Consider the following 72,089-nt stretch of genomic DNA (forward strand, 5'->3'; position numbering starts at 1 on the left):
GGGTCCCCGGACCCCACTTTGGGTACCACTACTGTACATAGAAACCTTGTCCAAAGCCGTTACCTTTCAGGAAATAGAAGAAACAATAACCTGTGTTCTTATTGACCACCTTAAAACAATTAAGAAACCGCGAGAATATAATCTTCAAGCTCACAATGTGTCACATTGCAAACAATGTGTTGTGAGCTTGTATAGATTAAAATAAGGTGTCAATATATTTAAAAAATAAATACATTTAAAATGAAGGACCTACTGTATATGGTTTCTGCCTGACAGCAATATGTTAGATTAGACATTATACATGCACTGTCTTTCCCTTTTTTATTATCTGTATCACTGAAAATCAACTTCATTGATATGAGAATAATTATCATGACTCAGCAGTTTGAAAAAAGAGAACGTGATGCAACCATTTCATAATATAACACCTCGTTTTGTACTGTTTGTTTGTACAATTTACAACGTAAGCATTTAGCAGACGCTCTCAATCCAGAGTGATTTACAGTAAGCAAGAAGAACACATGGTATAGGCCTACTGCTTTGTAACAAATTAATGTAACTTTCAAACATTGGATTTATCTTACAGTTTAAAATGTATGGTATTTGTTAGAATTTAAAGAACTGAGTTTCAGAATTTAGTTTTCATTCTGTTCATTTATTCATGGGCAGAAGTGCTACGTTTACACATACGTTTACACCTACAATCAAATCGGGCACCTGCTGGCCTAGCGGTCCAGGCGCATACGACCACATATAGGCCTGAGCCTACAGTATATGCCTGACAGCGTGTCAAATGTTCAGGTTCATTTATTTGTTTGTCCCCGAAGGGCGATTTGGTGTACAGCAAAGCATAACGGGCAGACACATGAATCACATAAAACACAGTAAAAAAAAAACGAACATGGAAAATAAAAACAGGATGGCAGTTCAAGGTATCAGTGTAGCAATAGAAATTCACAACAGCGACAAAGTTACCTCCAACTCCTCCTATCGTCATTTAAGGCCTGGATAGACACAGGCACGAAGGAGAATTTATACCTGTTACTTTTGGCCCCTGGAACCTTTAGGCGAAGCCTGGAAGGAAGCAGCCTGTACTCAGAGCTGAGGGGATGGGAGTTGTCCGTACAAATGGACTTGGCATTCTTAAGCACCTGGTTTTTAAAGACATGATCCAGGCTACTATCCGGCAATATCCTTGAGGCCGTTCTCACAATGTCTGAGTCCCGTTCATGACGACACGACACCCCCCCCCCCCCCCCCATCTCTCCCTCTTTCCTGTCAATCTTCACCTATCTATCAATAAAGGCAAAACAAATCTTTAAAAACAAGAAATGATATTTGTCAGGTGAAAGAAGCGCTGTCTCCGTTGTGTTCTCCCCTCATATTAGTATGATTATCGCGTGATTAGCACATGTTTGTGCTTGGTGCCCTGACGCATGTCCAGGAGGTCCGCAGAAAACGTATTGATAATATTATCAGTTCGGTTTAACCACTTAAACCCTATAAGACCTACCACCAGACCTCTCAAAAAAAAAAGCCAATCTACAAACTCACAACCCATCACTCTGTGTGTGTGAGTCGTGGCGTGTTGAGAGCTTGTAGATCTGCTATTTCTGGTGAATGTTTTGTTTCCCCGGCCTAAGGGGTAGGGAATAGGCCATGCTGGTGTTCAAGGGTGAAGTTCAATCTGTCATAATGGAAAATATAGGCCTACTACTCTCAAGTTTTCCTCGTGACACATTCAGGGGGAAAGATTTACATATTTACGTACTGGAATACAGTATATGTCATGAATGTAATTTAAGGTTCTAACTTAATCTATTGTATTGTAACAATCTAGCGGCATATGGTTAATTCAGGGATACCTTGAAACGGTACAGTGGTAACACAGACATGTGGGAAGGTAATAAAAGTGGCATCATGACAACTAAACTGTGGAGGAAAGATGATGTAAAAAATATGACTGTAGGCTTACTAATTAGTACTCTACACAGTGGTGGATTACCGTGGATATCTTCATTGGGATCTCTTTCAGAGCGAAGAGAGAATTATAGAAGCTAGATTTTCAAGATTTGGGTCACAAGGTGGCGGTAATGCACCAAAAACCTGGTTGCCATGGTTGCCATCTGCCGTAAAACAAAAAGAAGAAGCTGCTATTGCGCATGCGTTGGTTAAACCACGTTAACTGCGTGTTGTTTTTCATGGCGGCGAGGAACAAATCAGCGTGGTGAAAAATGTCTTACAAACGAGGTAAAATGCGTCAAACGGAGTCTCTAAGACTAAAGCTGTCGATAAATGAACACCTGACGTCGGTGGGAGAGGAGATATTGGGTGTTTTGGAAAAACAGCAGAGTGATGTTGGTCAGCAGAAGCTTGTCAGAGTGTTTGTGTTGGAGCGCCTCAGCACTGCTGCAGGATTCATGTTTAGCCTCTTCCAGAGAGAGATGGAGACACTAGAAACTCTGCTGGGGAGACAAGACAAACTTCTGGACATCCTTTTACAGCCACAAGTCATATTATACAGACCAGGTTTGTTAAAGCGCAAATAATATGCATTTTATAACTGCTTTTAATATCGTATTGTCTATGTCCCTCAAAGTTATTTCTAATTTGAGCTTCGATCACCACTCTGGTGTATTAAACCAGTCCTTGTCATTTCTTTCTGGGCTTTGAAAGCAGTTTTAGCTGCAGTACCACAATGTCCTGAGGTGGTGGCTGGTGGGGGTGCTCACATGCAGATTATTTAATATTTTAGTCATTATTATACTGATGCTAGATAAAATCAGGCTTGTTTCCATTCCATGCCAGCTTGGAAAATCAACAATGGTGAAGATTGTAAACAAAGTGGAAATGCAAATTTGGAACTGAAGACTGAAGAAGAGGAGCAATTATACAAAGTAGTGACATTGATGACATCACAATGAGGACAAAATCAGTTGAGCTGTTCCTAAGAGCAATTTCCATTAAAACACCTATATGATATGAAAGCCTGATTGTTCAAAATTGGGTTATTTGTGGGGATAGAAAACACATTATAGGAGCCCCAAAAACACAAAAGGAAAAAGTAGAATTTTATGTTATAGGTGCTTTAAGCTGACAGATCAACATATAGGAGAATAAATGTCATACCTTTACAAAAGCACTTTGAGTTGTTGTGCTGATGCCAACTAGCTCTTCTCTCTGTGTTATTTGTAAAGAGGGTTCCCCTGAACATGAGGAGAGGAGCTCCAGTCTCGTCCAGGAGGAACCACAACCTCCACACATTAAAGAGGAGAACATGGAAGAGGAGGCTGAAGTGTCAACATTGACATTACTACATGGGAAGACAAGGTGCCATTCTCTCCAAGGTAAAAACAAGATCGAGTCTAAAAGTCATACTATAACAGCCCATACATGCTTCTAGGTGACATGGGGGTGGGTTCAGACTTCAGAAACAAAAATAAATGTTTTGGAGTGAGTGAGTGGCAAAGTGAGTTTAATGCCGATTAATGCAATCAGACTTTTCTGTTTGTCAGCTTAAGTTCCTTGCCTTATATTACACCCTCATTGACTACGACAGCCTTCAGTACAAGAATGCACACACATAATCTGTATTAAAATAAAGCATGACCACTGAATTATTTGAAAAGAAATACAATATTGTCACCTGGATATTTTTAACATGGAAGAACAGCACAGCAGCCAGCTATCAGCAGGTAACTTCACAGGACGTCATCTAGGAGTGGTAGAACTCGTGACATGCAATCCACACTGCTTTCTTGGCAAACAATTTGCAATAGAGGTGTGTGACATCATCATCATAATAAATAGATGCCTCACTGGCCGTTGCAGTTCATTGGAGTAGGGGTGAGCGATATGGACAAAAGTATTATCACGATATTTTTTTCAAGCCGTATCACGATAAACGATATCACGATATTTTTTCGTGTGTTTTTGAGGGACGCTAGCCCCTCCTATATACGGGTTTAATGTTTGTTTTAATTGTATGTTTGTTTTAAAAATGCCATTGACAATAACAAATATTTAATGTTTGTTTTGACACTGTTTGTTTTACATCACATCATAGCAATCAGAACGCCCCTCACTTCACACAAGTGTGATTTTTTATGGTTATTTTCAAGTTACAACGTAACAAAAAACTAAAAAATACCATTTAGTAGACCCTCCTGAAAAACATGGGCAAAATATTATTATTTAATATTGACTATGCAATGGAATATGCAGTGCTTTAGCAGCAAAATATGATATAATCACTTTAAAAAAAGTTATTAACCTACACCCTATGGTATTTGTTCTCAAAGTGGGGTCCAGGGGGTCCCCAGCTAAATGTATGTATATCATAAATATTTGAAAATAGCCAATCTACAAGCTGCACACACACACACACACACACACAATATTTTTTCAGATAGAAAAATATCTATCGACTTGCCCTGCTTATTTCTCCCATTTCGAACCCATATCACTCTCATCACTCGCAGAGGTAGTTTCACATCTACGACCCACAAACAGCCCTTCTGATTAGGGATGGCCACCGACAACCGTTAGCCGTTAGCCGTTTATTAATTTGTTTACCGACAACACTAACGGCTAATGGTTCACCGATAAAAATAAAATAAAAATATTTTGAAGTGCCGAGAGCGGGCACCGCGGCCAAAACACCAAGCACACGCACACGCACACACACACACACACACACACACACACACACACACACACACACACACACACACACACACACACACACACACAAACACACACACCCCCTCTTTCCACCTTTACTGTCAGTGCAACCACGCATGTGCCGTGACTTACTTCCCCCAAAACAAAAACACCAACGCAACTGCATGAAGTACTAGTGGACTGTGGAAGCAGGAGGGAAAAAGAAAAAAAGACGAAAACACACACAGCATTGCGCGCCCGCAGATCTGCCCTTCATGCAACGAACGTTGGTTCCTTAAACGGCAGATCTGTCGTTTTATGGATCATAGAACGAACGTACCGGTATGCTGTTAGCTTGTTGCTAACGGGACACCCCCCCCCCTCTCTCTCTCTCTCTCTCTCTCTCTGACGTTCTCTCTCTCTCGCTCGCGCGCGTTAGAGGGACTTCTTTCTCTCTCTCTCTCTCTCTCTCTAATCCTTCCTGAACGGTCCGCGATACATATGTGCGGATAGAAGACTGTAGCCTACGCACTAGTGCACTGATTGACAGCAGGCCGCGTGTAAACGGTGTATTTGTCTATTTTTAATGCGCAAAACAGCGCCGTTTTTCCTTAACGGCTAACGGTTAATTAGCCGGCAAGTCCTGGCGGTAACCGGTTAATACAATCTTTCCATTTGGCCATCCCTACTTCTGATAGCATCCCCTCCCAGCTCCTCACTGAGGTTTTTGATGCAGTTGGCCCAACAATTTTAATATTAACACCTGTCTTGCCTCAGGATGTGTTCCCACTGCTTTCAAACACGCCGTTGTAACTCCCCTGCTTAAAAAGAATAATCTTGACCCCTCAATTCTCGCAAATTTCAGGCCCATTTCCCAATTACCGTTTCTATCAAAAGCTCTGTAAAAAATAGTATACAATCAATTACAGTCCTTTCTTACCCTCAATAACATCCACGAGACACGGTCGATCATAGGATCCTCCTGTCAAGGCTTGAGCACCATGTCGGAGTCAGGGGTATCGCACCTGCATGGTTCAAATCGTACCTAGAAAATAGGAGTTTCTCTGTCCAATTAGGCCAATTCTCCTCCCCCCCAGCTCCTCTCAGCTGCGGGGTACCCCAGGGGCCCCCTCCTTTTTCTATTATATATGCTTCCCCAACTCCCTCAATTCTTTTCAACCATTACTCAACTGCATACAGGACATCAAAACCTGGATGAACACTAATTTCCTCAACCTCAACGAAAATAAAACCGAAATAGTAATCTTCGACCCTCATTTGGCCCCTCCCCTCAGTACCCCGGATACCCTTACACCCAATATTCGCTCATCTGCTAAAAACCTTGGCATTATCTTTGACAGCTCCTTTAAATTTCACAAACACATCAGCTCCGTAGTCAAGACCAGCTTTTTCCAACTCCGTCTCCTGGCTAAAGTCAAACCATACCTCCCCCCAAAACAACTAGAAACTGCAATCCATGCTTTTATTTCCTCCAGGTTAGACTTTTGCAACTCACTATATATCGGTATCGAACAGTCTGCAATCAGAAGACTGCAACTGGTCCAGAATGCTGCTGCTCGCCTTTTAACTGGCACAAAAAAGAGAGAACACATAACCCCCGTGCTGGCCTCCCATCACTGGCTCCCGGTTTCTTTTAGAATTGATTTTAAAGTCCTTTTATTTACTTTTAAATGTTTAAATGGGCTGGCCCCCGAATACCTCTCCGGGCTCGTAAAACCATACACCCCGGCTAGAGCTCTGCGCTCTGCGGATCAAGTACTGCTAGAGGGCCGTATAACTAGAAAAAGCACTAGGGGCGCACGCTCTTTCGCGGCTGCAGCTCCCAGGCTCTGGAAGAGCTTGCCCCTTCATATTCGCTCTGCCCCCTCCATTGGTGTTTTTAAGACTCACCTTAAGACTCATCTTTTCTCCCTGGCTTTTAATCCCTCCTGAGTCCATTTCTGCTTTCATGCTTATATTTTTTGTCATTTTTATTATTATGTATTGTGTTTTCTCGTTTATATTCTGTGTTTCCTCCTGCCTGTTCTCTGTTTTTGCCACTGATGTACAGCACTTTGGTCAACCTTGGTTGTTTTAAAATGTGCTCTATAAATAAAGTTTGATTTGATTTGATTTGATTTGATAGAAAACACATTATAGGAGCCCCAAAAACACAAAATAAATGGAAAAAGTAGAATTTTATGTTGTAGGTCCTTTAAGCTGACAGATCAACATATAGGAGAATATATGTCATACATTTACAAAAGCACTTTGAGTTGTGCTGATGCCAACTAGCTCTTCTCTCTGTGTAATTTGTAAAGAGGGTTCCCCTGAACATGAGGAGAGGAGCTCCAGTCTGGTCCAGGAGGAACCACAACCTCCACACATTAAAGAGGAGAACATGGAAGAGGAGGCTGATGTGTCAACATTGACATTACTACATGGGAAGACAAGGTGCCATTCTCTCCCAGGTAAAAAAAATAAGCCTCACTACTTTAATACGAGTCTAAAAGTCATACTATAGCAGCCCATACATGCTTCTAGGTGGTACTATTTTTGTGGTCGGTATCACTACACCGCATAGAGTGCAGCAGCTTCACAGTCAAAGATATTATAAAAAATAGATGCCTCACTGGCCGTTGCAGTTCATTGGAGTAGGAGTGAGCGATATGGACAAAAGTATTATCACGATATTTCTTTCAAGCCGTATCACGATAAACAATATTATTACGATATTTTTTTCAAGCCGTATCACGATAAACGATATCACGATATTCTTTTGTGTGTTTTTGAGGGGCCCTAGCCCCTCCTATATACGGGTTTAATGTTTGTTTTTAATTGTATGTTTGTTTTAAAAATGCCATTGACAATAACAAATATTTAATGTTTGTTTTGACACCGTTTGTTTTACATCATTACATCACATAGCAATCAGAGCGCCCCTCACTTCACACAAGTGTGATTTTTTTATGGTTATTTTCAAGTTACAACGTAACAAAAAACTAAAAATAATACCATTTAGTAGACCCCCCAGAAAAACATGGGCAAAATATTATTTAATATTGATTATGCAATGGAATATGCAGTGCTTTAGCAGCAAAATATGATATAATCCCTTTAAAAAAAGTTATTAACCTACACCCTATGGTATTTGTTCTCAAAGTGGGGTCCAGGGGGTCCCCAGCTAAATATATGTATATCATAAATATCTATTTAACCACTTTAATCATACACATTGGCTATTTGAAAATAGCACAAGCACACACACACACACACACACACACACACACACACACACACACACACACAATATTTTTTCAGATTGGGGTCACAATGCAGATTATTTAATATTTTAGTCATTATTATACTGATGCTAGATAAAACCAGGCTTGTTTCCATTCCATGCCAGCTTGGAAAATCAACAATGGTGAAGATTGTAAACAAAGTGGAACTGCAAATTTGGAACTCAAGACTGAAGAAGAGGAGATATTAAACAAAGTAGTGACATTGATTGATGACATCACAATGAGGACAAAAACAGTTGAGCTGTTCCTAAGAGCCATTTCCATTAAAACACCTATATGATATGAAAGCCTGATTGTTCAAAATTGGGTTATTTGTGGGGATAGAAAACTCAAAACACAAAAGAAATGGGGAAAAGTACAATTTTATGTTATAGGTCCTTTAAGCTGACAGATCAACATATAGGAGAATAAATGTCATACATTTACAAAAGCACTTTGAGTTGTTGTGCTGATGCCAACTAGCTCTTCTCTCTGTGTAATTTGTAAAGAGGGTTCCCCTGAACATGAGGAGAGGAGCTCCAGTCTGGTCCAGGAGGAACCACAACCTCCACACATTAAAGAGGAGAACATGGAAGAGGAGGCTGAAGTGTCAACATTGACATTACTACATGGGAAGACAAGGTGCCATTCTCTCCAAGGTAAAAAAAATAGGCCTCACTCATCTCGCCAATAATGAAAAGGCAGAAAAGTTTGAATGTTGAAGTATGTTTTCATTCCAACAGGGGGGCGGAGAAGAGCAGTTCCGAGATTTGCATGTAGCTTTCGATTGGTCTTTGGAATGTCTTTGTCCTCAGGTTTCACACTCTGAGCACCGCCCATTAGCGTACTTGTGTGTTTGTAGACACAGAATTCTTCAACATGGCTATAGTATGGAGGAACATTTGGGATTTTATAGCCCAATTATTAAAATCACCGGGAAAGGCGTTGAATTAAGTATATAAATTCCGGCCTCCTTTTATTAGCCGGGTTTTTTTTTGTTTTGTTTTTTCCAAGTGCCGTATCTGTTACCTTCGCTGCTCTGGCTGGCTGTGCCTGTCACTTCAGCGTCCAGATGCGGGTGGTCGCGCTGCTCGGCTCTCAACAAAGTTAACATCAAAGTTAACTTCGGGAGAGAACGCCAATAAGCACTGTTCATGGTCACGGACAATAAAACTACCGGTAATGAGAGCAGAAGTCTAACTGCAAGTGAAATCTATCCCACAGCCTACTAGGCTACTACAATGAGTGAGTAATGAGTTTGTGACACGATGTGCTGCACAACGAACGTAAACGACAGATTGCAGAGCGCATGTGGCGTTGTGGATCTGTCGTTAAATGGATCATGGGATGAACGTACTGGTATGCTGTCTCTCTCTCTCTCTCTCTCTCTCTCTCTCTCTCTCTCTCTTGCACGTTAGAGGGAGACCCTCTCTTTAACACGTCTCTCTCTCTCTCTCTCTCCTGTTGAAGCCTTGGATTTTTACAGTCTATGGTTGGATCACTGTAGTGTTGCACTCTGATTTGTTATATGAAATAGCCTATCCTACATTATCTGCATCTGAACTTGTCAGTAGCCTAACTGTAGGCCTTACATATATTTGAATGTCCGTAAGTACAGTGAAGAGAAAAGAGTCAATCACTTTAAAATGGTCATATCTCCTTCAAATATTTTCCAATTTCATTGAATGATACATCATATGAAAGCTTATATTCTGTACTTCAATAATCTGTAAAGAACTGATGTTGTTCGAGATGAGGGCCTATTTGCCAGACCCAGTTCTGAAGCATCTTCCATAAAATCTGTAATAGTCTCGGTCAGATATTTCATACAGTATGAAGGCAAAGGTTTAAAACGTCATTCTGATTTCATGCACCTGGTTGACAGGTGTGTGTGTGTGTGTGTGTGTGTGTGTGTGTGTGCGGAAGCTAGGCTTATTGATACAATCAGTTGACTGACAGCTGATTGTGCTTATTTCACTGTACATTTGCTAGTTTAAAAACATCTGCAGTGAATTGATGTTATATAAATAACTGTAGTCTCACAGAGAAGCTAGGTCAGGTTTTGTATTTTGCATTGATGCATTTGCATTGACTTTCAAAAAATAAATAAAAAGGATATGGCTCTATGATATCACTATACAAAAACATCAACACAATAAAAAACTAAGGTGCTAAAAAGAAAGCATGCTTTTGTAAACAATAAATTCAAATAGGAATAAACATGCACCGGGGGTGAGAACTTTAGAAATCTGAACGTTCATGTACACGTTAGCTTTGTAAATTTAGCAAGGCACTCAAAACATTGGGAAGGTCTGCCATCATGCTCGTTAAGAACGAGCGTCACCATGGCAAACATTTCCCTGCATTTTTAGGATTCGAGGATTTCCTGGTAGACTGATAGAGTGGAAGTTTCTCCATCCAACTGTTGTACCCTGTGGTAGTTGGAAGAAATGTTTGTCTGGAGTGTTTACTTCCTTGTAGTACAACAGAGGAAACACTGCATGGAAAATGTTAAGTTCAACATTTAATGGATTTCTTTCATTTTATCTTTTGCCTAAAGAAGAGCATTCCCCTGAACATCAGCAGAAGAGGTCCAGTCTGGTCCAGGAGGAACCAGAGTCTTTACAGATTAAACAGAAGCTACTTCAAAGACCAGTGGAGGATGATGGGTCAACATTGACATTACTTGCAGTGAAAAGTGATGATGATGATGAAGGCAGACAGACAGAGCCTCTAGCCAGCACTTCAACTCAACACATGAACACACAAGCTGATGTAGAGGACTGTGGAACATCACAGCCAGCTGGTGATAACCAGCTCCTCTCTTTACATGCTTCTGAATCGGACAATAAATGTGACAGTGATGATGAGTGGGAGCCAACTAGTGATAACCAGCTCCTTTCTTTACACTCTTCTCAATCGCACAATGAATCTGACACTGAAGACAGTGCTGAGCAGGAGGAGACCAGGGAGGGTCCATCAGATTTAAACACGCTGATGTCACACAAGACACAAAATGTGAAAGGTCAAGCCTGGTCGTTGAGCAACAAGCTGTCCCAGGACCTGAAAACACCAAAACAAACTGATTCCACAAGGAGTCACACAGGGAAGAAAAGGTTTAGTTGTACAGAGTGTGGCATAATGTGTAATACGAAGTCACATCTTAACCAGCACATGAAGACTCATACAGGGGAAAAGCCCTTTACTTGTAAAGTTTGTAGCAAAGGCTTTAGGCAAAAGGGTAATCTAACTATGCACATGAGGACTCATACAGGGGAAAAGTCCTTTACTTGTAAAGTTTGTAGCAAAGGCTTTATTCAAAAGGGTGGTCTAACTTACCACATGAGGACTCATACAGGGGAAAAGCCCTTTACTTGTAAAGTTTGTAGCAAAGTTTTTTTTCAAAAGGGAACTCTAACTTACCACATGAGGACTCATACAGGGGAAAAGCCCTTTACTTGTAAAGTTTGTAGCAAAGGCTTTAATATAAAGGGTCCTCTAACTTACCACATGAGGACTCATACAGGGGAAAAGCCCTTTACTTGTAATGTTTGTGGCAAAGGCTTTAGGGCTAAATGTAATCTAATAAGGCACATGAGGACTCATACAGGGGAAAATCCCTTTACTTGTAAAGTTTGTAGCAAAGGCTTTAAGCAAGTGGGTGCTCTAACTTACCACATGAGGACTCATACAGGGGAAAAGCCCTTTACTTGTAAAGTTTGTAGCAAAGGGTTTAGGCAAAAGGGTTCTCTAACTTACCACATGAGGACTCATATAGGGGAAAAGCCCTTTACTTGTAAAGTTTGTAGCAAAGGCTTTAAGAGTAAGGGTCATCTAACTTGCCATGTGAGGACGCATACAGGGGAAAAGCCCTTTACTTGTAAAGTTTGTAGCAAAGACTTTAAGAGTAAGGGTGCTCTATCTTACCACATGAGGACTCATACAGGGGAAAAGCCCTTTACTTGTAAAGTTTGTAACAAAGGCTTTGGTTCCAAGACCTATCTAACTTACCACATGAGGACTCATACAGGGGAAAAGCCCTTTACTTGTAAAGTTTGTAGCAAAGGCTTTAGTCGTAAGGGTCCTCTAACTTGTCACATGAGGACGCATACAGGGGAAAAGCCATTTACGTGTAATGTTTGTAACAAAAGCTTTGCTGCGGTATGTACTCTTAGGAAACACATGAAGACGCATACAGGGGAACAACCACTTTAGTTAGAGCTTCTGGCAAATGCATTGGTCAATTTCACCTCTGATACGAGGATTCATACAGGGGAGACGGTAATAATGTTGTGTTCTTTTTTTTTTGGCAACACAACGTTGCCAAAAACTTCAACCATGTTTATTGAAATAAACTGTCATACATTTACACCGATTGCTCCATCATCTCTCTCTTCTGCTGTGTAATGCGTTGGCATGCTTTGAATGAAGAAATAACACTAATTCCATATGTCATAATTGGGGATAGAGCCCGAAAATCGGGCCTATAAAATACAAGCCTATAAAACTAAATACAACAAATATATCTGGGTAATGAAAACCTCAAGGGATGCAACCGTGACGTATATACCGTGCGACCACTTTGACTTGAGATTTACAATGCTAGGACTTTTCACAAACTGATGGAGTATATTATAGTACATTGTAGGATGTATATTGAGATGGCAGGTATGTGACATTGAAAAGGACAAATCAAACTTATGGGACACTTTATTAGAACACAAAATAAATCGCTACCGCCTCTGTAATGAACCAGTGAAATTAGGGTAATTTATGATGCCTCTCATAGGGATTGCATTGGCACCTGCAGTACACAGTTGAAACGGACCAGAAGTGGGAACGCTGTCTCATTTGGGGGCGTGCGATTTGTAGTCCCCGTGTTTCTATAGCCGCAGCAGCTGACGTCATGGGCCGCTCGCTATAAAGGGGACTTGGACACGACGGGTGGTTGCGTGGTTCCGTCATCGTTTGCCGTATGGTGGAACGGGTGAAAAGTTTGGAGGGGAGCTAAATGCAATAATGTAGCCTACCACAGTTGTTGCATGCAAGAAAGGGAGCATTTCGACAATGCATAGACATCTGTCCATAATGCATTTTATTAAACCCAAATGCGATACCTTTGCGTGTCTGCACCGAGTCGAAACAACACTGGAGCCTCAGCTGCTGCAGTGGAACAAACATCCTGCTCTTCCACCTAACGCATGTTGTGCTTACCATGCTTGCTGCCCAAGGCAAGCACGGTAAGACGTTGCCATAAATTATTAATCCAATTCATAATAATACATTTGGGAAACTCAAATCTCCCTGAAATACTGTATCTCCCACAAATCGATTGAATAGTCTCACATATGTGACTTATTCAATTCAAATTCAACTTCTCAGTCTATCGTTGCCGAAAAGGCAGAGCTAAAAGCTCACAACGCGGTGCAACCAAACGCGTTGTGAGCTTGTAGATTGGCTATTTTTGGTACGACACACTGCCATACGATGTATACAATTCACTTTTAAAGTGACGGTACACAATGAACAGTTCCCTCTGTCTGTTAGAAAGTTACTGTATAAGGTGTGTGTGTGTGTGTGTGTGTGTGTGTGTGTGTGTGTGTGTGTGTGTGTGTGTGTGTGTGTGTGTGTGTAAGTGTATAGCCTACACCTTAGAACTGTTTATTGGCATACAAACTCTCACAACTGGCCAATAAAAATAAAGTTCTGTTCTTTCCACAAAATAAAAGCAAATGCTCGATAGTGGGCTCGATAAGGACCCGGCTCAATAAGCCTGCTCGATAAGGTGATCGTTAACAATAAAACCTTAACGAGCTCCATCCCTGGTCATAATAACCATATTAAAACTGTTTTAGAAAATAAATAACTTATCGACGGGAGTCGTGTTAATATTTATATCATTGTCATGTTCACTACAAATAAACAAGTATCATGCACTTATGATGCGGAGAGCCATCTTATAAAAAAATAGTTGGGTTGCAATATTGAGGGGGCAGAAAACAGCCCGGTCACGTGGTTCATGTACAAGTAGGGACAAAGTCTATGTAGAAGAGCCGCGCCATTGACTGACAGACTAACAGACATACTGGCCCCATAACGGAGGTTGCTTAACTCTGATGAAGCTTTAACGTTAATCATAATAATAATATAAGTTTATCAAACAAATCTGAGAAATCCCATCGGCAAATATTCGGTAAAACAGCGACCCCTATTGTTCCAACAAAATAATCAAGGAAGAAGAAACATTTTTTACTTAGGCTTTTTTTAAGGTAGAAATACATAACGTGACTCACGTCGATAAGACCATTTACCTTATATATATATATATATATACACACACGATATACAATAATTACACTAGGGATAATTCATAAAAAAATCAAATCACAGTAAACATTACAATCCACACAGCAAACAACACAACAAACAATTCCTGGTATAAGGGCCGATTCATACTCCTATTTTACCGCTGTTTCGGCGCTGTAGTGCCGAAATGATTTCGGCTTGTCAGAAATTTTCAGTAGCACCGAAGAGCCGACTTTAGGACGGTACCCGCCCCCCCGAACCTCAAATGACGTCAAATTGTAGGCTCTACAGCGCCGAACCGACTTTTATTCGGCTCTAAAATAGGAGTATGAATCGGCCCTAACATCCTATTAGAATTCTACAATCTACAATCTTGCTGGTGTCTTTGACTTTGTTGGGCGTGCCGCGCGATGGTGGGCTGGGTGGTGGCCAGGACATGTTGTGTCTTTGGCATAGTCCTCACAAAACTCTCAGATGTGTTTGTACAAATAGGCCTGCCTCTCTCTGTCCAGTCCTGCTGGTTGTAGAGTGGGAAAGCCATGCTTTGGTGGCAGGTCGTTTCTTGGCAAACACCATGCCAGGCTTGTTGGCATCAAACCTGCAACATGTGATGAAATATAAAGTTATGTAAGTAGTGGTTGTTATAGGGTTGATAAATTCCCACTAGAAAACAAGTTTTTATATAATTAGTGTCAATAAATACATGTTTAAATATAAAATAAACCCATCGGAAATGCTGGTACTGTTTGATGTGCTCCAGTGGGCGGAAGTATGGTTGGAGGAATTTCTGCCAGTCATAGCAGTGCACCATCACACGGCCATCCTCTGTTCCAACCAGCTGTGCGATGTTGGGCTTTGAGCTGTTGTTCACCATTGCAGCGATGTCAGCCAGGTTGTGGGCGTCTGACTTTTGGAAGATCTTCTTGAACTGACCGAAGTAGCAGTCAGGAGCAAATGTTGTGTGACCTACAATCAAAAAGTGGTTGATGATGCAGTTTGTGTATCGTGCGCCAGGCACAATACCACAAGACACGAGATCTGTTTTTATTCTGGCCACAGCAGTTGTCACAGTGAAGATCCACGTTCTCTCTCCCAGCCCATAATCACCCTTTGCCACATGTCATGCCTTCAACGACAAGGTAATTGACCTGTTCTGGTATCCCTTCACAGCATACCAACAATTCCACACTTGCTGTTATTATTTTGTTGTATTTTCAGACAGACAAATCTGTTTTATCTTTTTTCTTTTAATTGAGTTTACCTGTTGAGCAAAGTCAAAAGAATAGTGCATCTTGAAGTCCCTGCTTGCAGGTGGAACAGGGCCGTTCAGCAGATGCAGATCCTGATCTGTGCAAATCTCTTTGCAGTCTCTGCGCATGTCGTTGTATAGATCTCACTCGCCCTTAACCAGGGACAAGTGCTTTAGCTGTACATTCAGCGTGTCACATTTCTCTTCCTCTGCCACACCGTAACTTTGGTAAACCTGTACAAAAGGGAAAATAAAAAACAGCACAAGCTTAGTTACCTACTCTTCTATCTACATCACAATTCCACTAGAGTACTGTAACCACAAGGACCCTAGAATTCATATTTGTGATCTTGAATCATTTTGACCATTCATAATGATTTACATACCTTGTTGTAGTTGTTCTTTTGACACTGCCAACATAAGTCTGACATAGGCTTGGTACACTTTATGTCTGGCAGAAACGTCTTCCAGATGTATCTGAATGAACTAAGAGACAAAACACGGACATCTGGGAAAAAAAGGACAGATTATTACAGATTTCCATCAAAACAGTCATGGTGCGCACACACGCAGAGTGATTTACAGTAAGCAAGAAGAACACATGGTAGGCCTGCCCTACTGCTTTGTAACTTTTAATTAATGTAACTTTCAAAGATACCACGTGTGTCTGTGTGGATTTATCTTACAGTTTAAAATGTATGGTATTTGTTAGAATTTAAAGAACTGAGTTTCAGAATTTAGGACAGGATGGCAGTTCAAGGTATCAGTGTAGCAATAGACATTCACAACAGCGACAAAGTTACCTCCTCCTATCGTCATTTAAGGCCTGGATAGACACAGGCACGAAGGAGAATTCATACCTGTTACCTTTTGGCCCCTGGAACCTTTAGGCGAAGCCTGGAAGGAAGCAGCCTGTACTCAGAGCTGAGGGGATGGGAGTTGTCCGTACAAATGGACTTGGCATTCTTAAGCACCTGGTTTTTAAAGGTATTATGACATTATTTTTAACATAATTTTAACAACATTAAAAGTCTTGGCCATGGTCCTTCAAACGTGTCTAAAAAGTTTGAACTTTTTTTGAACACTCCAGTATTTCTTGCCAGGAGTTTTTGTGTGTATGTAATATGCATCCTGAGAAGGCATAGAAAAATACATTATTTTAGCCTGTAGATGTCGGTAATTCCCCCTTTCCTGTCAATCACTACCCAGCTCCGCCCCCCCCCACCCCTCAAGCCCTCCATACCTCTCCGCCCCCCTCAGAGAAAGGGACTGTTCTTTTTTTTTTCCTTTACAAGTTCACAGCATCTCAGCCATAGCAACGCTGCCAGTGCCAACGCACGCAACTTCTTCTCCTTTTATAACTATTTGTTTATAGTTTATATAAAATGTTATTTATAATAAGACTATCACTGCATGTATGTACTGAGGGGATGGACAACAACATGTATTCTCTGCTGCAAAAGGAGAGGAGACTGGAGCAACACGGACATTTAGAGCCTTTTATTAAGGTGCTGAGTATACAAAACGACTAACGTTTAAGGCTCAAAATGTCCGTGTTGCTCCAGTCTCCTCTCCTTTTGCAACTTTGATGTCCCTGCACCTGTGAAGCACCGGGATCAGCCGTTTTAGGCTTGAGGCGCGTTGGTAGACTCCCTTTGTAACATGTATTCTCTATTCAACGTCATCGTACGAGCAACAGTTGGTAAACAAATAAGGCACGTTCGGAAATACCGCACCGGAGCGCACTCGCCTATTAGTTTGCATTGCACAGTGCCAGTGGGCTTAGTGCGCTATTTCCGAACGCGCCTATGAAACTCCTGCAATATCTCACCCCACGACCACGTCGACATAAACTTGTGTAATGTCATCGTCATCGATATCATACTCAATGACTATAGCCTATCATTATTCGCCATACTTTTAACGTGGATTATATCACACGAGCGTTGGCTGCGCGTTGCTATTCCACTGTATCGCATTACAAGAACAATAATGAGCACATGCAATCTACAACAGCTGGTGCACGCCACGAATCAAAGATTAATAATAGTCAAACACACAGCTAATGCGGGTAGTGGCAGTGATTGACTATAAATTAAAAGTAGGCTACCATGAAGCATTTCGGAGTGCTGCAGGCGATTGCTTTTTTATTGTGAGTCCACTCAAATAGTACTGCACAACAATTTAACACAAATCATTGCAGTATAAATACTTATAGTTGGGATTGGGACACGAATGCTTGGTATTGCTCCTGGGTTCATAAAAAGTTTGGTTGCAAATCCACTCTGAACTTGTCCGAGATTTGAAAAACTTTCTGGGGTGAAATGATGTGCGCACACCAAGAGTCCCTTCTTTGACAACTTGGTTGGAACGTTACCGTCAAAAATAAAATGCATCCACCTAGAGCGTGAATCTTCATCTAGGCCAGTTGGTGGAAAGTGCAAGGACTTGTGTTGATTGACACAGCCGACAACGGAGCAGATTGCTTTTTCTCTAGAAGCGCATTATTATTATTATTATACTGAAACAAAGTCGCGGACAGAATGAGGAAGAAGAGAGGAGAGCAGGTGGAGGAGAGGAGAGGGGCGGGGATGAGGAGGAGGGGGGCGGGTAGTAGAATTGGTAGACAGGGAGCAGAGGAGAGGGGGCGGGGTTTAGCGTTACATTACGTAGGCCTCCGCCGTCCAAGCCACGAGTCATATTTGCATAATTATTCACAAAAGTCCAGACAGCGGAGAATACACTGAATGTTCAAATTTGGGTTTTTTTTGGTGAAATTGATGTCAAGAAAAGCCAAAGAACACAAAATATCTACAAAAATGTGTTTTAAATGTCACAATCCCTTTAAAGACATGATCCAGGCTACTATCCGGCAATATCCTTGAGGCCGTTCTCACAATGTCTGAGTCCCGTTAATGACGACACCCCACCCCCCTCCCCCCATCTCTCCCTCTTTCCTGTCAATCTTCACCTATCTGTCAATAAAGGCAAAACAAATCTTTAAAAACAAGAAATGATCTCACAGTGATATTTGTCAGGTGAAAGAAGCGCTGTCTCCGTTGTGTTCTCCCCTCCATATTAGTATGATTATTGCGTGTATGTTTGTGCTTGGTGCCCTGACGCATGTCCAGGAGGTCCGCAGAAAACGTATTGATAATATTATCAGTTCGGTTTAACCACTTAAACCCTATAAGACCTACCACCAGACCACTCAAAAAAAAGCCAATCTACAAACTCACAACCCATCACTCTGTGTGTGTGAGTCGTGGCGCGTTGAGAGCTTGTGGATCTGCTATTTCTGGTGAATGTTTTGTTTCCCCGGCCTAAGGGGTAGGGAATAGGCCATGCTGGTGTTCAAGGGTGAAGTTCAATCTGTCATAATGGAAAATATAGGCCTACTACTCATAAGTTTTCCTCGTGACACATTCAGGGGGAAAGATTTACATATTTACGTACTGTAATACAGTATGTCATGAATGTAATTAAGGTTCTAACTTCTATTGTATTGTAACAATCTAGCCTACGGTTAATTCAGGGATACCTTGAAACGGTACAGTGGTAACACAGACATGTGGGAAGGTAATATAAGTGGCATCATGACAACTAAACTGTGGAGGAAAGATGATGTAAAAACGTATGACTGTAGGCTTACTAATTAGTACTCTTAAAAAGTTAAAAATAAAAGTCAACACCACAACTAAAAAAACACAGTGGTGGATATCTTCATTGGGATCTCTTTCAGAGCAAAGAGAGAATTATAGAAGCAGCTAGATTTTCAAGATTTGGGTCACAAGGTGGCGGTAATGCACCAAAAACCTGGTTGCCATCGTTGCCATCTGCCGTAAAACAAAAAGAAGCTGCTATTGCGCAGGCGTTGGTTAAACCACGTTAACTTGTTGTGCATGCGTGTTGTTTTTCATGGCGGCGACTGAGGAACAAATCAGCGTGGTGAAAAATGTCTTACAAACGAGGTAAAATGCGTCAAACGGAGTCTCTAAGACTAAAGCTGTCGATAAATGAACACCTGACGTCGGTGGGAGAGGAGATATTGGGTGTTTTGGAAAAACAGCAGAGTGATGTTGGTCAGCAGAAGCTTGTCAGAGTGTTTGTGTTGGAGCGCCTCAGCACTGCTGCAGGATTCATGTTTAGCCTCTTCCAGAGAGAGATGGAGACACTAGAAACTCTGCTGGGGAGACAAGACAAACTTCTGGACGTCCTTTTACAGCCACAAGTCATATTATACAGACCAGGTTTGTTAAAGCGCAAATAATATGCATTTTAAAACAGCTTTTAATATTTAATATTGCATTGTCCTTCAAAGTTATTTCTAATGAGCCTCAATCACCACTCTGATATATTAAACCAGTCCTTGTCATTTCTTTCTGGACTTTGAAAGCAGTAGCTGCAGTACCACAATGTCCTGAGGTGGTGGCTGGTGGGGGTGCTCACATGCAGATTATTTAATATTTTAGTCATTATTATACTGATGCTAGATAAAACCAGGCTTGTTTCCATTCCATGCCAGCTTGGAAAATCAACAATGGTGAAGATTGTAAACAAAGTGGAAATGCAAATTTGGAACTCAAGACTGAAGAAGAGGAGGAATTATACAAAGTAGTGACATTGATGACATCACAATGATGACAAAATCAGTTGAGCTGTTCCTAAGAGCAATTTCCATTAAAGCACCTATATGATATGAAAGCCTGATTGTTCAAAATTGGGTTATTTGTGGGGATAGAAAACACATTATAGGAGCCCCATAAACACAAAATAAATGGAAAAAGTTGAATTTTATATTATAGGTGCTTTAAAGCTGACGGATCAACATATAGGAGAATAAATGTCATACATTTACAAAAGCACTTTTAGTTGTTGTGTTGATGCCAACTAGCTCTTCTCTCTGTGTAATTTGTAAAGAGGGTTCCCCTGAACATGAGGAGAGGAGCTCCAGTCTGGTCAAGGAGGAACCACAACCTCCACACATTAAAGAGGAGAACATGGAAGAGGAGGCTGAAGTGTCAACATTGACATTACTACGTGGGAAGACAAGGTGCCATTCTCTCCTAGGTAAAAAAAATAAGCCTCACTACTTTAATACGAGTCTAAAAGTCATACTATAGCAGCCCATACGTGCTTCTAGGTGACATGGGGGTGGGTTCAGACTTCAGAAACAAAATGTTTTGGTGTGAGTGAGTGGAAAAGTGAGTTTAATGTCGATGAATGCAATTGGACCTTTCTGTTTGTCAGCTTAAGTTCCTTGCCTTATATTACACCCTCATTGACTACGACAGCCTTCAGTACAAGAATGCACACACATAATCTGTATTAAAATAAAGCATGACCACTGAATTATTTTTAAAATAAATACAATATTGTCACCTGGATATTCTTAACATGGAAGAACAGCACAGCAGGTAACTTCACAGGACGTCATCTAGGGCGCCTGTCACACCTATCAGACAAGCGTGTAATCAATGTTTTATGGTTTCATCTGTCTTGTCGTTTGTCGCATCAATTGACCACAATGCTTTGCGGAATCTGGGCGGTGTGTGGGCGGTGCGAGGACATGCGGAAACAGATCCACGTGTTGCCCCTGTTGTTGTCCTTACGCTGTTAGCTGCGGGACACAGTAGCTAGTAGCTTGTTGGTTGTGTCAACGTGTTGCGTCTCCACTTTATCAGTACCACTACCACAGTAGGTGCCAAGTCTGGGGCGCCAGTCACATCTATCAGACAAGCGTCTTATCAATGTTTTATGGTTTCATCTGTCTTGTCGTTTGTCGCATCAATGTACCACAATGCTTTGCGTAATCTGGGCGGTGCGTGGGCGGTGCGAGGACATGCGGAAACAGATCCACGTGTTCGTGTTGCCTGTTGTTGTCCTTACGCTGTTAGCTGCGGGACACAGTAGCTAGTAGCTTGTTGGTTGTGTCAACGTGTTTGTGGTGACAAAATGTTTTTTTGGAGGAGAAAGAGGGCTCTTGTCCTGGCGATGTTGTTGGCGAGGAGAAAGAGGGAAAGGGAGACGCGCCAGAGAGAGCTTAGCAACGACTCCATTATTTTTAATAAAGCGCATCCCACAACACACGACTTGCTGCATTTCAGGCTGTTAGCCATGGGGCGCCTGGGCGCACGGCTCTCTCCTATCTGCAGTCAGACCGTTCAGCGTTACTGAACTTACGTTCGCTTAGCGTTACTCGATGTTAATGTTATAAAAAAAAATGAGAGAAAAAAAAGGGGGGGAATCATAACATTTCATGCCCAAAATGATTGTTTGGGAGCATGCAGTAGCATTTTCAGAAATATAAGTCATGGCTACGACTCTTTCATAATCTCCAGTCCAATGCGCACTGCCCATGCGAACTGAAAACATGTTCATTCATATTAACAGTTTTATTTTATTTTAACAACCAAATCATATGGAATGGTTTGAAGAAACTTCACGGAGTCGACGTGACACCTGAATTATTTGATAGCTTGCATGCAATCTCTTTTGATATGCTACTGTACTGTTTCTGCAGTTTATAAGTAGCTCCGGTCCATTCTGTCAATGCAGGGTGTGCGTGTGCGTGTGTACACGATAAATATCTAGTACATTTGTATATTCACGTACAGTCGTACAAGTAGGCTACACAGCATAGGCACTCAGATCATAACACAGGGCAGAATCATATAAGCATTAGGAGTGAAAATGCATGCACCTTGAATTATAACGTTTGTTTTAATTTTCTGTTCGGCCACGACGGGCAGGGATTATATTTTCCTGTTGAATTGCTTACTGGAACAGACCAAACTACTTTACTTAACAATAAAATCATTTTCGTTAATACGAAAGTGCATAGGCTTTCCTCTTCCGTGTCTGCACTATGCAGAAAAAAAACAACAGACTCAGAGTGTGAAAAGACCGCCCAGTGCAGCGTAACAAACGGACCTTCTCTCCTATTGGTTGGCGGGTAAACCCAACCCTTTTTGTCTTGTCTGAGGTGCCGCCCTGTTCTTCAGCTTGTCGCCTACAAAATGTTTTGTGTCTTGTGTCTTGCCCCCCCCCCCCCCCCCCCATGAAACACGTTTGTCTGATGAGACCACGTGACTCCCATTAGAAATGCATTGGGAGCTGTCTTGTCTGATGCTTTTCATCAGACAACCATAAGACGCTTGTCTGATAGATGTGACTGCGGCCTAGGAGTGGTAGAACTCGTGACGTGCAATCCACACTGCTTTCTTGGCAAACAATTTGCAATAGAGGCGTGTGACATCATCATCATCATACCCGGAACCTATGCGGGAATGCCTAGTGAGTGGCAAAAACTACTTTCTGGACTTGACAGTCCATACATCCAAACAGAAAAGTCCTATCTGCTTGCATTAAATGTCTTCACTCACTTTGCCACTCGATCTGCCTTTCACTTTTTGCACTCTATGGCCTGCTTTCAATGGCCTGCATCTCCAAATGAATGTCGTTTCTGGTGAAAACAAGGTTTTTCAACGGCCGACAGCAGGGGCTGTGATACTTGAGGTCGGATTTTTTCACCACCGACCGAAAGAACAACCGGTGAAGACACCACCGACAGTCATTTTGTCATTGTAACATCCGGTTACGGATATTTGTCACATGGTACTATTTTTGTGGTCGGTATCACTACGCCGCATAGAGTGCAGCAGCTTCACAGTCATAGATATTGTAAAAAATAGATGCCTCACTGGCCGTTGCAGTTCATTGGAGTAGGGGTGAGCCGTTTTCAAGCCGTATCACGATAAACAATATTATTACGATGTTTTTTTCAAGCCGTATCACGATAAACGATATCACGATATTCTTTCCTGTGTTTTTGAGGGGCGCTAGCCCCTCCTATATACGGGTTTAATGTTTGTTTTTAATTGTACGTTTGTTTTAAAAATGCCATTGACGATAACAAATATGTAATGTTTGTTTTGACACCGTTTGTTTTACATCATTACATCACATCATAGCAATCAGAGCGCCCCTCACTTCACACAAGTGTGATTTTTTATGGTTATTTTCAAGTTACAACGTAACAAAAAACTAAAAAAATACCATTTAGATGACCCTCCAGAAAAACATGGGCAAAATATTATTTTTTAATATTGATTATGCGATGAAATATGCAGTGCTTTAGCCGCAAAATATGATATAATCACTTTAAAAAAAGTTATTGACCTACACCCTATGGTATTTGTTCTCAAAGTGGGGTCCAGGGGGTCCCCAGCTAAATGTATGTATATCATAAATATCTATTTAACCACTTTAATCATACACGTTGGCTATTTGAAAATAGCCGATCTACAAGCTGCACACACACACACACACACACACACACACACACACACACACACACACACACACACACAATATTTTTTCAGATAGAAAACACATTATAGGAGCCCCAAAAACACAAAAGAAATGGAAAAAGTAGAATTTTATGTTGTAGGTCCTTTAAGCTGACAGATCAACATATAGGAGAATAAATGTCATACATTTACAAAAGCACTTTGAGTTGTGCTGATGCCAACTAGCTCTTCTCTCTGTGTAGTTTGTAAAGAGGGTTCCCCTGAACATGAGGAGAGGAGCTCCAGTCTGGTCCAGGAGGAACCACAACCTCCACACATTAAAGAGGAGAACATGGAAGAGGAGGCTGATGTGTCAACATTGACATTACTACGTGGGAAGACAAGGTGCCATTCTCTCCCAGGTAAAAAAAATAAGCCTCACTACTTTAATACGAGTCTAAAAGTCATACTATAGCAGCCCATACATGCTTCTAGGTGACATGGGGGTGGGTTCAGACTTCAGAAACAAAACAAAATGTTTTGGAGTGAGTGATTGGCAAAGTGAGTTTAATGTCATTTAATGCAATCAGTTCGTCAGCTTAAGTTCCTTGCCTTATATTACACCCTCATTGACTACGACAGCCTTCAGTACAAGAATGCACACACATAATCTGTATTAAAATAAAGCATGACCACTGAATTATTTAAAAAGAAATACAATATTGTCACCTGGATATTTTTAACATGGAAGAACAGCACAGCAGCCAGCTATCAGCAGGTAACTTCACAGGACGTCATCTAGGAGTGGTAGAACTCGTGACGTGCAATCCACACTGCTTTCTTGGCAAACAATTTGCATTAGAGGCGTGTGACATCATCATCATACCCGGAACCTATGCGGGAATGCCTAGTGAGTGGCAAAAACTACTTTCTGGACTTGACAGTCCATACATCCAAACAGAAAAGTCCTATCTGCTTGCATTAAATGTCTTCACTCACTTTGCCACTCGATCTGCCTTTCACTTTTTTGCACTGGGCTGCTTTCAATGGCCTGCATCTCCAAATGAATGTCGTTTCTGGTGAAAACAAGGTTTTTCAACGGCTGACAGCAGGGGCTGTGATACTTGCGGTCGGATTTTTTCACCACCGACCGAAAGAACAACCGGTGAAGACACCACCGACAGCACTTTGTCATTGTAACATCCGGTTACGGATATTTGTCACATGGTACTATTTTTGTGGTCGGTATCACTACACCGCTTAGAGTGCAGCAGCTTCACAGTCATAGATATTATAAAAAATATATGCCTCACTGGCCGTTGCAGTTCATTGGAGTAGGAGTGAGCGATATGGACAAAAGTATTATCACGATATTTTTTTCAAGCCGTATCACGATAAACGATATCACGATATTTTTTTGTGTGTTTTTGAGGGGCGCTAGCCCCTCCTATATGCGGGTTTAATGTTTTTTTTCAATTGTTTGTTTTAAAAATGCCATTGACAATAACAAATATTTAATGTTTGTTTTGACACCGTTTGTTTTACATCATTACATCACATCATAGCAATCAGAGCGCCCCTCACTTCACACAAGTGTGATTTTTTATGGTTATTTTCAAGTTAAAACGTAACAAAAAAATACCATTTAGTAGACCCTCCAGAAAAACATGGGCAAAATATTATTTAATATTGATTATGCGATGGAATATGCAGTGCTTTAGCAGCAAAATATGATATAAACACTTTAAAAAAAGTTATTAACCTACACCCTATGGTATTTGTTCTCAAAGTGGGGTCCAGGGGGTCCCCAGCTAAATGTATGTATATCATAAATATCTATTAAACCACTTTAATCATACACATCTACAAGCTCTCTCTCACACACACACACACACACACACACACACACACACACACACACAATTTTTCAGATTGGGGTCACATGCAGATTATTTAATATTTTAGTCATTATTATACTGATGCTAGATAAAACCAGGCTTGTTTCCATTCCATGCCAGCTTGGAAAATCAACAATGGTGAAGATTGTAAGTAAAGTGGAAATGCAAATTTGGAACTCAAGACTGAAGAAGAGGAGGAATTATACAAAGTAGTGACATTGATGACATCACAATGAGGACAAAATCAGTTGAGCTGTTCCTAAGAGCAATTTCCATTAAAGCACCTATATGATATGAAAGCCTGATTGTTCAAAATTGGGTTATTTGTGGGGATAGAAAACACATTATAGGAGCCCCAAAAACACAAAAGAAATGGAAAAAGTAGAATTTTATGAATAGGTCCTTTAAGCTGACAGATTAACATATAGGAGAATAAATGTCATACATTTACAAAAGCACTTTGAGTTGTGCTGATGCCAACTAGGTCTTCTCTCTGTGCAGTTTGTAAAGAGGGTTCCCCTGAACATGAGGAGAGGAGCTCCAGTCTGGTCCAGGAGGAACCACAACCTCCACACATTAAAGAGGAGAACATGGAAGAGGAGGCTGAAGTGTCAACATTGACATTACTACGTGGGAAGACAAGGTGCCATTCTCTCCAAGGTAAAAAAATAAGCCGCGATATGGACAAAAGTATTATCACGATATTTTTTTCAAGCCGTATCACGATAAACAATATTATTACGATGTTTTTTTCAAGCCGTATCACGATAAACGATATCACAATATTCTTTCGTGTGTTTTTGAGGGGCGCCAGCCCCTCCTATATACGGGTTTAATGTTTGTTTTTAATTGTATGTTTGTTTTAAAAATGCCATTGACAATAACAAATATTGAATGTTTGTTTTGACACCGTTTGTTTTACATCATTACATCACATCATAGCAATCAGAGCGCCCCTCACTTCACACAAGTGTGATTCTTTATGGTTATTTAGACCCTCCAGACCCTCCAGAAAAAACATGGGCAAAAATATTATTTAATATTGATTATGCGATGGAATATGCAGTGCTTTAGCAGCAAAATATCATATATCGTATTTGTTCTCAAAGTGGGGTCCAGGGGGTCCCCAGCTAAATGAATGTATATCATAAATATCTATTTAACCACTTTAATCATACACATTGGCTATTTGAAAATAGCCGATATACAAGCTCACACACACACACACACACACACACACACACACACACACACACACACACACACAATATTTTTTCTGATTGGGGTCACATGCAGATTATTTAATATTTTATTATACTGATGCTAGATAAAACCAGGGTTGTTTCCATTGACAGATCAACATATAGGAGAATAAATGTCATACATTTACAAAAGCACTTTTAGTTGTTGTGCTGATGCCAACTAGCTCTTCTCTCTGTGTAGTTTATAAAGAGGGTTCCCCTGAACATGAGGAGAGGAGCTCCAGTCTGGTCCAGGAGGAACCACAACCTCCACACATTAAAGAGGAGAACATGGAAGAGGAGGCTGATGTGTCAACATTGACATTACTACATGGGAAGACAAGGTGCCATTCTCTCCCAGGTAAAAAAATGAGCCTCACTCATCTCGCCAATAATGAAAAGGCAGAAAATCTCTAAATAATGATTTTCGGTTTTTTTCATATTAACAGTTTGAACGTTGAATGTTTTCATTCCAACAGATTATTGATTTGGGTAAATTAAATGTATACATTTATAAGTCAAAGTAGGCTTGTTTTTTGGGGGCGGAGAAGAGCAGTTCCGAGATTTTCATGTAGCTTTCGATTGGTCTTTGGATTGTCTTTGTCCTCAGGTTTCACACTCTGAGCACCGCCCATTAGCATACTTGTGTGTTTGTAAACACAGAATTCTTCAACATGGCTATAGTATGGAGGAACATTTGGGATTTTATAGCCCTATTAATCACCGGGAAAGGCGTTGAATTAAGTATATAAATTCTGGCCTCCTTTTATTAGCCGGCTTTTTTTTTGTTTTGTTTTTTCCAAGTGCCGTATCTGTTACCTTCGCTGCTCTGGCTGGCTGTGCCTGTCACGTCAGCGTCCAGATGCGGGTGGTCGCGCTGCTCGGCTCTCAACAAAGTTAACAACAAAGTTAACTTCGGGAGAGAACGCCAATAAGCACTGTTCATGGTCACGGACAATAAAACTACCGGTAATGAGAGCAGCAGTCTAACTGCAAGTGAAATCTATCCCACAGCCTACTAGGCTACTACAATGAGTGCAGTAATGAGTTTGTGACACGATGTGCTGCGCAACGAACGTAAACGACAGATTGCAGAGCGCATGTGGCGTTGTGGATCTGTCGTTTAATGGATCATGGGATGAACGTACTGGTATGCTGTTAGCTTGTTGCTAACGGGACCCCCTTCCTCCCTCTCTCTCCCTCTCCCTCTCTCTCTCTTGCACGTTAGAGAGAGACGCTCTCTTTAACACGTCTATCTCTCTCTCTCTCTCTCCCGTTGAAGCCTTGGATTTTTACAGTCTATAGTTGGATCACTGTAGCTGTGTTGCACTCTGATTTGTTATATAACAATATTATGGTGTTTTAAATATAAGAAAACACCATAGAGCACCGAAGTCCTGACGTAACTCGCTCATCCCGACGATTCCCCTGGTTCGCGGAAGTAATTTCTCTATGGAGAATAACATGGGGTGATCTTAATATCGTCTACTATAAGCGTTGTGGTCCAAAAATAAACAAGCTGTCTCGGCGTTATTGTTAGGGAGGTGTCTCTGTATCGTTTGCAACAGTCAGTCACTCAAATATGATACAGTCTGCTTCTAGCGAAAATATAACTAATTCAGCAGCAGTAACATTAGCGTTTTCTGTCAGTCTGTCAGTTGATTCTTCATATCCATATGAGTGAAGCGGCCGGGGTGACATGTTTATTTTTCAAACACAGTTGTTATATGAAGCAATCTAAAAATCCTCCTATGGCGATTTCAATGCAACTAAACAAATACATGAACCTGGGGACTGACGCCCTCTACTGAAAGTGACGTCAGACTTCGGTGCTCTATTGGAGCAAACCTGTGTAAGATCTCAAATTATTTTTTAAATGTTGTTCCTATCTACTACAGAGGCTGCATTCTTCCCTAGACAGCTACATGTGGGGGTGGTTTGGGTGATTAGGGAGTCATTATGGGTGGAGTTAAATACCTACCATTGGCCTTCTAGCCAGCTCTTAGGTGTTGGAATGTAGTGAACATTCAAAGGGGCTTTTCTCAGCTTTGGGGCAAACGGTACAATCACTTTAAAATGGTCATATCTCCTTCAAATATTTTCCAATTTCATTGAATGATACATCATATGATAGCTTATATTCTGTACTTCAATAATCTGTAAAGAACTGAAAAATGTCTCTGGTCGAGATGAGGGCCTATTTGCCAGACCCGGTTCTGAAGCATCTTCCATAAAAGCTGTAATAGTCTCGGTCAGATATCTCATACAGTATGAAGGCAAAGGTTTAAAACGTCATTCTGATTTCATATATTATCTTTGTAAATTTAGCAAGGCACTCAAAACATTGGGAAGGTCTGCCATCATGCTCGTTAAGAACGAGCGTCACCATGGCAAACATTTCCCTGCATTTTTAGGATTTCCTGGTAGACTGAAGTTTCTCCATCCAACTGTTGTACCTGTGGTAGTTGGAAGAAATGTTTGTCTGAAGTGTTTACTTCCTTGTAGTACAACAGAGGAAACACTGCATGGAAAATATTACGTTCAACATTTAATGGATTTCTTTCATGTTATCTTTTGCCTAAAGAAGAGCTTTCCCCTGAACATCAGGAGAGGAGGTCCAGTCTGGTCCAGGAAGAGCCAGAGTCTTTACAGATTAAACAGGAGCTACTTCAAAGACCAGTGGAGGATGACGGGTCAACATTGACATTACTTGCAGTGAAAAGTGATGATGATGATGAAGGCAGACAGACAGAGCCTCTAGCCAGCACTTCAACTCAACACATGAACACACAAGCTGATGTAGAGGACTGTGGGACATCACAACCAACTAGTGATAACCAGCCCCTCACTTTACACTCTTCCCAATCGCACAATGAATCTGACACTGAAGACAGTGCTGAGCAGGAGGAGACCAGGGAGGGTCCATCAGATTTAAACACGCTGATGTCACACAAGACACAAAATGTGAAAGGTCAAGCCTGGTCGTTGAGCAACAAGCTGTCCCAGGACCTGAAAACACCAAAACAAACTGATTCCACGAGGAGTCACACAGGGAAGAAAAGGTTTAGTTGTACAGAGTGTGGCAAAATGTGTAATACAAAGGCACATCTTAACCAGCACATGAGGACTCATACAGGGGAAAAACCCTTTACGTGTGAAGTTTGTAGCAAAGGCTTTAGATGTAAGGGAACTCTAACTTCCCACATGAGGATTCATACAGGAGAAAAGCCCTTTACTTGTAAAGTTTGTAGCAAAGGCTTTATTCAAAAGGGTGCTCTAACTTACCACATGAGGACTCATACAGGGGAAAAGCCCTTTACTTGTAAAGTTTGTAGCAAAGGCTTTAAGCAAAAGACTTCTCTAACTTACCACATGAATACTCATACAGGGGAAAAGCCCTTTACTTGTAAAGTTTGTAGCAAAGGCTTTAGTCAAAAGGGTAATCTAACTATGCACATGAGGACTCATACAGGGGAAAAGCCCTTTACTTGTAAAGTTTGTAGCAAAGGCTTTATTCATAAGTGTGCTCTAACTTACCACATGAGGACTCATACAGGGGAAAAGCCCTTTACTTGTAAAGTTTGTAACAAAGTTTTTTTTCAAAAGGGAACTCTAACTTCCCACATGAGGACTCATACAGGGGAAAAACCCTTTACGTGTGAAGTTTGTAGCAAAGGCTTTAGATGTAAGGGAACTCTAACTTCCCACATGAGGATTCATACAGGAGAAAAGCCCTTTACTTGTAAAGTTTGTAGCAAAGGCTTTATTCAAAAGGGTGCTCTAACTTACCACATGAGGACTCATACAGGGGAAAAGCCCTTTACTTGTAAAGTTTGTAGCAAAGGCTTTAAGCAAAAGACTTCTCTAACTTACCACATGAATACTCATACAGGGGAAAAGCCCTTTACTTGTAAAGTTTGTAGCAAAGGCTTTAGTCAAAAGGGTAATCTAACTATGCACATGAGGACTCATACAGGGGAAAAGCCCTTTACTTGTAAAGTTTGTAGCAAAGGCTTTATTCATAAGTGTGCTCTAACTTACCACATGAGGACTCATACAGGGGAAAAGCCCTTTACTTGTAAAGTTTGTAACAAAGTTTTTTTTCAAAAGGGAACTCTAACTTCCCACATGAGGACTCATACAGGAGAAAAGCCTGTTACTTGTAAAGTTTGTAGCAAAGGCTTCAGCGAAAAGGGTAATCTAACTATGCACATGAGGACTCATACAGGGGAAAAGCCCTTTACTTGTAAAGTTTGTAGCAAAGGCTTTATTCAAAAGGGTGGTCTAACTTACCACATGAGGACTCATACAGGGGAAAAGCCCTTTACTTGTAATGTTTGTGGCAAAAGCTTTAGTGTGAAATGTAATCTAATGGGGCACATGAGGACTCATACAGGGGAAAAGCCCTTTACTTGTAATGTTTGTGGCAAAGGCTTTAGTTCTAAATCTAATCAAATGGAGCACATGAGTACTCATACAGGGGAAAAGCCCTTTACTTGTAAAGTTTGTAGCAAAGGCTTTAGACTTAAGGGTCCTCTAACTTGCCACATGAGGACGCATACAGGGGAAAAGCCATTTACGTGTAATGTTTGTAACAAAAGCTTTGCTCTAGTATGTACTCTTAGGACACACATGACGACGCATACAGGGGAACAACCACTTTAGTTAGAGCTTCTGGCAAATGCATTGGTCAATTTCACCTCTGATACGAGGATTCATACAGAGGAGACGGTAATAATGTTGTGTTATTTTTTATTTTCTTTTGGCAACACAAAGTTGCCAAAAATTCAACCATGTTTATTGAAATAAACTGTCATACATTTACACCGATTGCTCCATCATCTCTCTTCTGCTGTGTAATGCGTTGGCATGCTTTGAATGAAGAAATAACACTAATTCCATATGTCATAATTGGGGATAGAGCCCGAAAATCGGGCCTATAAAATACAAGCCTATAAAACTAAATACAACAAATATATCTGGGTATTGAAAACCTCAAGGGATGCAACCGTGACGTATATACCGTGCGACCACTTTGACTTGAGATTTACAATGCTAGGACTTTTCACAAACTGATGGAGTATATTATAGTACATTGTAGGATGTATATTGAGATGGCAGGTATGTGACATTGAAAAGGACAAATCAAACTTATGGGACACTTTATTAGAACACAAAATAAATCGCTACCGCCTCTGTAATGAACCAGTGAAATTAGGGTAATTTATGATGCCTCTCATAGGGATTGCATTGGCACCTGCAGTACACAGTTGAAACGGACCAGAAGTGGGAACGCTGTCTCATTTGGGGGCGTGCAATTTGTAGTCCCCGTGTGTCTATAGCCGCAGCAGCTGACGTCATGGGCCGCTCGCTATAAAGGGGGCTTGGACGCGACGGGTGGTTGCGTGGTTCCGTCATCGTTTGCCGTGTGGTGGAACGGGTGAAAGGTTTGGAGGGGAGCTAAATGCAATAATGTAGCCTACCACAGTTGTTGCATGCAAGAAAGGGACCATATGCATTATGGACAGATAGATCTGTCCATAATGCATTTTATTAAACCCAAATGCGATACCTTTGCATGTCTGCACCGAGTTGAAACAACACTGGAGCCTCAGCTGCTGCAGTGGAACAAACATCCTGCTCTTCCACCTAACGCATGTTGTGCTTACCATGCTTGCTGCCCAAGGCAAGCACGGTAAGACGTTGCCATAAATTATTAATCCAATTCATAATAATACATTTGGGAAACTCAAATCTCCCTGAAATACTGTATCTCCCACAAATCGATTGAATAGTCTCACATATGTGACTTTTCAATTCAATTCAACTTCTCAGTCTATCGTTGCCGAAAAGGCAGAGCTAAAAGCTCACAACGCGGTGCAACCAAACGCGTTGTGAGCTTGTAGATTGGCTATTTTTGGTGCGACACACTGCCATACGATGTATACAATTCACTTTTAAAGTGACGGTACACAATGAACAGTTCCCTCTGTCTGTTAGAAAGTTACTGTATAAGGTGTGTGTGTGTGTGTGTGTGTGTGTGTGTGTGTGTGTGTGGCCTACACCTTAGAACTGTTTATTGGCATACAAACTCTCACAACTGGCCAATAAAAATAAAGTTCTGTTCTTTCCACAAAATAAAAGCAAATGCTCGATAGTGGGCTCGATAAGGACCCGGCTCAATAAGCCTGCTCGATAAGGTGATCGTTAACAATAAAACCTTAACGAGCTCCATCCCTGGTCATAATAACCATATTAAAACGTATCGACGGGAGTCGTGTTAATATTTATATCATTGTCATGTTCACTACAAATAAACAAGTATTATGCACTTATGATGCGGATGATTGCGTGGAGTTTTGAAAAATATCTCTCCTGGCTGGTGATGGTGATGTGGAATACAAGATCTGTAAGAAAATAGCAAAAACAAACACATTAACTTTAATTCACTGCCGTATTAACTGTTGTACTTATATTAGATTAGGCTGTTATTATTTTGTTGTATTTTCAGACAGACAAATCTGTTTTATCTTTTTTCTATTAATGGAGTTTACCTGTTGAGCAAAGTCAAAAGAATAGTGCATCTTGAAGTGTCTGTGCAAATCTCTTTGCAGTCTCTGCGCATGTCGTTGTATAGATCTCGCTCGCCCTTAACCAGGGACAAGTGCTTTAGCTGTACATTCAGTGTGTCATGTTTCTCTTCCTCTGCCACACCGTTACTTCGGTAAACCTGTACAAAAGGGAAAATAAAAAACAGCACAAGCTTAGTTACCTACTCTTCTATCTACATCACAATTCCACTAGAGTAATGTAACCACAAGGACCCTAGAATTCATATTTGTGATCTTGAATCATTTTGACCATTCATAATGATTTACATACCTTGTAGTTGTTCTTTTGACACTGCCAACATAAGTCTGACATAGGCTTGGTACACTTTATGTCTGGCAGAAACGTCTTCCAGATGTATCTGAATGAACTAAGAGACAAAACACGGACATCTGGGAAAAAAAGGACAGATTATTACAGATTTCCATCATAACAGTCATGGTGCGCACACACGTAGAGTGATTTACAGTAAGCAAGAAGAACACATGGTAGGCCTACTGCTTTGTAACAAATTCATGTAACTTTCAAAGATACCACGTGTGTCTGTGTGGATTTATCTTACATTTTAAAATGTATGGTATTTGTTAGAATTTAAAGAACTGAGTTTCAGAATTTAGGACAGGATGGCAGTTCAAGGTATCAGTGTATAGCAATAGAAATTCACAACAGCGACAAAGTTACCGCCTCCTATCGTCATTTAAGGCCTGGATAGACACAGGCACGAAGGAGAATTTATACCTGTTACTTTTGGCCCCTGGAACCTTTAGGCGAAGCCTGGAAGGAAGCAGCCTGTACTCAGAGCTGAGGGGATGGGAATTGTCCGTACAAATGGACTTGGCATTCTTAAGCACCTGGTTTTTAAAGACATGATCCAGGCTACTATCCGGCAATATCCTTGAGGCCGTTCTCACAATGTCTGAGTCCCGTTCATGACGACACCCTCCCCCCCCCCCCCCCATCTCTCCCTCTTTCCTGTCAATCTTCACCTATCTATCAATAAAGGCAAAACAAATCTTTAAAAACAAGAAATGATCTCACAGTGATATTTGTCAGGTGAAAGAAGCGCTGTCTCCGTTGTGTTCTCCCCTCCATATTAGTATGATTATTGCGTGTATGTTTGTGCTTGGTGCCCTGACGCATGTCCAGGAGGTCCGCAGAAAACGTATTGATAATATTATCAGTTCGGTTTAACTACTTAAACCCTATAAGACCTACCACCAGACCTCTTAAAAAAAAGCCAATCTACAAACTCACAACCCATCACTCTGTGTGTGAGTCGTGGCGCGTTGACAGCTTGTAGATCTGCTATTTCTGGTGAATGTTTTGTTTCCCCGGCCTAAGGGGTAGGGAATAGGCCATGCTGGTGTTCAAGGGTGAAGTTCAATCTGTCATAATGGAAAATATAGGCTCTCAACCACTTAAACCCTCTCAAGTTTTCCTCGTGACACATTCAGGGGGAAATATTTACATATTTACGTACTGTAATACAATATGTCATGAATGTAATTAAGGTTCTAACTTCTATTGTATTGTAACAATCTAGCCTACAGTTAATTCAGGGATACCTTGAAACGGTACAGTGGTAACACAGACATGTGGGAAGGTAATATAAGTGGCATCATGACAACTAAACTGTGGAGGAAAGACGATGTAAAAACATGACTGTAGGCTTACTAATTAGTACTCTTAAAAAGTTAAAAATAAAAGTCCACACCACAACTAAAAAAACACAGTGGTGGATATCTTCATTGGGATCTCTTTCAGAGCAAAGAGAGAATTATAGAAGCAGCTAGATTTTCAAGATTTGGGTCACAAGGTGGCGGTAATGCACCAAAAACCTGGTTGCCATGGTTGCCATCTGCCGTAAAACAAAAAGAAGCTGCTATTGCGCATGCGTTGGTTAAATCACGTTAACTTGTTGTGCATGCGTGTTGTTTTTCATGGCGGCGACTGAGGAACAAATCATCGTGGTGAAAAATGTCTTACAAACGAGGTAAAATGCGTCAAACGGAGTCTCTAAGACTAAAGCTGTTGATAAATGAACACCTGACGTCGGTGGGAGAGGAGATATTGGGTGTTTTGGAAAAACAGCAGAGTGATGTTGGTCAGCAGAAGCTTGTCGGAGTGTTTGTGTTGGAGCGCCTCAGCACTGCTGCAGGATTCATGTTTAGCCTCTTCCAGAGAGAGATGGAGACACTAGAAACTCTGCTGGGGAGACAAGACAAACTTCTGGACGTCCTTTTACAGCCACAAGTCATGTTATACAGACCAGGTTTGTTAAAGCGCAAATAATGTGCATTTTATAACCGCTTTTAATATCGTATTGTCTATGTCCCTCAAAGTTATTTCTAATTTGAGCTTCGATCACCACTCTGGTGTATTAAACCAGTCCTTGTCATTTCTTTCTGGACTTTGAAAGCAGTTTTAGCTGCAGTACCACTTTGTCCTGAGTTGGTGGCTGGTGGGGGTGCTCACATGTATGCAGATTATTTAATATTTTAGTCATTATTATACTGATGCTAGATAAAATCAGGCTTGTTTCCATTCCATGCCAGCTTGGAAAATCAACAATGGTGAAGATTGTAAACAAAGTGGAAATGCAAATTTGGAACTGAAGACTGAAGAAGAGGAGGAATTATACAAAGTAGTGACATTGATGACATCACAATGAGGACAAAATCAGTTGAGCTGTTCCTAAGAGCAGTTTCCATTAAAACACCTATATGATATGAAAGCCTGATTGTTCAAAATTGGGTTATTTGTGGGGATACACAAAAGGAAAAAGTAGAATTTTATGTTATAGGTGCTTTAAGCTGACAGATCAACATATAGGAGAATAAATGTCATACCTTTACAAAAGCACTTTGAGTTGTTGTGCTGATGCCAACTAGCTCTTCTCTCTGTGTAATTTGTAAAGAGGGTTCCCCTGAACATGAGGAGAGGAGCTCCAGTCTCGTCCAGGAGGAACCACAACCTCCACACATTAAAGAGGAGAACATGGAAGAGGAGGCTGAAGTGTCAACATTGACATTACTACATGGGAAGACAAGGTGCCATTCTCTCCAAGGTAAAAAAAAATCGAGTCTAAAAGTCATACTATAGCAGCCCATACATGCTTCTAGGTGACATGGGGGTGGGTTCAGACTTCAGAAACAAAAATAAATGTTTTGGAGTGAGTGAGTGGCAAAGTGAGTTTAATGCCGATTAATGCAATCAGACTTTTCTGTTTGTCAGCTTAAGTTCCTTGCCTTATATTACACCCTCATTGACTACGACAGCCTTCAGTACAAGAATGCACACACATAATCTGTATTAAAATAAACCCTGACCACTGAATTATTTGAAAAGAAATACAATATTGTCACCTGGATATTTTTAACATGGAAGAACAGCACAGCAGCCAGCTATCAGCAGGTAACTTCACAGGACGTCATCTAGGAGTGGTAGAACTCGTGACATGCAATCCACACTGCTTTCTTGGCAAACAATTTGCAATAGAGGCGTGTGACATCATCATCATACCCGGAACCTATGCGGGAATGCCTAGTGAGTGGCAAAAACTACTTTCTGGACTTGACAGTCCATACATCCAAACAGAAAAGTCCTATCTGCTTGCATTAAATGTCTTCACTCACTTTGCCACTCGATCTGCCTTTCACTTTTTTGCACTGGGTTTTTTCAATGGCCTGCATCTCCAAATGAATGTCGTTTCTGGTGAAAACAAGGTTTTTCAACGGCCAACAGCAGGGGCTGTGATACTTGCGGTCGGATTTTTTCACCACCGACCGAAAGAACAACCGGTGAAGACACCACCGACAGCATTTTGTCATTGTAACATCCGGTTACGGATATTTGTCACATGGTACTTTTTTTGTGGTCGGTATCACTACACCGCATAGAGTGCAGCAGCTTCACAGTCATAGATATTATAAAAAATAGATGCCTCACTGGCCGTTGCAGTTCATTGGAGTAGGGGTGAGCGATATGGACAAAAGTATTATCACAATATTTTTTTCAAGCCGTATCACGATAAACGATATCACGATATTCTTTCGTGTGTTTTTGAGGGGCGCTAGCCCCTCCTATATACGGGTTTAATGTTTGTTTTAATTGTATGTTTGTTTTAAAAATGCCATTGACAATAACAAATATTTAATGTTTGTTTTGACACCGTTTGTTTTACATCACATCATAGCAATCAGAGCGCCCCTCACTTCACACAAGTGTGATTTTTATGGTTATTTTCAAGTTACAACGTAACAAAAAACTAAAAAATACCATTTAGTAGACCCTCCTGAAAAACATGGGCAAAATATTATTATTTAATATTGACTATGCAATGGAATATGCAGTGCTTTAGCAGCAAAATATGATATAATCACTTTAAAAAAAGTTATTAACCTACACCCTATGGTATTTGTTCTCAAAGTGGGGTCCAGGGGGTCCCCAGCTAAATGTATGTATATCATAAATATCTATTTAACCACTTTAATCATACACGTTGGCTATTTGAAAATAGCCGATCTACAAGCTGCACACACACACACACACAATATTTTTTCAGATAGAAAACACATTATAGGAGCCCCAAAAACACAAAAGAAATGGAAAAAGTAGAATTTTATGTTGTAGGTCCTTTAAGGTGACAGATCAACATATAGGAGAATAAATGTCATACATTTACAAAAGCACTTTGAGTTGTGCTGATGCCAACTAGCTCTTCTCTCTGTGTAATTTGTAAAGAGGGTTCCCCTGAACATGAGGAGAGGAGCTCCAGTCTGGTCCAGGAGGAACCACAACCTCCACACATTAAAGAGGAGAACATGGAAGAGGAGGCTGATGTGTCAACATTGACATTACTACATGGGAAGACAAGGTGCCATTATCTCCCAGGTAAAAAAAATAAGCCTCACTACTTTAATACGAGTCTAAAAGTCATACTATAGCAGCCCATACATGCTTCTAGGTGACATGGGGGTGGGTTCAGACTTCAGAAACAAAACTAAATGTTTTGGAGTGAGTGAGTGGCAAAGTGAGTTTAATGTCATTTAATGCAATCAGTTTGTCAGCTTAAGTTCCTTGCCTTATATTACACCCTCATTGACTACGACAGCCTTCAGTACAAGAATGCACACACATAATCTGTATTAAAATAAAGCATGACCACTGAATTATTTTAAAAGAAATACAATATTTGTCACCTGGATATTTTTTACATGGAAGAACAGCACAGCAGCCAGCTATCAGCAGGTAACTTCACAGGACGTCATCTAGGAGTGGTAGAACTCGTGACGTGCAATCCACACTGCTTTCTTGGCAAACAATTTGCAATAGAGGCGTGTGACATCATCATCATCATCATACCCGGAACCTATGCGGGAATGCCTAGTGAGTGGCAAAAACTACTTTCTGGACTTGACAGTCCATACATCCAAACAGAAAAGTCCTATCTGCTTGCATTAAATGTCTCCACTCACTTTGCCACTCGATCTGCCTTTCACTTTTTTGCACTGGGCTGCTTTCAATGGCCTGCATCTCCAAATGAATGTCGTTTCTGGTGAAAACAAGGTTTTTCAACGGCCAACAGCAGGGGCTGTGATACTTGCGGTCGGATTTTTTCACCACCGACCGAAAGAACAACCGGTGAAGACACCACCGACAGCATTTTGTCATTGTAACATCCGGTTACGGATATTTGTCACATGGTACTATTTTTGTGGTCGGTATCACTACACCGCATAGAGTGCAGCAGCTTCACAGTCATAGATATTATAAAAAATAGATGCCTCACTGGCCGTTGCAGTTCATTGGAGTAGGGGTGAGCGATATGGACAAAAGTATTATCACAATATTTTTTTCAAGCCGTATCACGATAAACGATATCACGATATTCTTTCGTGTGTTTTTGAGGGGCGCTAGCCCCTCCTATATACGGGTTTAATGTTTGTTTTAATTGTATGTTTGTTTTAAAAATGCCATTGACAATAACAAATATTTAATGTTTGTTTTGACACCGTTTGTTTTACATCACATCATAGCAATCAGAGCGCCCCTCACTTCACACAAGTGTGATTTTTATGGTTATTTTCAAGTTACAACGTAACAAAAAACTAAAAAATACCATTTAGTAGACCCTCCTGAAAAACATGGGCAAAATATTATTATTTAATATTGACTATGCAATGGAATATGCAGTGCTTTAGCAGCAAAATATGATATAATCACTTTAAAAAAAGTTATTAACCTACACCCTATGGTATTTGTTCTCAAAGTGGGGTCCAGGGGGTCCCCAGCTAAATGTATGTATATCATAAATATCTATTTAACCACTTTAATCATACACGTTGGCTATTTGAAAATAGCCGATCTACAAGCTGCACACACACACACACACAATATTTTTTCAGATAGAAAACACATTATAGGAGCCCCAAAAACACAAAAGAAATGGAAAAAGTAGAATTTTATGTTGTAGGTCCTTTAAGGTGACAGATCAACATATAGGAGAATAAATGTCATACATTTACAAAAGCACTTTGAGTTGTGCTGATGCCAACTAGCTCTTCTCTCTGTGTAATTTGTAAAGAGGGTTCCCCTGAACATGAGGAGAGGAGCTCCAGTCTGGTCCAGGAGGAATCACAACCTCCACACATTAAAGAGGAGAACATGGAAGAGGAGGCTGATGTGTCAACATTGACATTACTACATGGGAAGACAAGGTGCCATTATCTCCCAGGTAAAAAAAATAAGCCTCACTACTTTAATACGAGTCTAAAAGTCATACTATAGCAGCCCATACGTGCTTCTAGGTGACATGGGGGTGGGTTCAGACTTCAGAAACAAAACTAAATGTTTTGGAGTGAGTGATTGGCAAAGTGAGTTTAATGTAATTTAATGCAATCAGTTTGTCAGCTTAAGTTCCTTGCCTTATATTACACCCTCATTGACTACGACAGCCTTCAGTACAAGAATGCACACACATAATCTGTATTAAAATAAAGCATGACCACTGAATTATTTTAAAAGAAATACAATATTTGTCACCTGGATATTTTTTACATGGAAGAACAGCACAGCAGCCAGCTATCAGCAGGTAACTTCACAGGACGTCATCTAGGAGTGGTAGAACTCGTGACGTGCAATCCACATTGCTTTCTTGGCAAACAATTTGCAATAGAGGCGTGTGACATCATCATCATCATCATACCCGGAACCTATGCGGGAATGCCTAGTGAGTGGCAAAAACTACTTTCTGGACTTGACAGTCCATACATCCAAACAGAAAAGTCCTATCTGCTTGCATTAAATGTCTCCACTCACTTTGCCACTCGATCTGCCTTTCACTTTTTTGCACTGGGCTGCTTTCAATGGCCTGCATCTCCAAATGAATGTCGTTTCTGGTGAAAACAAGGTTTTTCAACGGCCAACAGCAGGGGCTGTGATACTTGCGGTCGGATTTTTTCACCACCGACCGAAAGAACAACCGGTGAAGACACCACCGACAGCATTTTGTCATTGTAACATCCGGTTACGGATATTTGTCACATGGTACTATTTTTGTGGTCGGTATCACTACACCGCATAGAGTGCAGCAGCTTCACAGTCATAGATATTATAAAAAATAGATGCCTCACTGGCCGTTGCAGTTCATTGGAGTAGGGGTGAGCCGTTTTCAAGCCGTATCACGATAAACAATATTATTACGATATTCTTTTCAAGCCGTATCACGATAAACGATATCACGATATTCTTTTGTGTGTTTTTGAGGGGCGCTAGCCCCTCCTATATACAGGTTTAATGTTTGTTTTTAATTGTATGTTTGTTTTAAAAATGCCATTGACAATAACAAATATTGAATGTTTGTTTTGACACCGTTTGGTTTTACATCATTACGTCACATCATAGCAATCAGAGCGCCCCTCACTTCACACAAGTGTGATTTTTTATGGTTATTTTCAAGTTACAACGTAACTAAAAACTAAAAAAAATACCATTTAGTAGACCCTCCAGAAAAACATGGGCAAAATATTATTATTTAATATTGATTATGCGATGAAATATGCAGTGCTTTAGCCGCAAAATATGATATAATCACTTTAAAAAAAGTTATTGACCTACACCCTATGGTATTTGTTCTCAAAGTTGGGTCCAGGGGGTCCCCAGCTAAATGTATACATAAATATCTATTTAACCACTTTAATCATACACATTGACTATTTGAAAATAGACGATCTACAAGCTCACACACGCACACACAATATTTTTTCAGATTGGGGTCACATGCAGATTATTTAATATTTTAGTCATTATTATACTGATGCTAGATAAAACCAGGCTTGTTTCCATTCCATGCCAGCTTGGAAAATCAACAATGGTGAAGATTGTAAGTAAAGTGGAAATGCAAATTTGGAACTCAAGACTGAAGAAGAGGAGGAATTATACAAAGTAGTGACATTGATGACATCACAATGAGGACAAAATCAGTTGAGCTGTTCCTAAGAGCAATTTCCATTAAAGCACCTATATGATATGAAAGCCTGATTGTTCAAAATTGGGTTATTTGTGGGGATAGAAAACACATTATAGGAGCCCCAAAAACACAAAAGAAATGGAAAAAGTAGAATTTCATGAATAGGTCCTTTAAGCTGACAGATTAACATATAGGAGAATAAATGTCATACATTTACAAAAGCACTTTGAGTTGTGCTGATGCCAACTAGCTCTTCTCTCTGTGTAGTTTGTAAAGAGGGTTCCCCTGAACATGAGGAGAGGAGCTCCAGTCTCGTCCAGGAGGAACCACAACCTCCACAGATTAAAGAGGAGAACATGGAAGAGGAGGCTGAAGTGTCAACATTGACATTACTACATGGGAAGACAAGGTGCCATTCTCTCCAAGGTAAAAAAATAAGCCTCACTACTTTAATACGAGTCTAAAAGTCATACTATAGCAGCCCATACGTGCTTCTAGGTGACATGGGGGTGGGTTCAGACTTCAGAAACAAAACAAAATGTTTTGGAGTGAGTGAGTGGCAAAGTGAGTTTAATGTCATTTAATGCAATCAGTTTGTCAGCTTAAGTTCCTTGCCTTATATTACACCCTCATTGACTACGACAGCCTTCAGTACAAGAATGCACACACATAATCTGTATTAAAATAAACCCTGACCACTGAATTATTTTTAAAAGAAATACAATATTGTCACCTGGATATTTTTAACATGGAAGAACAGCACAGCAGCCAGCTATCAGCAGGTAACTTCACAGGACGTCATCTAGGAGTGGTAGAACTCGTGACATGCAATCCACACTGCTTTCTTGGCAAACAATTTGCAATAGAGGCGTGTGACATCATCATCATCATACCCGGAACCTATGCGGGAATGCCTAGTGAGTGGCAAAAACTACTTTCTGGACTTGACAGTCCATACATCCAAACAGAAAAGTCCTATCTGCTTGCATTAAATGTCTTCACTCACTTTGCCACTCGATCTGCCTTTCACTTTTTTGCACTGGGCTGCTTTCAATGGCCTGCATCTCCAAATGAATGTCGTTTCTGGTGAAAACAAGGTTTTTCAACGGCCGACAGCAGGGGCTGTGATACTTGTGGTCGGATTTTTTCACCACCGACCGAAAGAACAACCGGTGAAGACACCACCGACAGCACTTTGTCATTGTAACATCCGGTTACGGATATTTGTCACATGGTACTATTTTTGTGGTCGGTATCACTACACCGCTTAGAGTGCAGCAGCTTCACAGTCATAGATATTATAAAAAATATATGCCTCACTGGCCGTTGCAGTTCATTGGAGTAGGAGTGAGCGATATGGACAAAAGTATTATCACGATATTTTTTTCAAGCCGTATCACGATAAACAATATTATTACGATGTTTTTTTCAAGCCGTATCACGATAAACGATATCACAATATTCTTTCGTGTGTTTTTGAGGGGCGCTAGCCCCTCCTATATACGGGTTTAATGTTTGTTTTTAATTGTATGTTTGTTTTAAAAATGCCATTGACAATAACAAATATTTAATGTTTGTTTTGACACCGTTTGTTTTACATCATTACATCACATCATAGCAATCAGAGCGCCCCTCACTTCACACAAGTGTGATTCTTTATGGTTATTTTCAAGTTACAAGGTAACAAAAAAATACCATTTAGTAGACCCTCCAGAAAAAACATGGGCAAAAATATTGATTATGCGATGGAATATGCAGTGCTTTAGCAGCAAAATATCATATATCGTATTTGTTCTCAAAGTGGGGTCCAGGGGGTCCCCAGCTAAATGAATGTATATCATAAATATCTATTTAACCACTTTAATCATACACATTGGCTATTTGAAAATAGCCGATATACAAGCTCACACACACACACACACACACACACAATATTTTTTCTGATTGGGGTCACATGCAGATTATTTAATATTTTATTATACTGATGCTAGATAAAACCAGGGTTGTTTCCATTCCATGCCAGCTTGGAAAATCAACAATGGTGAAGATTGTAAGAAAAGTGGAAATGCAAATTTGGAACTTTAAGACTGAAGAAGAGGAGGAATTATACAAAGTAGTGACATTGATGACATCACAATGAGGACAAAATCAGTTGAGCTGTTCCTAAGAGCAATTTCCATTAAAGCACATATGATATGACAGCCTGATTGTTCAAAATCGGGTTATTTGTGGGGATAGAAAACACAAAACACAAAAGAAATGGAAAAAGTAGAATTTTATGTTATAGGTCCTTTAAGCTGACAGATCAACATATAGGAGAATAAATGTCATACATTTACAAAAGCACTTTTAGTTGTTGTGCTGATGCCAACTAGCTCTTCTCTCTGTGTAGTTTATAAAGAGGGTTCCCCTGAACATGAGGAGAGGAGCTCCAGTCTCGTCCAGGAGGAACCACAACCTCCACACATTAAAGAGGAGAACATGGAAGAGGAGGCTGATGTGTCAACATTGGCATTACTACGTGGGAAGACAAGGTGCCATTCTCTCCAAGGTAAAAAAAATAAGCCTCACTCATCTCGCCAATAATAAAAAGGCAGAAAAGCTCTAAATAATAATTATCGGTTTTTTTTCATATTAACAGTTTTAATGTTGAAGAATGTTTTCATTCCAACAGATTATTGATTTGGGTAAATTAAATGTATACATTTATAAGTCAAAGTAGGCTTGTTTTTTCGGTAATTTTACCTCTGTTTTGGGGGCGGAGAAGAGCAGTTCCGAGATTTGCATGTAGCTTTCGATTGGTCTTTGGAATGTCTTTGTCCTCAGGTTTCACACTCTGAGCACATGGCTATAGTATGGAGGAACATTTGGGATTTTATAGGCCTTTTAATTACCGGGAAAGGCGTTGAATTAAGTATATAAATTCCGGCCTCCTTTTATTAGCCGGGTTTTTTTTCCCCTTTTTTTTCCAAGTGCTGTATCTGTTACCTTCGCTGCTCTGGCTGGCTGTGCCTGTCACTTCAGCGTCCAGATGCGGGTGGTCGCGCTGCTCGGCTCTCAACAAAGTTAACAACAAAGTTAACTTCGGGAGAGAACGCCAATAAGCACTGTTCATGGTCACGGACAATAAAACTACCGGTAATGAGAGCAGAAGTCTAACAAGTCTAGCAAGTGAATTCTATCCCACAGCCTACTAGGCTACTACAATGAGTGAGTAATGAGTTTGTGACACGATGTGCTGCGCAACGAACGTAAACGACAGATTGCAGAGCGCATGTGGCGTTGTGGATCTGTCGTTTAATGGATCATGGGATGAACGTACTGGTATGCTGTTAGCTTGTTGCTAACGGGACCCCCTTCCTCCCTCTCTCTCTCTCTCTCTCTCTCTCTTGCACGTTAGAGAGAGACGCTCTCTTTAACACGTCTATCTCTCTCTCTCTCGCTCCCGTTGAAGCCTTGGATTTTTACAGTCTATGGTTGGATCACTGTAGCTGTGTTGCACTCTGATTTGTTATATAACAATATTATGGTGTTTTAAATATAAGAAAACACCATTGGAGCAAACCTGTGTAAGATCTCAAATTATTTTTTAAATGTTGTTCCTATCTGCTACAGAGGCTGCATTCTTCCCTAGACAGCTACATGTGGGGGTGGTTTGGGTGATTAGGGAGTCATTATGGGTGGAGTTAAATACCTCCCATTGGCCTTCTAGCCAGCTCTTAGGTGTTGGAATGTAGTGAACATTCAAAGGGGCTTTTCTCAGCTTTGGGGCAAACGGTACAATCATATCTCCTTCAAATATTTTCCAATTTCATTGAATGATACATCATATGAAAGTTTATATTCTGTACTTCAATAATCTGTAAAGAACTGAAAAATGTCTCTGGTCGAGATGAGGGCCTATTTGCCAGACCCGGTTCTGAAGCATCTTCCATAAAAGCTGTAATAGTCTCGGTCAGATATCTCATACAGTATGAAGGCAAAGGTTTAAAACGTCATTCTGATTTCATATATTATCTTTGTAAATTTAGCAAGGCACTCAAAACATTGGGAAGGTCTGCCATCATGCTCGTTAAGAACGAGCGTCACCATGGCAAACATTTCCCTGCATTTTTAGGATTTCCTGGTAGACTGATAAGAGTGGAAGTTTCTCCATCCAACTGTTGTACCTGTGGTAGTTGGAAGAAATGTTTGTCTGAAGTGTTTACTTCCTTGTAGTACAACAGAGGAAACACTGCATGGAAAATATTACGTTCAACATTTAATGGATTTCTTTCATGTTATCTTTTGCCTAAAGAAGAGCTTTCCCCTGAACATCAGGAGAGGAGGTCCAGTCTGGTCCAGGAAGAGCCAGAGTCTTTACAGATTAAACAGAAGCTACTTCAAAGACCAGTGGAGGATGACGGGTCAACATTGACATTACTTGCAGTGAAAAGTGATGATGATGATGAAGGCAGAGAGACAGAACCTCTAGCCAGCACTTCAACTCAACACATGAATACACAGGCTGATGTAGAGGACTGTGGAACATCACAGCCAGCTGGTGATAACCAGCTCCTCTCTTTACATGCTTCTGAATCGGACAATACATGTGACAGTGATGATGAGTGGGAGCCAACTAGTGATAACCAGCTCCTTTCTTTACACTCTTCTCAATCGCACAATGAATCTGACACTGAAGACAGTGATGAGTTAGAGGAGACCAGGGAGGGTCCATCAGATTTAAACACGCTGATGTCACACAAGACACAAAATGTGAAAGGTCAAGCCTGGTCGTTGAGCAACAAGCTGTCCCAGGACCTGAAAACACCAAAACAAACTGATTCCACGAGGAGTCACACAGGGAAGAAAAGGTTTAGTTGTACAGAATGTGGCATAATGTGTAATACGAAGGCACATCTTAATCAGCACATGAGGATTCATACAGGGGGAAAACCCTTTACATGTGAAGTTTGTAGCAAAGGGTTTAGGCGAAAGGTAATTCTAACTTACCACATGAGGACTCATACAGGGGAAAAGCCCTTTACTTGTTATGTTTGTGGCAAAGGCTTTATTGAAAAGAGTCCTCTAACTAAACACATGAGGACTCATACAGGGGAAAAGCCCTTTACTTGTAAAGTTTGTAGCAAAGGCTTTAGTCAAAAGAGTCCTCTAACTAAACACATGAGGACTCATACAGGGGAAAAGCCCTTTACTTGTAATGTTTGTGGCAAAGGCTTTAGTGCTAAATGTAATCTAATAAGGCACATGAGGACTCATACAGGGGAAAATCCCTTTACTTGTAAAGTTTGTAGCAAAGGCTTTAAGCAAGTGGGTGATCTAACTTACCACATGAGGACTCATACAGGGGAAAAGCCCTTTACTTGTAACGTTTGTAGCAAAGGGTTTAGTGGAAAGCGTGCTCTAACTTACCACATGAGGACTCATACAGGAGAAAAGCCCTTTACTTGTAAAGTTTGTAGCAAAGGCTTTAAGCAAGTGGGTGATCTAAATTGCCACATGAGGACGCATACAGGGGAAATGCCCTTTACTTGTAAAGTTTGTAGCAAAGGCTTTAAGCAAAAGGGTACTCTAACTTACCACATGAGTACTCATACAGGAGAAAAGCCCTTTACTTGTAAAGTTTGTAACAAAGGCTTTGGTTCAAAGGCTTTTCTGACTTACCACATGGTGACTCATACGGGGGAAAAGCCCTTTACTTGTAATGTTTGTGGCAAAGGCTTTAGTGTTAAATCTAAACAAATGGAGCACATGAGGACTCATACAGGGGAAAAGCCCTTTACTTGTAAAGTTTGTAGCAAAGGCTTTAGTTGTAAGGGTACTCTAACTTGCCACATGAGGACGCATACAGGGGAAAAGCCATTTACGTGTAATGTTTGTAACAAAAGCTTTGCTGCGGTATGTACTCTTAAGAAACACATGAAGACGCATACAGGGGAACAACCACTTTAGTTAGAGCTTCTGGCAAATGCATTGGTCAATTTCACCTCTGATACGAGGATTCATACAGGGGAGACGGTAATAATGTGTTTTTTTTTTTTTTTTGGCAACACGTTGCCAAAAACTTCAACCATGTTTATTGAAATAAACTGTAATACATTTACACCGATTGCTCCATCATCTCTCTTCTGCTGTGTAATGCGTTGGCATGCTTTGAATGAAGGAATTACACTAATTCCATATGTCATAATTGGGGATAGAGCCCGAAAATCGGGCCTATAAAATACAAGCCTATGAAACGAAATACAACAAATATATCTGGGTAATGAAAACCTCAAGGGATGCAACCGTGACGTATATACCGTGCGACCACTTTGACTTGAGATTTACAATGCTAGGACTTTTCACAAACTGATGGAGTATATTATAGTACATTGTAGGATGTATATTGAGATGGCAGGTATGTGACATTGAAAAGGACAAATCAAACTTATGGGACACTTTATTAGAACACAAAATAAATCGCTACCGCCTCTGTAATGAACCAGTGAAATTAGGGTAATTTATGATGCCTCTCATAGGGATTGCATTGGCACCTGCAGTACACAGTTGAAACGGACCAGAAGTGGGAACGCTGTCTCATTTGGGGGCGTGCAATTTGTAGTCCCCGTGTGTCTATAGCCGCAGCAGCTGACGTCATGGGCCGCTCGCTATAAAGGGGGCTTGGACGCGACGGGTGGTTGCGTGGTTCCGTCATCGTTTGCCGTATGGTGGAACGGGTGAAAAGTTTGGAGGGGAGCTAAATGCAATAATGTAGCCTACCACAGTTGTTGCATGCAAGAAAGGGAGCATTTCGACAATGCATAGACATCTGTCCATAATGCATTTTATTAAACCCAAATGCGATACCTTTGCATGTCTGCACCGAGTCGAAACAACACTGGAGCCTCAGCTGCTGCAGTGGAACAAACATCCTGCTCTTCCACCTAACGCATGTTGTGCTTACCATGCTTGCTGCCCAAGGCAAGCACGGTAAGACGTTGCCATAAATTATTAATCCAATTCATAATAATACATTTGGGAAACTCAAATCTCCCTGAAATACTGTATCTCCCACAAATCGATTGAATAGTCTCACATATGTGACGTATTCAATTCAATTCAACTTCTCAGTCTATCGTTGCCGAAAAGGCAGAGCTAAAAGCTCACAACGCGGTGCAACCAAACGCGTTGTGAGCTTGTAGATTGGCTATTTTTGGTGCGACACACTGCCATACGATGTATACAATTCACTTTTAAAGTGACGGTACACAATTAACAGTTCCCTCTGTCTGTTAGAAAGTTACTGTATAAGGTGTGTGTGTGTGTGTGTGTGTGTGTGTGTGTATAGCCTACACCTTAGAACTGTTTATTGGCATACAAACTCTCACAACTGGCCAATAAAAATAAAGTTCTGTTCTTTCCACAAAATAAAAGCAAATGCTCGATAGTGGGCTCGATAAGGACCCGGCTCAATAAGCCTGCTCGATAAGGTGATCGTTAACAATAAAACCTTAACGAGCTCCATCCCTGGTCATAATAACCATATTAAAACTGTTTTAGAAAATAAATAACTTATCGACGGGAGTCGTGTTAATATTTATATCATTGTCATGTTCGCTACAAATAAACAAGTATTTTGCACTTATGATGCGGAGAGCCATCTTATAAAAAATAGTTGGGTTGCAATATTGAGGGGGCAGAAAACAGCCCGGTCACGTGGTTCATGTACAAGTAGGGACAAAGTCTATGTAGAAGAGCCGCGCCATTGACTGACAGACTAACAGACATACTGGCACCATAACGGAGGTTGCTTAACTCTGATCAAGCTTTAACGTTAATCATAATAATAATATAAGTTTATCAAACAAATCTGAGAAATCCCATCGGTAAATATTCGGTAAAACAGCGACCCCTATTGTTCCAACAAAATAATCAAGGAAGAAGATCTTTAAAGGGACACTTCACCCTTTTTGCAAAAATATATATGTTAATGACGTTTAGGAGCTTTAGATCACTTTCCTGGGGGTATTTATGTGTGTAATATGTGGTTTTAGATATTTTAGATTGTAGCAGTGAGCCTGTTGTCTCTGATGTCATGGACACTGGTCTCACTACCTTCCTGGACTACAATTCCCATAATTATTTGGTGCACTGCTCCTCCTTGTGGATAGGGGGGAGAGCTGTCTTACTGAGACAACATGTAGTCCAGGAAGGTAGTGAGACCAGTGTCCATGACATCAGAGACAACAGGCTCACTGCTACAATCTAAAATATCCAAAACCACATATTACACACATAAATACCCCCAGGAAAGTGTTCTAAAGCTTCTAAACGTCATTAACATATATTTTTTTGCAAAAAGGGTGAAGTGTCCCTTTAATGTTTATTAAATAAACATTTTTTACTTAGGCTTTTTTTTAAGGTAGAAATACATAACGTGACTCACGTCGATAAGACCATTTACCTTATATATATATATACACACACACACACACACACACACACACACAATATACAATAATTACACTAGGGATAATTAATAAAAAAATCTAATCACAGTAAACATTACAATCCACACAACAAACAATTCCTGGTATAACATCCTATTAGAATTCTACAATCTTGCTGGTGTCTTTGACTCTGTTGGGCGTTCCACGTGATGGTGGGTTGGGTGGTGGCCAGGACATGTTGTGTCTTTGGCATAGCCCTCACAAAACTCTCAGATGTGTTTGTACAAATAGGCCTGCCTCTCTCTGTCCAGTCCTGCTGGTTGTAGAGTGGGAAAGCCATGCTTTGGTGGCAGGTCGTTTCTTGGCAAACACCATGCCAGGCTTGTTGGCATCAAACCTGCATGTGATGAAATATAAAGTTATGTAAGTAGTGGTTGTTATAGGGTTGAAAAGACAATAAATTCCCACTAGAAAACAAGTCTTTATATCATTAGTGTCAATAAATACATGTTTAAATATAAAATAAACCCATCGGAAATGCTGGTACTGTTTGAGGTGCTCCAGTGGGCGGAAGTATGGTTGGAGGAATACAATACCACAAGACACGAGATCTGTTTTTATTCTGGCCACAGCAGTTGTCACAGTGAAGATCCACGTCCGTCTCTCCCAGCCCATAATCACCCTTTGCCACATGTCATGCCTTCAACGACAAGGTAATTGACCTGTTCTGGTATCCCTTCACAGCATACCAACAATTCCACACTTGCTGTTATTATTTTGTTGTATTTTCAGACAGACAAATCTGTTTTATCTTTTTTCTTTTAATTGAGTTTACCTGTTGATCAAAGTCAAAAGAATAGTGCATCTTGAAGTCCCTGCTTGCAGGTGGAACAGGGCCGTTCAGCAGATGCAGATCCTGATCTGTGCAAATCTCTTTGCAGTCTCTGCGCATGTCGTTGTATAGATCTCGCTCGCCCTTAACCAGGGACAAGTGCTTTAGCTGTACATTCAGCGTGTCACGTTTCTCTTCCTCTGCCACACCGTTACTTCGGTAAACCTGTACAAAAGGGAAAATAAAAAAACAGCACAAGCATAGTTACCTACTCTTCTATCTACATCACAATTCCACTAGAGTACTGTAACCACAAGGACCCTAGAATTCATATTTGTGATCTTGAATCATTTTGACCATTCATAATGATTTACATACCTTGTAGTTGTTCTTTTGACACTGCCAACATAAGTCTGACATAGGCTTGGTACACTTTATGTCTGGCAGAAACGTCTTCCAGATGTATGAATGAACTAAGAGACAAAACACGGACATCTGGGGAAAAAAGGACAGATTATTACAGATTTCCATCATAACAGTCATGGTGCGCACACACGCAGAGTGATTTACAGTAAGCAAGAAGAACACATGGTAGGCCTATTGCTTTGTAACAAATTAATGTAACTTTCAAAGATACCACGTGTGGATTTATCTTACAGTTTAAAATGTATGGTATTTGTTAGAATTTAAAGAACTGAGTTTCAGAATTTAGGACAGGATGGCAGTTCAAGGTATCAGTGTAGCAATAGAAATTCACAACAGCGACAAAGGCCTGGATAGACACAGGCACGAAGGAGAATTCATACCTGTTACCTTTTGGCCCCTGGAACCTTTAGGCGAAGCCTGGAAGGAAGCAGCCTGTACTCAGAGCTGAGGGGATGGGAGTTGTCCGTACAAATGGACTTGGCATTCTTAAGCACCTGGTTTTTAAAGACATGATCCAGGCTACTATCCGGCAATATCCTTGAGGCCGTTCTCACAATGTCTGAGTCCCGTTCATGACGACACCCCCCCCCCCCATATCTCCCTCTTTCCTGTCAATCTTCACCTATCTATCAATAAAGGCAAAACAAATCTTTAAAAACTAGAAATGATCTCACAGTGATATTTGTCAGGTGAAAGAAGCGCTGTCTCCGTTGTGTTCTCCCCTCCATATTAGTATGATTATTGCGTGTATGTTTGTGCTTGGTGCCCTGACGCATGTCCAGGAGGTCCGCAGAAAACGTATTGATAATATTATCAGTTCGGTTTAACCACTTAAAGTCTAAGACCTACCACCAGACCTCTCCAAAAAAAAAGCCAATCTACAAACTCACAACCCATCACTCTGTGTGTGTGAGTCGTGGCGTGTTGAGAGCTTGTAGATCTGCTATTTCTGGTGAATGTTTTGTTTCCCCGGCCTAAGGGGTAGGGAATAGGCCATGCTGGTGTTCAAGGGTGAAGTTCAATCTGTCATAATGGAAAATATAGGCCTACTACTCTCAAGTTTTCCTCGTGACACATTCAGGGGGAAAGATTTACATATTTACGTACTGTAATACAGTATATGTCATGAATGTAATTTAAGGTTCTAACTTAATCTATTGTATTGTAACAATCTAGCGGCATATGGTTAATTCAGGGATACCTTGAAACGTGTGGGAAGGTAATAAAAGTGGCATCATGACAACTAAACTGTGGAGGAAAGATGATGTAAAAAATATGACTGTAGGCTTACTAATTAGTACTCTACACAGTGGTGGATTACCGTGGATATCTTCATTGGGATCTCTTTCAGAGCGAAGAGAGAATTATAGAAGCTAGATTTTCAAGATTTGGGTCACAAGGTGGCGGTAATGCACCAAAAACCTGGTTGCCATGGTTGCCATCTGCCGTAAAACAAAAAGAAGAAGCTGCTATTGCGCATGCGTTGGTTAAACCACGTTAACTGCGTGTTGTTTTTCATGGCGGCGAGGAACAAATCAGCGTGGTGAAAAATGTCTTACAAACGAGGTAAAATGCGTCAAACGGAGTCTCTAAGACTAAAGCTGTCGATAAATGAACACCTGACGTCGGTGGGAGAGGAGATATTGGGTGTTTTGGAAAAACAGCAGAGTAATGTTGGTCAGCAGAAGCTTGTCAGAGTGTTTGTGTTGGAGCGCCTCAGCACTGCTGCAGGATTCATGTTTAGCCTCTTCCAGAGAGAGATGGAGACACTAGAAACTCTGCTGGGGAGACAAGACAAACTTCTGGACGTCCTTTTACAGCCACAAGTCATATTATACAGACCAGGTTTGTTAAAGCGCAAATAATATGCATTTTATAACTGCTTTTAATATCGTATTGTCTATGTCCCTCAAAGTTATTTCTAATTTGAGCTTCGATCACCACTCTGGTGTATTAAACCAGTCCTTGTCATTTCTTTCTGGACTTTGAAAGCAGTTTTAGCTGCAGTACCACAATGTCCTGAGGTGGTGGCTGGTGGGGGTGTTCACATGCAGATTATTTAATATTTTAGTCATTATTATACTGATGCTAGATAAAATCAGGCTTGTTTCCATTCCATGCCAGCTTGGAAAATCAACAATGGTGAAGATTGTAAACAAAGTGGAAATGCAAATTTGGAACTGAAGACTGAAGAAGAGGAGCAATTATACAAAGTAGTGACATTGATGACATCACAATGAGGACAAAATCAGTTGAGCTGTTCCTAAGAGCAATTTCCATTAAAACACCTATATGATATGAAAGCCTGATTGTTCAAAATTGGGTTATTTGTGGGGATAGAAAACACATTATAGGAGCCCCAAAAACACAAAAGGAAAAAGTAGAATTTTATGTTATAGGTGCTTTAAGCTGACAGATCAACATATAGGAGAATAAATGTCATACATTTACAAAAGCACTTTGAGTTGTTGTGCTGATGCCAACTAGCTCTTCTCTCTGTGTAATTTGTAAAGAGGGTTCCCCTGAACATGAGGAGAGGAGCTCCAGTCTCGTCCAGGAGGAACCACAACCTCCACACGTTAAAGAGGAGAACATGGAAGAGGAGGCTGAAGTGTCAACATTGACATTACTACATGGGAAGACAAGGTGCCATTCTCTCCCAGGTAAAAAAAAATCGAGTCTAAAAGTCATACTATAGCAGCCCATACATGCTTCTAGGTGACATGGGGGTGGGTTCAGACTTCAGAAACAAAAATAAATGTTTTGGAGTGAGTGAGTGGCAAAGTGAGTTTAATGCCGATTAATGCAATCAGACTTTTCTGTTTGTCAGCTTAAGTTCCTTGCCTTATATTACACCCTCATTGACTACGACAGCCTTCAGTACAAGAATGCACACACATAATCTGTATTAAAATAAACCCTGACCACTGAATTATTTGAAAAGAAATACAATATTGTCACCTGGATATTTTTAACATGGAAGAACAGCACAGCAGCCAGCTATCAGCAGGTAACTTCACAGGACGTCATCTAGGAGTGGTAGAACTCGTGACATGCAATCCACACTGCTTTCTTGGCAAACAATTTGCAATAGAGGCGTGTGACATCATCATCATACCCGGAACCTATGCGGGAATGCCTAATGAGTGGCAAAAACTACTTTCTGGACTTGACAGTCCATACATCCAAACAGAAAAGTCCTATCTGCTTGCATTAAATGTCTTCACTCACTTTGCCACTCGATCTGCCTTACACTTTTTTGCACTGGGCTGCTTTCAATGGCCTGCATCTCCAAATGAATGTAGTTTCTGGTGAAAACAAGGTTTTTCAACGGCCGACAGCAGGGGCTGTGATACTTGAGGTCGGACTTTTTCACCACCGACCGAAAGAACAACCGGTGAAGACACCACCGACAGCATTTTGTCATTGTAACATCCGGTTACGGATATTTGTCACATGGTACTATTTTTGTGGTCGGTATCACTACACCGCATAGAGTGCAGCAGCTTCACAGTCATAGATATTATTAAAAATAGATGCCTCACTGGCCGTTGCAGTTCATTGGAGTAGGGGTGAGCGATATGGACAAAAGTATTATCACGATATTTTTTTCAAGCCGTATCACGATAAACAATATTATTACGATATTTTTTTCAAGCCGTATCACGATAAACAATATTATTACGATGTTTTTTTCAAGCCGTATCACGATAAACGATATCACGATATTCTTTCCTGTGTTTTTGAGGGGCGCTAGCCCCTCCTATATACGGGTTTAATGTTTGTTTTTAATTGTATGTTTGTTTTAAAAATGCCATTGACAATAACAAATATTTAATGTTTGTTTTGACACCGTTTGTTTTACATCATTACATCACATCATAGCAATCAGAGCGCCCCTCACTTCACACAAGTGTGATTTTTTATGGTTATTTTCAAGTTACAACGTAACTAAAAACTAAAAAAATACCATTTAGTAGACCCTCCAGAAAAACATGGGCAAAATATTATTATTTAATATTGATTATGCGATGAAATATGCAGTGCTTTAGCCGCAAAATATGATATAATCACTTTAAAAAAAGTTATTGACCTACACCCTATGGTATTTGTTCTCAAAGTTGGGTCCAGGGGGTCCCCAGCTAAATGTATGTATATCATAAATATCTATTTAACCACTTTAATCATACACATTGACTATTTGAAAATAGCCGATCTACAAGCTCACACACGCACACACAATATTTTTTCAGATTGGGGTCACATGCAGATTATTTAATATTTTAGTCATTATTAAACTGATGCTAGATAAAACCAGGCTTGTTTCCATTCCATGCCAGCTTGGAAAATCAACAATGGTGAAGATTGTAAACAAAGTGGAAATGCAAATTTGGAACTCAAGACTGAAGAAGAGGAGGAATTATACAAAGTAGTGACATTGATGACATCACAATGAGGACAAAATCAGTTGAGCTGTTCCTAAGAGCAATTTCCATTAAAGCACATATGATATGAAAGCCTGATTGTTCAAAATTGGGTTATTTGTGGGGATAGAAAACACATTATAGGAGCCCCAAAAACACAAAAGAAATGGAAAAAGTAGAATTTCATGAATAGGTCCTTTAAGCTGACAGATTAACATATAGGAGAATAAATGTCATACATTTACAAAAGCACTTTGAGTTGTGCTGATGCCAACTAGCTCTTCTCTCTGTGTAGTTTGTAAAGAGGGTTCCCCTGAACATGAGGAGAGGAGCTCCAGTCTCATCCAGGAGGAACCACAACCTCCACAGATTAAAGAGGAGAACATGGAAGAGGAGGCTGAAGTGTCAACATTGACATTACTACATTGGAAGACAAGGTGCCATTCTCTCCAACGTAAAAAAAGAAGCCTCACTACTTTAATACGAGTCTAAAAGTCATACTATAGCAGCCCATACGTGCTTCTAGGTGACATGGGGGTGGGTTCAGACTTCAGAAACAAAACAAAATGTTTTGGAGTGAGTGAGTGGCAAAGTGAGTTAAATGTCATTTAATGCAATCAGTTTGTCAGCTTAAGTTCCTTGCCTTATATTACACCCTCATTGACTACGGCAGCCTTCAGTACAAGAATGCACACACATAATCTGTATTAAAATAAAGCATGACCACTGAATTATTTTAAAAGAAATACAATATTTGTCACCTGGATATTTTTAACGTGGAAGAACAGCACAGCAGCCAGCTATCAGCAGGTAACTTCACAGGACGTCATCTAGGAGTGGTAGAACTCGTGACGTGTAATCCACACTGCTTTCTTGGCAAACAATTTGCAATAGAGGCGTGTGACATCATCATCATACCCGGAACCTATGCGGGAATGCCTAGTGAGTGGCAAAAACTACTTTCTGGACTTGACAGTCCATACATCCAAACAGAAAAGTCCTATCTGCTTGCATTAAATGTCTTCACTCACTTTGCCACTCGATCTGCCTTTCACTTTTTTGCACTGGGCTGCTTTCAATGGCCTGCATCTCCAAATGAATGTCGTTTCTGGTGAAAACAAGGTTTTTCAACGGCCGACAGCAGGGGCTGTGATACTTGCGGTCGGATTTTTTCACCACCGACCGAAAGAACAACCGGTGAAGACACCACCGACAGCACTTTGTCATTGTAACATCCGGTTACGGATATTTGTCACATGGTACTATTTTTGTGGTCGGTATCACTACACCGCATAGAGTGCAGCAGCTTCACAGTCATAGATATTATAAAAAATATATGCCTCACTGGCCGTTGCAGTTCATTGGAGTAGGGGTGAGCGATATGGACAAAAGTATTATCACGATATTTTTTTCAAGCCGTATCACGATAAACGATATCACGATATTTTTTCGTGTGTTTTTGAGGGGCGCTAGCCCCTCCTATATACGGGTTTAATGTTTGTTTTAATTGTATGTTTGTTTTAAAAATGCCATTGACAATAACAAATATTTAATGTTTGTTTTGACACTGTTTGTTTTACATCACATCATAGCAATCAGAACGCCCCTCACTTCACACAAGTGTGATTTTTTTTATGGTTATTTTCAAGTTACAACGTAACAAAAAACTAAAAAATACCATTTAGTAGACCCTCCTGAAAAACATGGGCAAAATATTATTATTTAATATTGACTATGCAATGGAATATGCAGTGCTTTAGCAGCAAAATATGATATAATCACTTTAAAAAAAGTTATTAACCTACACCCTATGGTATTTGTTCTCAAAGTGGGGTCCAGGGGGTCCCCAGCTAAATGTATGTATATCATAAATATCTATTTAACCACTTTAATCATACACGTTGGCTATTTGAAAATAGCCGATCTACAAGCTGCACACACACACACACACACACACACACACACACACACACACACACACACACACACACACACACACACACACACACACACAATATCTTTTCAGATAGAAAACACATTATAGGAGCCCCAAAAACACAAAAGAAATGGAAAAAGTAGAATTTTATGTTGTAGGTCCTTTAAGCTGACAGATCAACATATAGGAGAATAAATGTCATACATTTACAAAAGCACTTTGAGTTGTTGTGCTGATGCCAACTAGCTCTTCTCTCTGTGTAATTTGTAAAGAGGGTTCCCCTGAACATGAGGAGAGGAGCTCCAGTCTCGTCCAGGAGGAACCACAACCTCCACACATTAAAGAGGAGAACATGGAAGAGGAGGCTGATGTGTCAACATTGACATTACTACATGGGAAGACAAGGTGCCATTCTCTCCCAGGTAAAAAAAATAAGCCTCACTACTTTAATACGAGTCTAAAAGTCATACTATAGCAGCCCATACGTGCTTCTAGGTGACATGAGGGTGGGTTCAGACTTCAGAAACAAAACAAAATGTTTTGGAGTGAGTGAGTGGCAAAGTGAGTTTAATGTCATTTAATGCAATCAGTTTGTCAGCTTAAGTTCCTTGCCTTATATTACACCCTCATTGACTACGGCAGCCTTCAGTACAAGAATGCACACACATAATCTGTATTAAAATAAAGCATGACCACTGAATTATTTTTAAAATAAATACAATATTGTCACCTGGATATTTTTAACATGGAAGAACAGCACAGCAGCCAGCTATCAGCAGGTAACTTCACAGGACGTCATCTAGGAGTGGTAGAACTCGTGACATGCAATCCACACTGCTTTCTTGGCAAACAATTAGCAATAGAGGCGTGTGACATCATCATCATACCCGGAACCTATGCGGGAATGCCTAGTGAGTGGCAAAAACTACTTTCTGGACTTGACAGTCCATACATCCAAACAGAAAAGTCCTATCTGCTTGCATTAAATGTCTTCACTCACTTTGCCACTCGATCTGCCTTTCACTTTTTGCACTCTATGGCCTGCTTTCAATGGCCTGCATCTCCAAATGAATGTCGTTTCTGGTGAAAACAAGGTTTTTCAACGGCCGACAGCAGGGGCTGTGATACTTGCGGTCGGATTTTTTCACCACCGACCGAAAGAACAACCGGTGAAGACACCACCGACAGCACTTTGTCATTGTAACATCCGGTTACGGATATTTGTCACATGGTACTATTTTTGTGGTCGGTATCACTACACCGCTTAGAGTGCAGCAGCTTCACAGTCATAGATATTATAAAAAATAGATGCCTCACTGGCCGTTGCAGTTCATTGGAGTAGGAGTGAGCGATATGGACAAAAGTATTATCACGATATTCTTTTCAAGCCGTATCACGATAAACAATATTATTACGATGTTTTTTTCAAGCCGTATCACGATAAACGATATCACAATATTATTTCGTGTGTTTTTGAGGGGCGCTAGCCCCTCCTATATACGGGTTTAATGTTTGTTTTTAATTGTATGTTTGTTTTAAAAATGCCATTGACAATAACAAATATTTAATGTTTGTTTTGACACCGTTTGTTTTACATCATTACATCACATCATAGCAATCAGAGCGCCCCTCACTTCACACAAGTGTGATTCTTTATGGTTATTTTCAAGTTACAACGTAACAAAAAAATACCATTTAGTAGACCCTCCAGAAAAAACATGGGCAAAAATATTATTTAATATTGATTATGCGATGGAATATGCAGTGCTTTAGCAGCAAAATATCATATATCGTATTTGTTCTCAAAGTGGGGTCCAGGGGGTCCCCAGCTAAATGAATGTATATCATAAATATCTATTTAACCACTTTAATCATACACATTGGCTATTTGAAAATAGCCGATATACAAGCTCACACACACACACACACACACACACACACACACACACACACACACACACACACACACATTTTTTTCTGATTGGGGTCACATGCAGATTATTTAATATTTTATTATACTGATGCTAGATAAAACCAGGGTTGTTTCCATTCCATGCCAGCTTGGAAAATCAACAATGGTGAAGATTGTAAGAAAAGTGGAAATGCAAATTTGGAACTTTAAGACTGAAGAAGAGGAGGAATTATACAAAGTAGTGACATTGATGACATCACAATGAGGACAAAATCAGTTGAGCTGTTCCTAAGAGCAATTTCCATTAAAACACCTATATGATATGAAAGCCTGATTGTTCAAAATTGGGTTATTTGTGGGGATAGAAAACACATTATAGGAGCCCCAAAAACACAAAAGAAATGGAAAAAGTAGAATTTTATGTTATAGGTCCTTTAAGCTGACAGATCAACATATAGGAGAATAAATGTCATACATTTACAAAAGCACTTTTAGTTGTTGTGCTGATGCCAACTAGCTCTTCTCTCTGTGTAATTTGTAAAGAGGGTTCCCCTGAACATGAGGAGAGGAGCTCCAGTCTGGTCCAGGAGGAACCACAACCTCCACACATTAAAGAGGAGAACATGGAAGAGGAGGCTGAAGTGTCAACATTGACATTACTACGTGGGAAGACAAGGTGCCATTCTCTCCAAGGTAAAAAAATAAGCCTCACTCATCTCGCCAATAATGAAAAGGCAGAAAATCTCTAAATAATGATTTTCGTTTTTTTTCATATTAACAGTTTGAACGTTGAATGTTTTCATTCCAACAGATTATTGATTTGGGTAAATTAAATGTATACATTTATAAGTCGGCTTGTTTTTTCGGTAATTTTACCTCTGTTTTGGGGGCGGAGAGATTCGCATGTAGCTTTCGATTGGTCTTTGGAATGTCTTTGTCCTCAGGTTTCACACTCTGAGCACCGCCCATTAGCGTACTTGTGTGTTTGTAAACACAGAATTCTTCAACATGGCTATAGTATGGAGGAACATTTGGGATTTTATAGCCCTATTATTAAAATCACAGGGAAAGGCGTTGAATTAAGTATATAAATTCCGGCCTCCTTTTATTAGCCGGGTTTTTTTTTGTTTTGTTTTTTCCAAGTGCCGTATCTGTTACCTTCGCTGCTCTGGCTGGCTGTGCCTGTCACTTCAGCGTCCAGATGCGGGTGGTCGCGCTGCTCGGCTCTCAACAAAGTTAACATCAAAGTTAACTTCGGGAGAGAACGCCAATAAGCACTGTTCATGGTCACGGACAATAAAACTACCGGTAATGAGAGCAGAAGTCTAACTGCAAGTGAAATCTATCCCACAGCCTACTAGGCTACTACAATGAGTGAGTAATGAGTTTGTGACACGATGTGCTGCACAACGAACGTAAACGACAGATTGCAGAGTGCATGTGGCGTTGTGGATCTGTCGTTTAATGGATCATGGGATGAACGTACTGGTATGCTGTCTCTCTCTCTCTCTCTCTCTCTCTCTTGCACGTTAGAGGGAGACCCTCTCTTTAACACGTCTCTCTCTCTCTCCTGTTGAAGCCTTGGATTTTTACAGTCTATGGTTGGATCACTGTAGTGTTGCACTCTGATTTGTTATATGAAATAGCCTATCCTACATTATTTGCATCTGAACTTGTCAGTAGCCTAACTGTAGGCCTTACATATATTTGAATGTCCGTAAGTACAGTGAAGAGAAAAGAGTCAATCACTTTAAAATGGTCATATCTCCTTCAAATATTTTCCAATTTCATTGAATGATACATCATATGAAAGCTTATATTCTGTACTTCAATAATCTGTAAAGAACTGATGTTGTTCGAGATGAGGGCCTATTTGCCAGACCCAGTTCTGAAGCATCTTCCATAAAATCTGTAATAGTCTCGGTCAGATATTTCATACAGTATGAAGGCAAAGGTTTAAAACGTCATTCTGATTTCATGCACCTGGTTGACAGGTGTGTGTGTGTGTGTGTGTGTGTGTGTGTGTGTGTGTGTGTGTGTGTGTGTGTGTGTGTGTGTGTGTGTGTGTGTGTGTGTGTGTGTGTGTGTGTGCGGAAGCTAGGCTTATTGATACAATCAGTTGACTGACAGCTGATTGTGCTTATTTCACTGTACATTTGCTAGTTTAAAAACATCTGCAGTGAATTGATGTTATATAAATAACTGTAGTCTCACAGAGAAGCTAGGTCAGGTTTTGTATTTTGCATTGATGCATTTGCATTGACTTTCAAAAAATAAATAAAAAGGATATGGCTCTATGATATCACTATACAAAAACATCAACACAATAAAAAACTAAGGTGCTAAAAAGAAAGCATGCTTTTGTAAACAATAAATTCAAATAGGAATAAACATGCACCGGGGGTGAGAACTTTAGAAATCTGAACGTTCATGTACACGTTAGCTTTGTAAATTTAGCAAGGCACTCAAAACATTGGGAAGGTCTGCCATCATGCTCGTTAAGAACGAGCGTCACCATGGCAAACATTTCCCTGCATTTTTAGGATTCGAGGATTTCCTGGTAGACTGATAGAGTGGAAGTTTCTCCATCCAACTGTTGTACCCTGTGGTAGTTGGAAGAAAAGTTTGTCTGGAGTGTTTACTTCCTTGTAGTTCAACAGAGGAAACACTGCGTGGGAAATGTTAAGTTCAACATTTAATGGATTTCTTTCATGTTATCTTTTGCCTAAAGAAGAGCTTTCCCCAGAACATCAGGAGAGGAGGTCCAGTCTGGTCCAGGAGGAAACAGAGTCTTTACAGATTAAACAGAAGCTACTTCAAAGACCAGTGGAGGATGACGGGTCAACATTGACATTACTTGCAGTGAAAAGTGAAGATGATGATGATGAAGGCAGACAGACAGAGCCTCTAGCCAGCACTTCAACTCAACACACGAATACACAAGCTGATGTAGCGTACTGGGGGACATCACAGCCAGCTAGTGATAACCAGCTCCTCTCTTTACATGCTTCTGAATCGGACAATAAATGTGACAGTGATGATGAGTGGGAGCCAACTAGTGATAACCAGCTCCTTTCTTTACACTCTTCTCAATCGCACAATGAATCTGACACTGAAGACAGTGCTGAGCAGGAGGAGACCAGGGAGGGTCCATCAGATTTAAACACGCTGATGTCACACAAGACACAAAATGTGAAAGGTCAAGCCTGGTCGTTGAGCAACAAGCTGTCCCAGGACCTGAAAACACCAAAACAAACTGATTCCACGAGGAGTCACACAGGGAAGAAAAGGTTTAGTTGTACAGAGTGTGGCAAAATGTGTAATAAGAAGTCACATCTTAACCAGCACATGAGGACTCATACAGGGGAAAAGCCCTTTACTTGTAAAGTTTGTAGCAAAGGCTTTAGTGAAAAGGGTAATCTAACTTACCACATGAGGACTCATACAGGTGAAAAGCCCTTTACTTGTAAAGTTTGTAGCAAAGGCTTTAGGAGTAATGGTCTTCTAACTTGCCACATGAGGACGCATACAGGGGAAAAGCCCTTTACTTGTAATGTTTGTGGCAAAGGCTTTAGTGTTGAATCTAATCTAATGGAGCACATGAGGACTCATACAGGGGAAAAGCCGTTTACTTGTAAAGTTTGTAGCAAAGGCTTTAAGCAAAAGCGTGCTCTAACTGACCACTTGAGGACTCATACAGGGGAAAAGCCCATTACTTGTAAAGTTTGTAGCAAAGGCTTTATTCAAAAGGGTGCTCTAACTTACCACATGATGACTCATACAGGGGAGAAGCCCATTACTTGTAAAGTTTGTAGCAAAGGCTTTATTCAAAAGGGTGCTCTAACTTACCACATGATGACTCATACAGGGGAAAAGCCCTTTACTTGTGAAGTTTGTAGCAAAGGCTTTACACAAAAGGGTGCTCTAACTTACCACTTGAGGACTCATACAGGGGAAAAGCCCTTTACTTGTAAAGTTTGTAGCAAAGGCTTTATTCGTAATGGTCCTCTAACTTGCCACATGAGGACGCATACAGGGGAAAAGCCCTTTACTTGTAATGTTTGTGGCAAAGGCTTTAGTGTTAAATGTAATCAAATGGAGCACATGAGGACTCATACAGGGGAAAAGCCCTTTACTTGTAATGTTTGTGGCAAAGGCTTTAGTGTTAAATGTAATCAAATGGAGCACATGAGGACTCATACAGGGGAAATACCCTTTACTTGTAAAGTTTGTAGCAAAGGCTTTAGGTCTAAGGGTGCTCTAACTTACCACATGAGGACTCATACAGGGAAAAAGCCCTTTACGTGTAATATTTGTAACAAAAGCTTTGCTGCAGTATGGACTCTTAATAAACACATGACAACGCATACAGGGGAACAATGACTTTAGTTAGAGCTTCTGGCAAATGCATTGGTCAATTTCACCTCCGATACGAGGATTCATACAGGGGAGACGGTAATAATGTTATGTTCTTTTTTTTTGGCAACACAACGTTGCCAAAAACTTCAACCATGTTTATTTAAATAAACTGTCATACATTTACACCGATTGCTCCATCATCTCTCTTCTGCTGTGTAATGCGTTGGCATGCTTTGAATGAAGAAATAACACTAATTCCATATGTCATAATTGGGGATAGAGCCCGAAAATCGGGCCTATAAAATACAAGCCTATAAAACTAAATACAACAAATATATCTGGGTATTGAAAACCTCAAGGGATGCAATCAACAAACTTCCCCAATCATTGCGGATGGCTACTATCAATGTACTATTAAAAGAAAATAAAGACCCAGAAGACCCAGCCTCATACAGGCCAATAAGTATTCAAAATACAGATTGTAAAATATTAGCAAAGCTTCTTGCATCTAGCCTAAACAATATAATACCGAAAATTGTAGGACTCGACCAGAATTAATGAATTCGCAGTATTCTCTGGATATAAAATAAACTTTGGTAAATCCGTAGCACTTCCTCTTGGAAGCACAACATGCACAGAATTATTAGGACACATCCCGTTTCAATTGACTCCCAGTGGTTTTAAGTATCTAGGTATACATGTCGCCCTCAAATTTGAGGAAATGATAAAACTTAACATAGACCCAGTGGTAAACAAAATAAAAATTGATCTTCAAAGATGGAGCCCCTTACAGATATCTCTACTTGGACGGGTTGCTATTGTTAAAATGAACATATATCCGAGGCTTCTTTATCCAATGCAGATGTTGCCTAATTATTTTCCAAATAAGTATTTTAAACTAATACACAGTATGATTCGCAAATTTGTATGTAAAGGCAAACGTCCCAGGCTTAAACTAGAGAAATTACAGGTACCAGAGATAGAAGGGGGATTAGCGCTCCCAAACATAATGTATTACCACTGGGCATCACAAATTGGATATATAGCAGAGTGGGTAAAAAATGATACAAATTATTTTCTTGACTTGGAGGGTGTTGGATGTTTGTCCACTCTTTCTGAGTTGCCATTTATAAACGGAGCTATTTCACTCCATGGGATAAGAGAAAACTTTATCGTGAGAAATACCTTGAAATCTTGGAATCAAATACGTAAACATTTTGGTATTACTAATACTAATGTTTTTTTGTAATCCTGACTTTGCTCAATCATGTTCAGATGTTGGGTTCAGAGCCTGGAAAGAGGCTGCTATTTTAAAAATACAAGATCTCTTTCTGGGTGGAACCTTAAAATCCTTTGCCCAAATTAGGAATTTAATTTGCCTCAAGTACAATTCTTCAGGTATCTACAAGTTAGGAGTTATATCCAATCTGTACCATTTTACAAAGCCTCTTCCTTAAAGAAGACGGTGATGAGCTATATATACTCTCAAATGTTCATTAAAATCCCAAATATAAGTAGTAAAACATTTTGGGCAGAGGATTTTGGGTACCAAATTGACTAAAGTGGAAAAGAATCTTGCTAAATGCAAAACAAATTACATGTTCTAACAGAACTCACGAGACACAGTACAAGATCATTCACAGGTTACATGTAACTCCAGCTATACGCAGTAAATATGATCCAACATGTTCTGGGCAGTGCTTTAAATGTAAACATAATGCTTGTACATATAGCCATTTAATGTGGTCATGCCATAAAATCAAAACATTTTGGCAAATTGTTCAAAGGGAGATCTTTGAGATCAGGATACAGTTAAACCCAGTGAACTTGGTACTGGGATTAGACTTTGATTATGACTTATATAGATTCATATTAGATATAGATACATTTTAAGAATAGCCCTTTATGTCGCACGGCTCACAATTCTACAAAAATGGTTAGATGAGGATCCCCCTGACATACAATTATGGTATGAAAAACTCATGTCGATATTGCCAATGGAGAGATTATCATATGTATTAAGAGGCAATCTTACTGACTTCGTCAGAGATTGGTCACCTATTGCAAGATTTTAAAAAGAGGAATGGAAAAGAGTAATATGTATGGGTGTAACAGTATGAGAAGAAGTTATATTAGTATGTGTATGTATATATGAGTATGTGTATGTATAGGTATGCAAAGATATGTATGTATATATATATATATTTATATGAATGTGTATATATGAAGTACCAACTGCATGATAGAGTATACCTGACTACTTTTCTGTACTATTTGCTGGCATGTTGTTGTTGATTTTGTTTTGTTTTTGTTTTATGTACGTCAATGTGATCTATGTCAAATAACTGAAAACCAAATAAAAACCATTGAAAGAGAAAACCTCAAGGGATGCAACCGTGACGTATATACCGTGCGACCACTTTGACTTGAGATTTACAATGCTAGGACTTTTCACAAACTGATGGAGTATATTATAGTACATTGTAGGATGTATATTGAGATGGCAGGTATGTGACATTGAAAAGGACAAATAAAACTTATGGGACACTTTATTAGAACACAATATAAATCGCTACCGCCTCTGTAATGAACCAGTTAAATTAGGGTAATTTATGATGCCTCTCATAGGGATTGCATTGGCACCTGCAGTACACAGTTGAAATGGACCAGAAGTGGGAACGCTGTCTCATTTGGGGGCGTGCGATTTGTAGTCCCCGTGTGTCTATAGCCGCAGCAGCTGACGTCATGGGCCGCTCGCTATAAAGGGGGCTTGGACACGACGGGTGGTTGCGTGGTTCCGTCATCGTTTGCCGTATGGAGGAACAGGTGAAAAGTTTGGAGGGGAGCTAAATGCAATATTGTAGCCTACCACAGTTGTTGCATGCAAGAAAGGGAGCATTTCGACAATGCATAGACATCTGTCCATAATGCATTTTATTAAACCCAAATGCGATACCTTTGCGTGTCTGCACCGAGTCGAAACAACACTGGAGCCTCAGCTGCTGCAGTGGAACAAACATCCTGCTCTTCCATCTAACGCATGTTGTGCTTACCATGCTTGCTGCCCAAGGCAAGCACGGTAAGACGTTGCCATAAATTATTAATCCAATTCATAATAATACATTTGGGAAACTCAAATCTCCCTGAAATACTGTATCTCCCACAAATCGATTGAATAGTCTCACATATGTGACGTATTCAATTCAATTCAACTTCTCAGTCTATCGTTGCCGAAAAGGCAGAGCTAAAAGCTCACAACGCGGTGCAACCAAACGCGTTGTGAGCTTGTAGATTGGCTATTTTTGGTGCGACACACTGCCATACGACGTATACAATTCACTTTTAAAGTGACGGTACACAATGAACAGTTCCCTCTGTCTGTTAGAAAGTTACTGTATAAGGTGTGTGTGTGTGTGTGTGTGTAAGTGTATAGCCTACTCCTTAGAACTGTTTATTGGCATACAAACTCTCACAACTGGCCAATAAAAATAAAGTTCTGTTCTTTCCACAAAATAAAAGCAAATGCTCGATAGTGGGCTCGATAAGGACCCGGCTCAATAAGCCTGCTCGATAAGGTGATCGTTAACAATAAAACCTTAACGAGCTCCATCCCTGGTCATAATAACCATATTAAAACTGTTTTAGAATAACACAAATTGCTCCAGCCTTTCCACTGCTGATCATGTCCAGCGCATGTCCAGCGCAAGAAGCAACTAGAAACAAAATTTCAAGAAATTTTAGTGGGTGCCTGAAACTTCCCAAGTCTGTGCAGCATTTGAGCCACGGACCACCATTTGATGACATTTAGTCTCTCAGACCCTGTAAGGGTCCATTTGGTTACATGTGCGCCAGGTACGTCTCCCCATTGACTTTCAATGGGGTATTTTGTCTAAGTTTATTGCGCATTACGTTGCCACCAACATTATAATGCTAACATGCTAATACTAACATGTTAATGCGAACAAGCTAACATGCTAATGCTAAAATGTCTGAGCTGTAAGGGGTTGGGCTTAAGCAATTAAGCAATTACAGCGTGCTCCTATTGGTGGTGTAAGTCCATGGAGAAAGTGTCAAGACTGTAGCATGCTGCAAACAAAAGATATAGCTGTGTAAAGGCCAGCCAATAGGAAGACAGGGGCGGGGCTTAAGCAATTAAGCAATTACAGCATGCTACTATTGGTGGTTTAAGTCCATGGAGCAAGTTTCAAGACTGTAGCATGCTGCAAACAAAAGATATAGCTGTGTAAAGGCCAGCCAATAGGAAGACAGAGGGGCAGGGCTTAAGCAATTAAGCCATTGCAGCTTGTTCCTCTTGATGGTCTACGTCCATGTAACAAAGTTTGAGGCTGTAGCATGTTGTAAACGAAAGTTAGAGCTGTGTAAAGTCCAGCCAATAGGAAGACAGAGGGGCGGGGCTTAAGCAATTAAGCAATAACAGCGTGCTCATATTGGTGGTCTAAGGGTCGATTCATACTCCTATTTTAGAGCCGAATAAAAGTCCGTTCGGCGCTGTAGAGCCTACAATTTGACGTCATTTGAGGTTCGGGGGGGCGGGTACCGTCCTAAAGTCGGCTCTTCGGTGCTACTGAAATTTTCTGACGAGCCGAAATCATTTCGGCACTACAGCGCCGAAACAGGAGTATGAATCGGCCCTTAGTCCATGGAGCAAATTGCAAGACTGTAGCATGCTGCAAGCAAAAGTTAGAGCTGTGTAAAGGCCAGCAAATTGGAATACAGGGTTTGTGTGTGTGTGCGTGTGTGTCCATTTGGTTTCGCTCAGGGGGGCGGCCCGGTTCCAGCGAGCCGCCCCGTGTCTGAAACGGTTGAGAAATGACAAAGTTACGTGTTTCCCCGATTTTCTCCATTGACTTTCAATGTGTGTGTGCGTGCAGCCGTGCACATGTGTGCATGTGCATGCGTGTGTGTTCGTGTGTGAGTGGTGGTCAACTTCACCTTGAATCATTAACAAAGTATCATTTTCACCTGGGCTAGTCTATGCAAATGCAACCACTATTGAAAGTTAAAAGCACACTGACTCAAAGAGAGAACGTATGTCCGAACAAATTGCTCTATCGCAAAAATAAGACAAAAGACAATGACGTACGCCGTGTGCGATCGTGGTATTGGTACAATAAAAAACGTGGTTATAAGAGCGAGTTAAGGATTGCGTTTGTGATGATAAAATTGCTGACTCATTCAGGCAGTTAACATGGAGTTTAATGACACATTATGATGGTACACCTGTCGCTTTCAGGGCTGTAGTTCACGTACCGTATGTATCTGGGCTGTGGTTGTGACATTGGGTGTCGCTACAAAATTACCGAAACCCAAGCGTGTAAAGTGAATATTTTGGCCGTGAGGACGATTTGTTCGGATAATTCGATTATGAGTAAGTATGTGTTGCGGATTTCAACCTGTGTTTCTGCCATTGCATGGCAGGCACCCAGAATTAAGTTATCTGCAAGTTAGCTGACGTGCGACGGGGTGTTCTTTTTTTTATGTCTGTTTATGTTTGACACATGCTGCATAGATGCGTCGTCACCATCGGAACCAAAAAGCTATGGGACGGCTGTTCGTTTTACGATTTGACAGCTACGGCGTTTGCGGCATAGCTGCCGTACTTCCACCTAGCGGACCGGTCCTGAAAACCATCGTTGCTTAAAGTCCCTTTTTTATAATTTTTATCCCACAATTTTGCAACCCATTTTTCACCTAGTGTCAATTATCTAATGTAATCCTGGGCGCTACACTTCCTCTGCCAACCTGGGGGGGGCAGCGGACTGACCTCATGCTTCCTTCTATGCATGAGGAGTCCAAGCTGCTTCTTTTAACCTGACAGGGGCGAGTTTCCCCAGCCGGACTTAGCGCGTGGAAGGAACACGTTATTCCGACCTTGTCCAAAGCCGTTACCTTTCAGGAAATGGAAGAAACAATAACTTGTGTTCTTATTGACCACCTCAGCTTCAACCAGGCCTCCTTATTTTGGAAAAACAAAACCCCATTTAAGAAAATGTCAAAAACAATTAAGAAATATCGAGAATATAATCTTCAAACTCACAACACATTGTTTGCAATGTGACACATTGTGAGCTTGAAGATTATATTCTCGATATTTCTTAATTAATGTAGATTAAAATAAGGTGTCAATGTATTTAAAAAACAAATACATTTTAAATTAAGGACCTACTGTATAAGGTTTCTGCCTGACATGTTATTTTTAATATATTTTTTATCCCACGATTTTGTAACCCATTTTTCACCCCTGTGTCAATCATCTAATGTGATCCTGGGCTCTACACACCCTCCACCAACCTAGTCCCCATATATGGGGGACAAGGGGAGAGCAACGGACTTGAACTCATGCTTCCTTCATGCCTGAGTGTCCAAGTTGCTCCTTTACACCTGACAGGGGGGAGTTTCCCTGGTTGGACGTAGCACGTGGAAGGGACACGTTATTCCAACCAGTTCCTTTCGCCTCCATCAGGCGCCCCGGCTGGCCAGGGAGAGGCAGTTTAGTGACCAGGATTACTGCATGTTTTTTGTGAGGGTACCTACCCTAGGGGACTCGGGGAGAACATGCAAACTCCCCACAGAAAGGCCCTTTCGCCAACCCCGCCTTCGGGTATGGGCACTGATGACGCGGAGGAGGAAACACGCTGCCAGCGCCCACAGCGTCCCGAGCCGGAATCGAACCCAGGACCTTCTAGCTGTGAGGCGACAGCACTACCAACTGTGCCACCGTGCCCCCGACAGCAATATGTTAGATTAGACATTATACATGCACTGTCTTTCCATTTTTATTATCTGTATCACTGAAAATCAACTATGAGAATAATTATCTATCATGACTCAGCAGTTTGAAAAAAGAGAATGTGATGCAACCATTTCATAACATCTCGTTTTGTACTGTTTGTACAATTTACAATGTAAGCATTTAGCAGACACTCTCAATCCAGAGTGATTTACAGTAAGCAAGAAGAACACATGGTAGGCCTATACTGCTTTGTAACAAATGAATGTAACTTTCAAAGAAACCACGTGTCTCTGTGGATTTATCTTACAGTTTAAAATGTATGGTATTTGTTAGAATTTAAAGAACTGAGTTTCAGAATTTAGTTTTCATTCTGTTCATTTATTCATGGCAGAAGTGCTACGTTTACACCATAGACTGTAAAAGGTTTACACATATGTTTACGCCTACAATCAAATCGGGCACCTGCTAGCCTAGCGGTTCAGGCACATACGACCACATATAGGCCTGAGCCTACAGTATATGCCTGACAGCGTGTCAAATGTTCAGGTTCATTTATTTGTTTGTCCCCGAAGGGCGATTTGGTGTACAGCAAAGCATAACGGGCAGACACATGAATCACATAAAACACAGTAAAAAAAACGAACATGGAAAATACAAACAGGATGGCAGTTCAAGGTATCAGTGTAGCAATAGAAATTCACAACAGCGACAAAGTTACCGCCTCCTATCGTCATTTAAGGCCTGGATAGACACAGGCACGAAGGAAAATTTATACCTGTTACTTTTGGCCCCTGGAACCTTTAGGCGAAGGCCGGAAGGAAGCAGCCTGTACTCAGAGCTGAGGGGATGGGAGTTGTCCGTACAAATGGACTTGGCATTCTTAAGCAGCTGGTTTTTAAAGACATGATCCAGGCTACTATCCGGCAATATCCTTGAGGCCGTTCTCACAATGTCTGAGTCCCGTTGATGACGACACCCCCCCCCCCCCATCTCTCCCTCTTTCC

Source organism: Protomyctophum bolini (genome assembly GCF_963924005.1).
Source record: "Protomyctophum bolini genome assembly, chromosome: 18".
Taxonomy (NCBI): Eukaryota; Metazoa; Chordata; class Actinopteri; order Myctophiformes; family Myctophidae; genus Protomyctophum; species Protomyctophum bolini.